Source organism: Centropristis striata, chromosome 4, assembly GCF_030273125.1.
Source record: "Centropristis striata isolate RG_2023a ecotype Rhode Island chromosome 4, C.striata_1.0, whole genome shotgun sequence".
Lineage (NCBI taxonomy): Eukaryota > Metazoa > Chordata > Actinopteri > Perciformes > Serranidae > Centropristis > Centropristis striata.
This window is the reverse complement of record NC_081520.1, coordinates 26,326,168-26,397,559: the sequence shown is the minus strand read 5'-3', so window position 1 is coordinate 26,397,559 and position 71,392 is coordinate 26,326,168. Positions and strand designations below refer to the sequence as shown.

Below are 71,392 nucleotides of genomic sequence, written 5' to 3'. Positions count from 1 at the left end.
ATCCTTTTTTAGTGAGTTTTAACTTAATACTTTATAAACATGGGTTGTGCATTGGCAAAAAAGACAACCCCATCACTTCCACTCACAAGACCGGTACAAATCATGATTGAAAAAAATGGTGAGCGGTCTTGTAAACAGCTTAACCTGTGGGAATATTTAGGATTTCCAACTGAAGGTAGTTTCAGCACCAATCAGCTGGCAATTCTAAAATTCCGACTACAAAAATATGAAAGGAAACATAAAAGGGCTAGAATTGACTGGGAGGCTTTTGAGTTGTGGGAAAATGAAGCAGAGATGAGGGATGAACAGAAAAAGAAAGAGAGAACATCTAATGTTGTCCAAGCTGTTACAGCTGTTCCAGTGACAACGAGCCTGGAGACAGACCTAGACCGTCTCCCGTGCAGTCATACAGCTGTTACCCCTGACCCAGAATGCCCGCCACCATACAACAGCCAGGCTGACCAGAAGGATGCAACCTCACCAAAATCTGTCCTACTGCGTGACCTCAACACACCTCCACCGACTGCACCAGCCCACAGCACCCGCAGCCACACACAAAAGGATTCATTTGCAACTCCCCCCACACCTACTCTTTGCTGTGAACCACTGCTGCCACAGGCACAAAACACACCCCTTGATGGATACACTTCATGCGAGCAGCCTAACGACGACATGGGAATTACAGTACAAGCACCCATGGTACAGGTGCTGAACCATGAAGGCCAACCGGCATATGTGTTCAGACCATGGAGTCCGGGAGAACGGCATGGAATTATTGCAGACCTCCCTGATCCAGCCAGAGAGGGGGGGCAAAAGTTTTCAAAAGCCCTGCTCCAACTGGTTGAACAATACCGGCCCAACACCCAAGAATTAGAAAACATAATTCGAGGGAAACTGCACCTGAAATGGGGAATGATCAGGGGTGACTGGAGAGGTAACAAAGTGGAATACAACTGGACTGTTGGTCACCCCTACAGGATTGCCATCACTGAGCTGACAGATCGCATCTCTACCCATTTCCAAAAGAAAATGGATTGGGGAATAATCCACAGTACACGACAGCAACCAGATGAGAGTGTCAATGATTTTTCCATGAGGATGACTGAAATCTTCAGAGATCATAGTGGCCAAGAGGAACCGGATAACGAGAACGACTCTCCATACTGGCCACAGTTAAAAAATGCAATTGTGCAAGGACTAAGACCTGATATAAAAACCAGAGTGAAAACACTGTGCATTGCTCTGGCCACAAACACCTTGCAGGACATGATGATATATGCCAGACATGCTGAAAAATTGGCATGTGAGGACCAGGAGAATGAACAAAATAAAAAACAAAAACTTCAGGAACGCTTACAGATGGCTCAGCTACAGGCCTATTCAAGGAATAATTTCCATGAGAGAACAGCAAACAACTATAAAAGAAGAGTTTTTCGAGGTCGAGGTCAGACTTCAAGCAGTAGAGGACATACAATGGACACATGTTTTGTCTGTGGACAACAAGGCCACTGGGCAAGAGACTGTCGCGATCCTGTTGGTGGCTGCCACACTTGTGAGACACCTGACCACTGGGCAGTCGACTGCCCAAATCAACAGCACCACGGACAATGTCAGGCCAGCTCGCACACTGCAGGATGGTCAAACAGCCCTCCTACTGGAGTAACTGTCAGAAACCCAAGAGGGAGGGTCCAGGGGTCACAACAGCCTCATGAATTTTGACTCACGGAGGAAACAGGAACTTGTGTTTGGCCAGCTCACCCATTAACTTAGTGCAGTTGTCAAAATTGCCACGACATGGTCAAATTTTAAAATGCCTAAAAATGTTTAAAATAGTCATATTACAGTCTGTCATAGCAGAATATTTCTTAAAATGACAGAAAAACACCATATTATAGGTTGTCCATTATTACGTTTACTGACGTTTTTGGCCTCTTCAGAATAAAATGTGTGATCTTTTGTTGATATGTATTATCTGTGATTATCACTGGAAGACATTTTCAGCCAAGAAGTGTAAAACAGACTTCAGCCAATCAGAAACAAGCATAAAAATTGAATCCAAAGTGGTGACGTCTTGTTTGAAGTGTTAATATCTGATTAATAATGCAGTGAAGTATTAAAGTATGCTAACTGATTTTAGAGGAGACCTATTTTAGAGCCAGTGTGGGTAAAAGTCCAGAGAACAATACAAACTCTCAACAACCTCACAATCTCGGTGGAGATCAAAATTCTAATGTTGCATTTTGGGCCATATTTTGCAAAAACAGAACTACTTCAGGTGTTGTTTAATTTGTTCCCCAAAGTGGCCAATAAATCAATGAATGCAGCTTTAATCAACATGACTTCAACTTCCAGTTATCTGTTGCTCTGTTTGGGTCCGGAGCAAAATGTGATTGACTCTTCTGCTTCCATTCTTGTTTCTACTGCAGTTTCCTTCTTGTCAGCTGCGTGTTTTCTTCTCAGCATAGTGCAACTTTCCCCAGAAACCAAGAGGCTGAAGGGGAAAGAATCAAGTCCAGAAGCTGGCTGTACGAACACACTGAGACACTCACACACTCCACTTAATGCAAGCATCATTTATTCTCATACGTTTTTAAAATGCTGTTGTTACAACCCCCTACCAAAGGCTCCCAATAAAGGAAATCTTACATAATTACCAGAGTCAGGATGGATGCAAAACAATGATTTATTATAAAATATTCAAACAAAACAACCCAGAGGAATCAAAACTCTAACAAATAAACAAAAGGTCTGGTGGGCTGGAAAAATCAATAAAAGGAAGGGGAACCCTTTGACCAACCCTCAATGGGCTGGCGGATCCAAGAAAACCCCTTCTGCCAACAAATATATATATTGAGAGAGAGAGAGAGAGAGAGAGAGACGGAAAAACATTCAGACAGAGAGTTTGATATTAAAGAAAAGAGCATGGAAAAGTCACTGACACATTACAAAACAAAATGAACTTCAAAAATGAAGTTGTCTGACAGTTGAGTCTGTGTCATTTGGTGAGTGAAGCTTTTCGTTGTGAATGAGCAGTTTTAGGAACTGCTCCCGTGGGTCGATGAGAAGGTAGGAACAATATGTGGATGTGTGGTTCACAGGACTTTAATTCAAAGGGACAAGATTAGAAATTTTTGACGAAAAAATAATTTAAAGTCTTAACTGGGGAATATGTTAGGTGAATGTTATCTGAGAGAAGTCCGAACCAGAGAACCACAGTCCAGGTGTCTACAAATTACGTCTGCATAGACATTTTATCCTGGACCATCATCACCTCTGTGCCTTTACTACTTATACTACTGTATAATTACCACTGAGGTCACTGGTCTGCAATAATTTACATGATCTACATCTATATTTTCAAATTCTCACAACTGTTAAACTGTTCATATCTATGTTTACTTATACTGTCAGCTGCTCAATCAGCTGAATGCCAAAACCTCACATGAAGGTAACTCAATTTTTTTATATTCATGTATATTTTTGTCTCAGCACCAAATACTCTGTATGTGGAAATAACAATAAAGAAAACTTGAATAAGATTGTCACGGCAAATTACCGAACTGTCTTATTTAAATGTCCAAAATTTGAGAAAAAAACCCCAGCATACAGCATGTTGATTTTTGGCAAAAATGGTCGTTCTCTAAAATGCCTAAAAATGTTAAAAATAGTCCAAGATTGTCATGGTAAATTACTGAACTGTCGTATATATATAAAAAAAAAAGGATGCATGTCATCGCTTTATATTTCCAAAAATGACAGAAAAACACCATATTATGGGCTGTCCAGAATTTGAGGGAAAACAAAAAGTCATAAGCATGTCACATAATGTAGAATGTCTTTTAGAAAGTACACTCAGCATCCACCACACTACTGGCAAGTATTTAATACAACTTAATACTTACTTAATGTCGAAATTCCCAAACGGTCCCTTTAAGGAAGGGAAGTAACCAGACTTAAACTTAAACTTGGAAAAGAAATTGAAAACACTGCGAACAAGTGTGTCTTCTTTTATTAATAAAACCTTTATTTCAGGATTTGGTTGTTGACACATCACATAGCCTGGTGTTACAGCCGTCAGTTACAAGTCATTTCGTCAGAGAGCAATCTGCATGTGAGCATATTGCATTTTCAGGTTGGGGGTCTGCAGATACAATACTATGAGCTGGACGAGGAAGAAGATTGGCAGCAGAGTGTCTACATGTTCTAGGCTCAGATGTTGACCTGTCACAATAACAGCTTTACTAGACGATTTATTGTCCCAGAAATGATTGTGATGAAAGATGTTATTGTAAGACCGTTTTATGATGGTGACATTTACTGCGAGACGATTAGAAGATCAGGAGGATAAACGAGAAAAAAACTTAAATAAACCGTTTTGGAAATTAGAGAAGATTTTTTTTGTTCACAGCAGTAAATTCAACAAAACATGTCACTTGTATTACAATGAATTAGGAGCAGTGGTTTCTGCATCACAGACATGAACCAGCACAACAACAGCCTGTGTGAGCATGTGGACAGGATGTGGTGGAGATGACATCAGTGATGATGACATTATGTGTCCTGCTCTGTCTCAACAGATCCTGCCACGCTGTCCTCCAGCTGAGCGTCCAACAGTCCAACATTAAGACGGAGGCTCTGATGCAGAGCTGCTGCCGGAGCTCCAACGCAGGGTTAATAATTATATATTCTACTGATACATTACAGTTAACATTTTAAACCAAGTGTCCCAGTGCACTTAAGAAGTAAAAAATCCTGTCAGTTCATCTGTGTTTATGTGTTGACAGCTCAAAAACAGTAAATACAGAAGGAAAAGAAAGATTCAGGCACATAAATAAACAGCCCGTGAGATCAGGCCCTAAAACTGCATGTTTGTGCCTTTGGGGAAACAGGAGAAAGAACTTTTCTGTCCAGCAGCCACAGTAGCTAGTAAAGTCAAATATCAGCTATCTCTTTCATGATTCGACCATCAGAATCTGTAATCTGCTCCTGCTGCCACGTTTAACCTGCTCTTGGCTTGTAGTTACCTGCTCATGTTTGTTATGGAAAGTTTGTTCATGTGCGTTTTTCAGAAGTGTGCAGCGGGATGATGGTGTGTGGACTGTCCACTATTGGCTTTGTCTCTCAGCATAGTCAGCGCCGTGTTGGAGAAATCCCTCAGGATGTCCACCGTTTCCCTCTGCAGCAGCAGAGATTCCTGCACAAACTCCTGCTGGCTCTCCACCAGTAGCTGGACGGACTGAGCCAGCATCTCCAGAGACTGGGACACCGAGGTCAGAAGCATCCTGCTGGCCCGCTGCTGCTGGAGGCTTTGAGAGGCCATCTGGGCTACGTGTTCAGGGGCCCTGCGGGAGGACACTCCACCTGGGAGAGGGTCAGAGAGGTTTGAGTCTGAGGTGGAAGCATGACTGGGTGGGAGGACTGAGGAGGAGGGGGGAGAAGGTTGATGAAAGTTGGAAGAAGAGGTTGCAGTAGAAGCAGCAGAGGAGGAAGATGCAGCAGCAGAGTCAGCAGGAGGAGGTAGGTTAGAGGAAGAGGAATGGGGCGGTTGAGAGTCTGCAACAGGTGCAGAGGACGAGGAAGGAGGGGGAGGGGGAGCGAATGAGGAGGGAGGAGGAGCAGGGAGGGAGGAGAGCGTCATGTTGGAGCTTGTGGGGCCCTGCGATGGGGGAGGCGCAGCAGAGGGCGAGGAGGTGTCTGAATCGGACACTGAAGGGAAAACAGAGGAGGTGGAGGCCACAGAGGGTCCAGGTGGAGGTTTAGAGGCGGTGTGGTTCTGGTTCTGGCCCTGGCTCTGGCTGTTGTTTCGGGAGTAGGTGTGGACAGGCTTCATCCTCAGCAGGGCGTTGTCAGGGAGGGGGTCCAGGGAGGGGGAGGAGGTGGGAGGAAGAGAGGAAGAGTAGGAGGAGAACAAGGAGTCTTCATTTTCTTCAAAGTCCATAGTACGTTCTGATGAATAACAGAGAGAAAAAAACTGTCAGTTTTACACACAAAATAAACTTTTTTTAATACATTTTACTTCTTAACAGGTTCAGCAAGAAGCACCACCTAAATTTTAAAATGCCTAAAAATGGTCCTATTACAGTCTGCTGATGCATGCCATTGCTTTATATTTCCAAAAATGACAGAAAAACACCATATTATAGGCTGTCCAGAATGTGAAGAAAACCAAAAAAGTCATACTATAGCATGTTGTTTTTTGTCAAAAATGGTCAAACTTTAAAATGCCTAAAAATGCTAATGAAAACTTCATGAAATATATAATTAATAATCATTATAGCATAGTCCCTGCAACTTTAGTGATGGCTGCTGAGAAGATCATCTCTCAGAGGAGCTGTGCACGCAGAGCCTCTTCCATCAGGAACGACGAGGCTTCAGAACATGCTCTGCTACAGATTCCTTCCACCCTCAACACTCTGTTGCCACCAACCACAAAAGCACCTCACCTCCACAGTAAATCTGAGGCTGACACACACCACCTGAACTCCACCTCTCTGCTGTTGTCATGGAGACTCCACGACGACCCTGCATCAACATTTTATCCCAGACCATCATCACCTCTGTGCCTTTACAATTAATACCACTGAGGTCACTGGTTTGCTATACTTTACATTATCTACATCTGTATTTTCATATTCTCACAACTGTTAAACTGTTCACATCTATGTTTATATCTATACTGTCAGCTGCTCAAACAGCTGAATGCCAAAACATGAAGATAACTTCACTATTTTTACATTTGTGTATATTTTTGTCTCAGCACCAAATACTCTGTATGTGAAAACAACAATAAAGAAAACTTGAATAAGATTGTCACGGCAAATTACCGAACTGTCTTATTTAAATGTCCAAAATTTGAGAAAAAAACCCAGCATACAGCATGTTGATTTTTGGCAAAAATGGTCGTTCTCTAAAATGCCTAAAAATGTTAAAAATAGTCTTATTACAGTTTGTTGACATGTATCATAGCAGAACATTTCCTAAAACGACAGAAAAACACCATATTACAAGCTTTCCAAAATTTGACGAAAAACAAAAAGTCATACTATAGCATGTCGTTTTTTGTCAAAAATGGCCAAATTTTAAAATGCCTAAAAATGTTTAAAATGGCATATCACAAGAAAGCTTCTGAGTACAGTATGCCATAAAAAAACATCATTGAGAAAAGTCAGAAAATAACATAATTAAATAATTTGCCAGCACTTGTACATTTTTACCTCCATCGTCAGCCAGATCGAAGTCAGAGGACGAGTGGAACGGATCACCTGCAAAACAGCATCAAGCAGGAGTGAGAATGTAGAAAACAGCCATCAAACTTAACAGTAAATCACAAGTCATGAGAACAGAGTAACTCTATTTCCTCTCGTCCCTGCTGATGTAAGTGAAAAATGCATGGCAGCAACAGAAAACCATCTCAATTCATGTTGAATTTTACAAATAAAGTATAAGTAAAGATAACTTATTTAAACTGACCAACAACTGAATGATGTTTTGTTTTATCATTCAGTACTTGAATGAGTTATTAAAGAGACAATTAATCTAATTCACAGATTAGATTTGATTTTAACTTGGAGAAGAAAATCTTGTTTCTTTGTGTTTTTGTTCATAGAGATCTATGGGGGTCAGCTGACCATGGAATGCATTATAAAAATGGAATTGAATAAATGATGGGATCACAATTACAATGTAACATAATATAATTGTATATAATATGTAATTGTCACGTATGAAAGGCTCCTTCTTGATCTGTACTCTACCTTCCTCATGCTTCTCATCTACTAATCACCTGCTTTTTTTATACTGCAACCATGTATTACATATCAGACGGGGCCTTCATATTTTGTCTGCTTTCTTTACTTGTCTTCACAAATAAAGTATTTTTCACTGTCTGACTCCTTATTACTGTGAAGCTCAGACTTGACTCAATAATGCACCACATAAATCACTTCAAATAAACCCATGCAAGGAAGAAAGCTGTATGAAAACTGCACAATGTGGCAATTTGAGCCGTTATAAATGTCCCTGGCTGCACATCAGGTAAAACACCAATACTGATTTCACTTTAGTTTGAGCTCCAGCATCTAAACATAGTGGGTCAATTTTCACGTAAGTGTACACAGAAGTTCACCCTGTCACTGGTGCAGACTTATCAAATTGCTTAGTATCCAGCTCCACTTACCACCAAGATCTTTCTCTGGTGAGGAGAGAGGAGAAAATTCATAGGAGGCTCCTCCAGGTATGGACTGGGAACTGTCCGTCAGGCTGAGGTAGGAGAAGGGGGGAGGGTTGGGGTGTGGGCCTTTACTGTAAAGCTTTGAAAAATCTTCATCTTCTTCTAATTCCAGATCACTTTCACCACCTGGGAACAAATGAACATAAGTTAATTAAAAGTAAATTTAACTGAAAGGAGATTTATTGTCCATCTCTGCTATCCCGTCCATTTCCATAGGTTGTTTTTTTGTCTGACCTTTAAACACCAAAGCTGTTTCATCTAGAAATGTCATGCTATGATCTGTCAGTTAAGAGTAAATCCAAGTATATTTTGATTGATTTTATCAGCTGATATGAGCACTTTTCTTGTTTGCTCAGGGGAAAGCAGCTATCAACACATTTTATAATGCTAAAACCTTCACAGAGCCATGTTGACCCACAGACAGTAAAAGCCAACCATTTAAATGTTTTTTTTATTTTTTTTTATTTCACTATTTCAGGGGCTAAATGTATCTTCTGCTTCCTTTTAAGGTGCACTGAGGCTCTAACAACAAAGGCCCTATCATAAACTCACAGATAAAACCAGTTTCACAGAGAAACCTGGTGGTTTGTTTCTCCTCACCTGCTCTGGGACTCATCATCAGTATCTTATGGACCATCCTTTCCACGGGGCCCAGGTGCTTCTTTCTTGGGTTGCTGCCGTTGGGGTTCCGGAGGGCTACAGCTCGGCGCTTTCCATCACATTTGAGGTCCGCCCATTTCTTCATAATCTGACGCACCTATGAGAAAATTAAACCTCCTTTAGAAAGTTCGGACTTACATTTGTTCCGTGTAGATGGCTGCAACGACTGCAACCACTACTGAAACAATTAACGGAAAATGGAAAATTAAATGGCAGAACTTTAACTATCAACAAGTTTTGAGTATCAAGTATATAAAATACACTAGCTCCAAATCATATCATAGTAAATTTAATATCTGTTTGATTCAATAAAACAAACAATTTGAAGACATTATCTTAAGCTCTGACAAATATAATGGGTGTTGGTTTTTTTTCTTTTTGTTTTTTACAATGTTTTGCTAATCCTTTAGGACAAAGGGAGTGTCATGTGATGGTTAACAGTACAGAAAAACATATCTTTTGCTCCCAAACACTGCTTTTAAACAGCTTCTTTAAATTTTAGCTGTTTTTCTTGTGAATATGAACAATTTTCCAATGAAAGGCTTCTTTAAATACAAATATAATAGATTCAAATAACACAGCCTAACAAGAAAGGATCAGTCTTTGGTTGAACTGGTCACAACCTGTTGAAGAAAGCAAGTTGTGTGAGTGATCAAAGTGGTTAAATCTTTGTCTACTGACATGCCTTTTGACTTATGTGACATGCCATCCTCTTGTTTTTAACCTCACACCTGGCCTTTTATACTCTGATGAAGACGTGTTGGTCATCCATGTTTCAATCAGGGATTTTTATTCACAATCAGAGAGCCTCTGATACTAATTTAACTGCCAACTAACAACGATCTGCCACTAAAAGTTAGATATGGCAGTCATTGCTTTTTTATTCATTTTGGACAAAAAGTAGACAAGTCAAATTATTGTTTAGAATTAAGAAATGCATTAAATGTAGATTTCCATTGATAATTTAAGTAAAATTTGGTCTGAGAGTATGCCTCAAATTTAAATTGTTCAATACATAAATTAATATAACAAACCTCTCTGTGATTCTCTCCCAGACTGTTGATCTGGTCGGTGATTTCAGCCCAGGTCTGTTTCTTGGCTTCAGCCGACACACCTTGGTTAAACTTTTCTACACGGGGAGAGATAAATGATGAGAGACATCAGCCCTGGTGATGTTTAACAAAAAATACAATGGTGGCCTTGGTGGTTTCTGCACTCATGTTCTTCCTTTGCTGCATCTTACCTGCAGTGTTGAGTGTATGCAGAACTTTATCTGACAATATCTATTAATAGTTGCCGCTGATTTGCTGATGTTACAGCTCCACCAGACCTACTAGAAGAAGCTTCAATCCTTACTCGCTAGACACTGATCCTCAATACATGAGCAGGTCACAGCGATCCAAGGCTATCATATATCTCAGTTTGTTTCACTTTGCTATTCCATTCGAGGGTTCCTGCAAGACTTGGTCAAAAAGGGAAATCATAAATCTGCTTTAAGTGGGAATCATTTGTCCCAGCAGGAGCCCAAAATAATGAAGGTGTGTAGGAGTTACTTCTGGCATCCAGAATTTTTAAAGTAAAAGTCAAAATAATTTTTCGGCACAGATGATAGCAAGGTAACTGACAACTGAAGCACTTCCAAACTCTATTAATTTAATAGTCAAAGTGCAAAAAAGATGTACCGGTTATAAAATATACATCTTTGAGAAAACAATAAAGTTACAACAAGTCGAGTATGAGGCGCTTCCCTCTAAAAATCATAACCAGTTTGAACCACTTCACGTTCAATTTCCAGATCAGTTTTCTATTCATGAATTGTATGAAAGACTTCTTATCTCTCTTTCTGTAACTGCAAACCCAGAGTTTTCACTAAAATCACTTTCTGGAATACGTCCCAGGAGTGCCCTGTGTTTCTGTGTTCAGTAACATTAAGGCTTTTATTCAAAGAAACAAGTTAAATACGAAAACAGAATGGGACCCAAACACTTCACAACTCCAATATGGGAACCAAATTTGAGTCCTGGCTGAAGCTGATCCTAGTGACAATAAACAATGATGGTCTCCCTTTTCCTCCAAGTTGGTTTATATGAAGCTTAAAGGGATAGTTCGGGATTTGGGACATTAAGTTGTTTGAAATACTTGCCAGTAGTGTAGTGGATGGAAAGCTATCAGCTTACTTTCCGAGCTCCGGTGTCGGAGTTCTGGATGGTTCCGATCATAGAATAGATAGTTCCGGCTAGACAGCAGGGTCAAGATTTTACGCTCCAAAATATATTACCACGCGCTGCAGCCATCCTGTATTTACTGGCTTTTTCAAGAAACAAAATAGTGCCAAGTGAAGTTGAGTTCTGACACACACACACACACACACACACACACACACACACACACACACACACACATACACACACACACACACACACACACACACACACACACACACACATACATACATACACACACACACACACACACACACCGCCCTTCATACTCACTGAGGATGATGTATCTGTTTTTCTTCACCGCCTCCAGCAGCAGTTTCACCTCAGTGTAGGAGAATCTGGGTTTGCCTTTCAACCCTCCTTTAACTCCTCCCGTCTTAAACTCTTCATCCTCCTCATGCCACATGGCCGACATGGCTCCACCTTCGCCTCGTCCACTCCTCCTCCTCCTCCTCCTCTTCTGATGGCCTGCTGCGATTCAGTTTGTTACCAAGTCCAAACTTCAACGCCCTCCAAGACAGTCTGGTCTGATCCACCTGCCAGTCTGGACTAAAGACACCTGTCTGACTGCACAGGGCCTGAAGGAAAACAGAGACAGAGACAAAGATTAAGGAGAGAGAAACAAACTGTGGAAAGATGGATTAAGTAACTGAGTAAAGTGATACGAGACCTCTGAAACGCAGAATAAAGAAAATTTTGCCCTCACTTTAGACCTTGGCACCATTATTGCTTTACCGTTGTGCCTTTTCACTGAGCAACTATTTTATAAGAAAATACTATTATATATTATACACACACACACACACATATATATATATATATATATGTATATTAGTATATATTATATACAAAAAACTTCCACAATCCACAAGAGCTTAGAGTTAATATTTTCCCCCAAAAAAGTATAATATATGGTGTAAAATAGTTTTTGTATATGACACATTCTGAAAATGAGATAAAATTATAGTTGTTGTATCTTTTAACTCCTGGAGAGGCATTTTCTTGAGATATATTACAGGGTTTGCACAGCTTTGTAAGAGTGGTGATAAATACAATTGCAAAAAATAAAGTTTTCAGAATTACTTAATACCCACAGTTGTTTTGATCATAATTATTTAATTCTCACCGATACATTTCCATTTTTAAACAAATATGACTACATAATGAGCATTAATCAAGGAGTACATTCAAATGTAAGCATATTCCTAACATTGAAACCCTATCCGTTAAAATCAAACATTTCCCAAACTTTCAAAACTTATGAATCCTGATATTAATTTGTAAGTTGCTTTGGATAAAGGTGTCTGCCAAATGAATAAATGTAAAATTAAATAATGGGCTCATTAAATAATGGACTCTTTTTGTGACAACCAGACATAAATAGCTCCATCTTAGCACAGGAAGTTTATATATATATATATATACACAGTTTATATATTTATGAAATGAAAACTGGTGGTTCCTGTCGCCAGACACTTGGTGGCAGTATAAAACACTACCCAAGTACAAAACAGTGAGACGATTTCTCAGTAACAAAAACTATGGTCAAAGTAAGTGGCAGGTGCACTTGTTCAACCTCACTTTGACTGTACCTGTAGCTGATTTAACGGTGACACACGCTGGGTGTACTCAAATACTAATCTCAACAAATGATTCCAGACTGTACTCCAGCTTTTTGTAATGACTCCTTTTCCCACATACTGAACTCCATTCAGAGAGACTCCAAGTAAACCTAGTAACTCCAAGTAAATCTACAGTAAACAACACAAGTATTGATATAAAAATAATACAGCAACAGATGACTACATATTTGGGCAATAAGCTCTTACTAAGTGTTGGACTGGAGTTGTTGTTCGTGGAGTAAACAAATATCATCTTGTTTTCCTTGTTCAGCTTGAGTCCCTACACTGCCTCCTTCTGGGTAGATGTTAAAAAAGAAAAATGGTGAAGAATCACACCCAAGGATGATCAATGTTTTTTGTAAGGTGATAAGGTGTCCTTTTTTATCTAATGACCAAACTCTGTGATTAATACGCTTTCTAGTGTAAAGACTGCATTGAAAAATAAGGAATTCTTGACAAATATCCTAGGATAGTTCATTCTGTAACACATACCCTGTAGAGTGGTTTAACCAGCCCGACAACTGAAAGAGCACAATGAGACAAAGATACCAACAGAGAGGATAGAAGAAGAAATCAGTCGTCAATATGTGAAGATTTGAACAGGAACAGGTTATTGTTTCACTATTACAATTATGCAGATTACAAACTGGGATTAAAAAGAAAAAGTTTTGCTTTAAAAAAAGCTCTTCACAACAGAAATAAAAGGTTAGTTGACAGGTAAACACCAGTAGAACTGGATCAGGGAATATCAGCTCATAGTACTATGGACTATGGACATCTAGCACTATTGGGAAAAATGTTGTCCATTCTGAAAACTTTTTTTTGACAAATATAATGCACAAAACAATGCTTGGTGTGACTAAGAAATGGTGTCATCATCGTGTAGTAAAAAAATAATAAAACGTTCTTTCCTCTCTCTCAGCAAGGTGTGGAACCACTTCTCAAAAGATGGTGATGCAGGCAGTCAATCATGTTATACATTATAATGTTAATTATGGTTTATGAAAGTTATTTTTGAAGAAAGCAGCTTTTTAAGTACTCTTACAGAGTCATGTTGGTGCACAACCCACATAGAAAAGGTGTAGTTTCATCCCAGTTCAAATGCACCATCATCGTTCGCCATATCAGTAATGTGGGAATAGTTCCCTCTACAATCCGTATCTGTCTAAAAAAAACCCTGTCGGGGGCCTAATTTACAGCCTGTAAGGATTGAGGGTAGGGCTGGGCAATATATCGTTAAAAAACATATATCGATATATTTTTAAATGCGATATGGAATTAGACCATATCGCATATGTTGATATACTTATTTTTTTTCTTTCTTTATATTAAATGCTGCCCTTACTAGGGTTTGTCATATTTAGTTATTTTGTAATGTTCGTTATTCTTTTCTCATATCAATATATATATTTCGGAACAAGATTGGCCTATTTTATTTCCTACGCTTTTTTTTATCTATTTAAATGTGCACTTTATGGAGCTTTGATTTGAAAAAAGGTACTCCTGCTCAATAAAACTACTTGCGACATGTCATATTTGGGTTTGACTGAACATTTGCTCTCACTTTGCGCTAAAATGTTGGGATATATATTGTATATCGATATTGAGCCTAAATATATCAGGATATGACTTTTGGTCCATATCGCCCAGCCCTAATTGAGGGTCATGTAAGCGTTTTAAAAATTCAAAATCAAGGTTCCAACAGTATTCGTTGACTAAGTCTTCGTTTAAATGATTCAATACTTCTTCTTTTGGGGCCTATAAACGATTACAAATGTAAATAATATAGTTGGTGTCTGATTTATACTGCTTTTTCCCCCTTTTCTGTTAAAATAGCCATTATTGGAGTAATTTTCATACCAATAAAAAGCTCCAAACACTTGTATTTTTACACATATTTATTATTTTTTTTATTTAATTTCCTTTACTTTTTCTACTAAAGTGTGTTTTTACTACAAAACTTTTAATTCACACAGTGAACATGTATGAGATGTTAACTTTATAATAACGAGAGAAACGTATTAATATAAAAAGATCTCAATAACATTGCGCTGCTCTGACCACGTGACCCGCCGGAACCAATCAGCGGAGGGGTCCGGTTGTCTTTGTTGAGCTCGTGCCTCTCCCCCTGCTGCTCGTGCCTGGCTGCTCGCAGGAGGAGCAGCTCCGCCATCTCTGGGATCACCGAAGCGATAAAACCGTTAAAAACAAACCAGCGTATAGTTACAGATACGTGGATTTATCGTGGATGAATAACGCGTGTTTATAAAGCGGCGTATTTTATTTGTGCGCCGCGTCCGCTGCGCCGAGAAACGGCTAACATTACGCGACAACCGGCGGTGAAGTCAGAGGACGAAACGTCTGTTTCGCTCTTTTGTTTCGCATTTTAGCGACAGTCGTTACCCACTAACGCTAAATCACGTCTGTGGTTTGTTATCGAGAATTTATCGCGATGTGCGGTGTCTTCAAAAAAGCTGAATATGTTGAAAATAATTACCAGGGAAAATGGCGTTGTTCTCCCTCTCCTCCTTCTTCTGTGGTTCTCCCGAAAGTTCGGAGTGTCGAGAACAACGCCACTGCGCAGACTCCGAATTTTTTTTTTCCTCCCTTGAACGCGCAACATTTTCAGCTCTGCGCGCCCCCAGCTGCCCCAGATACAGCATGCACCAATCACTCCCACTACAAACAAGTCAATCACACTAATAATGCGCAATGAGCTCATATTTTTAGTAATTACAGAAAAACTGTTGATTAAAAACCCCTTCATGATGCTGATAACCCCTCCCCTCAGCCTAATTAGTCCACAGACATATTTTACAGTACATTACTTTTATTAATAAACTTCATATTTTGGCATTTAATCATAAATTAAATCAATACACATGCTCTCATTTGTGCCATTTTGACTTAAAAACTGTTGTGTGCATGTAAGGCTGTTTAGGTCACTACTATCCACAAATATGTAAATTACACCATCACTTCACGCCACATTGGAGGTAAAGCTATGAAGCAATGTGAACCATATAAATTATGCAATTGGCTATAAGGAAAAAAATAACACGCAAGAAGCACAGAATAGTTGCATTTTATTTTCAAAAGTTGGATGTGCTTCTTATGAGTTTTGACTTAATGAGATCAGATTCCCCTTCAGATGATGAGAAAAAAAACCCCAATTCATCGTCGTTTCACCACCATTTTATATCAACATGGAGAAAAGAGAAGATGGAGAGGCCAGGGAGAGCAGCTTCCATGTTTGTCCGCTTGGTGTCGCCAGAGATCTTCCTCTGGAGACAAATACGTGTTTCTTTTTTGTGAGCAGTACCCGGCTGCGCCTGCAGAGGGCGCCATCCTACACGTGGTTCCCCTTCTATGGGACATTTCAGGCTGGAGAAAGGGGGAGTGTTACACAATGATGTTTACATTGGGATATAAGCTGGTTGCTGATAGTTGTGTATGTTTTTTTAATTTGTTTTTATTAATTTGGGCACATGTCTTGCACAAATGAGAGCTTTTAAATGATCTGCCCTGTGGAAGTAAAAAAAGCCATTCTTGGCTCAAGATACCGGCCCGGGCCTACGGAGCCGTTCTTCGCTGTGTTGTTTTCCCCATGTTCACCTTTGGTGAAATTATTTCTTGATTTGTCTGTTTCTGCTCTCTGCTGCTGCTGCTGGTGGTGACGGTGCTGCTGCAGTGACCCACTTTCACCCACAGGGATCATTAAAGCTTCTTATGATCCAACTCTCTGCCGAGCGACCGCAGAGGCCACCTTGAGGGGAACTCCAGAGAGAGAAATGTAATGTGACGAGGACCTTGTTGTGAAATAGTTATAATAACCCCATGACACATTTCAAAAGGGTTATGTCATATCAGCACCACAGCAAAACTCCCTATCAGAATATATGAGAATAAATAGGAACACAACATAAGACATAATTAACACCTCACTACTGAGAATCATAGACTTATAGTCCCTATAGGAATATCACAGCAATAAAATGATGAGAAAATGTAAAGCACAGAAACAGCAGCACACTTGGCACAGCATGCAGAAACATAGAAATTGCAAGTAGAAAGAATTAGTAGAAAACAAAGAGTGAAATGGAAGAGCGCTCCTTCTATCGTTTCATGAGGTTGTTGGCTTTCTGGTTGGCAGCGTCGATGCGGGACACGTTGAGAATAGCCTGCAGAGCGACACAAGAAAGAAACAGGAAATGTAAATAAGAACCTGGGGGAGAGCGTGAACAGAGCCCCACGTCTAACTTTCACATTCAAGATTGCTTTATTGCAATAGCTACTCAAATAGTTTTCCCAAAGCAGGCTGTGCAAGCCCAAGTATTGAAACAAAAACTAAAGAAATAGTAAACTGTTGCTTCGATTAAAAACTCATTATTGAATTGTGTGCATTTGTGTTCATCACTTATCACATGGCCCTGCACTAAAGCAGGCGTGTGCTGCTTTCATTTCTCGCTTTCTTTTTTTGAACATAAATGACACAATTACACATTTACTCTCCTTATTAAAGCAAGCCCCTACTAGAGGTCCTGTTTCAATTCTTACTGTGGTGAAAAATAACAGACCCCTGCAGTTCTGCAGGAATAAAGCCTGATCTAGATGACAGAATCTATTGCTTTTATGAGGTGAAAAAGTCAAGATGTCAACATTAATGCGTTTTCTTGGATGTACAGGCACCATGAGCCTCAACCCGCCAGGTGGATTTTGATCATTGGCACCGTGATGCATGGAAATGATAAAAGTGTAACGGATTAGCCTTATGTGAATATTGAAACAGGAACCTTTATGAAAGTATACAAAGGGCCTCAAAGGTTGCAGATAAGGATATGAAAAAGGCCCATGTAGTATGAGATTATATTAGGTGACCTATTCTCTGAGTTTAACAAAATCTATAGTAAATTGGTATATTTATTGCTGATTGTTAGGAGAATTAGAGACTGTAAGATATGTATAGACTGTTGGGTGGAAAAAGCATGATTTGTTTTTCTTTCTTTCTATTTTTAGGGAAGAGGATAAGGGCCAAGTGGGTGGAAAAAAATTAATTTATCACTTGGTAGAAAAACGTTGAAATCTTGAAATGTCGAGAATAAAGTCACTTTTTGAGTTGGTAAATCAAACCACAACCTACAACCTGGTTTTCCTCAATACGCCTAATATACGTCTAAAAAATTCACATACATTTCATAAAAGCAGATTTTCCCAAAACAATAGTTGTGGTAGCTACTACCAAGAATATCTCATTTATGTGTCAGGGGATTTTAGTGCTACTACGCCTTTAAATATTGTGGTTATTGCTCATTTTATGACAGTGATAAAGATCAAAATAGTTACGCAACACCTGTCTGCAAACAAATGTTCTTTTAGTAGGTGAACTAAGATTAAAATGTAAACAATTTTATTAATATTTTGGTGTCATTTGATACTTCTATGATTTTGGTTTATATATTTATTGACATTCTTTGGTGCTCTGACGTCTGGTGATTCATGTTTTAAGGGTTATAATGTGACGGCGGTACCTTTCCCTGTATGCGTTCGATCTGGATGTTCTGTGTGTCTATCTCGTTGCCCATGTCCAGAGCCATGCTCTTCAGGTTTCCGATGATGCTGCCGACGTGGGCCAGGTTCTCCTCCATCTCGTCTTCACGGGCATCGTTAGTCACCCTGAGACAGAGCAGAGTAAAGCATGTGTTTGTGATAATGTCCTGTGTTTGGCCAGCTGCCTGCATGACTGATGACTGCTGGTATTACCTTACATTACCCAGCTGCCTCTCCGAACACAACAGACAACCAACCTACAATAACACACTTCACGAATCTCTCTACCTCCGTATGTATCCTCCGCTCATGATCATTTGCTCCCTCTCATCGACGACTCGAGACGACGGCGGCTGATTGGACACAACGCCATCCGGACCGGAGCCTCCGCCCCACACTGCCTTGTACGCTCCGCTCTCCTCAAAGGCCTTCAATCTGAGAGAGAGAGAATGGTAGAGAGGGGGAGGGGGGGGGGGGGGATGACCTTATGAATTTCTTTTTATTGTTAGTTCAGCCTATTAAAAAGCATGCTGCACCCACAGCGATCCAGTAGCTGCAGTACAGTATCTATTCTTTTAATGAGACAAAGGTTTTATAGCTGTATGTTTGTTAGGTAATGCATGCATGCTTCTTCTCCAGTGTGGGTCCAGCAGGGATCTATACAGCAGGGATGACAAACATGTAAAACAACGTAAAATAATATTTAAGCAGCTGGAAATCCACACAGCAGCAAAGCAAGCAGCAACAAAAGAAAGCTCAAGCAGCTTTCTATCAAAGAAAATTATGGCTGCACCATCTGACTTCTTCAGTCAATCTGTCATTCTAGTATTTCTATTTAATGTAACTTTATATTTCTACTCAATTACATTTAAGAGACATATATTGACTTTTTACTCCACTAAATTGACATTTAGTTACTTTTCAGGTCAAGATTTAACACAAAAAACACAAACCTCATAACAGTGTAGTAAGTATTTAAATTACTACATAAATGCATCAATATAAATAATCTAATAATGTATTTGGAATATAAAAAACAAGTGGGGCCATTCTGCATAACAAGTACTTTTACTTTTGATACTTTAAGTACATTTTGATGCTGATACTTTTGTACTTTCAGTTTTGGAATGCAGTACTTTTACTCGTATTTCGCAGTTTGGTTAAAGTACTTTAATTGAATATATTAGCCCTACTGACACCAACACCTGACGCAGCTATTTGAGTCAGTATCAGTCCGACAACCGATTGAATCGGAAAATCCCGACAGGAAACCCCATGATAGAAAACGTTTTAAATCTGAATCACGATTTCAAGAGAAAGTGGTCTATCTTACCTCAGAATAATGTGCATCAGTTGAACACACACACACACACACACACACGCTTGCATGCACCCACGCGCGCACACACACCTCTACCTACTTATCACAGGAGCAGAGGCCACAGCACTTGCCCAGGTCGGTCAGGTTTTTCTCGGCCTCCTTCATATCAGAGTTGATCTGATCCAAGCCCTCCTCTATACGCTCCAACTGCTCTATGAGAGGAGAAGGAGGACGGGGGAAGAGGAGGATGGAGGAGGGGAAGAACAAGGACGAGGAAAGATGGGAGGAAGGAGGAGGGAGTGAAAGGTGAGAGTACAAGAAAGGGGTTGTAGCAGTAGAGGAGAAGGAAGTAAAGAGGTTAAAAGGAGAAAGAAAGGAGAGAGGGAGGTGAAGGGGAGAAGGAATAGCAGGGAAAGGGGTAAACAAAAGAGGAGAAGGAGAAAGGAAATTCGAGGGAGAGGATATGGGAGGGGAGCCGAGGAGGGAGGCAAAACAAAATCCAAAAAAGAAATAAAAAACTCTTTCATAAAAGCCCCACGGCTGAACTGATAAACCAGCCACCAGCGACATAATACACCCGACACTAAAACCCAAAGAAATCCATTCACAAATCATAAATAACACACAGGGCTTCATTGTGCGTTCATATGCAGGACTTTTGCACCCTGAGCCTGGTGCCCAGCTCCATCATGTGTTCTGGTGGAGTTGGAATGAATGGATATAATGTCTGTGGATGGATGATTGGACCTGAAGTCCCATCAGGACTTTTTTTTTATCTCTACAGTATTTGCAAAAGGGAGTGGAAAATTGTTTGCGGGATGAAAGGGATGGATGGATGGATGGATGGATGGATGGATGGATAGATGGAGGAACTAAATTAACAATAATTAATTTAATGGAACTGGGCACCAGTTTGGGTTTCTTTAAGGCCATCAGTTGGGTGACGGCACAGATCCCGGAAACCAAGACCTACTTCCTGATTGGCCAGATACACAGACCACAGCACTGGGCCATGTCTGTCAGGTTCTTCTCAGCCTCTCTCATGTCCCTGTTGATGGAGTCCATGCCTTCCTCAATACGCTCCAACTGCTCTGTTAGGAACAGGAGTTTTATGGTGCTGGGTTTATGGCGTCGTAACAACAGCAGAGATGGACAGAAAGCAACAGATGGTTTCAACCAGCTGATGTGAATAGCTGAGGGCCTGTTCAGACCGATATGATTATGCATGTGGCTCATGGTATAATGACGTCACAATGAATTTGAAGCATAGGCTACAGACCTCACAAAACAAGTTAATCAGACTTGTTTTGGATGTCCCCATGAGAACCCACCTCGAATCATCCCACTTTGATAAGGTGGGATGGTTGAAGGTGGAGGATCGTGTATCTCAGATGCAGTTATGTATGGTACACAGGTGTGCTTATGGGGATGTACCCAATTATTTTAAAAATTATTTAAATAGAGTAAAAGAAGTTCACCGCTATTCCACTAGGGGAAGCTTAACAGATTTTGTACCACCTAGAGTTAAGACAAACATGGGTAAAAAGTCCTTTCTTTATGTTGGAACAATTCTTTGGAACAGGTTACCTGGCCCACTTAAATCAATCAGAAGCATATGCAGTTTTAAACAAAACTTGAAAAAATGGTTTAAACACCAATCTTAGAATGTTGGCAATCTGTATCTGTCGCGTGTATTTGAAACTGTAATTTATGTTTTTATGTGACTTATGAATGATTGATGCATGTATGTATGTATGTAAGTAAGAATGGTACTTGTTTGATTTATGTAAGATATGCTGCTACTTGCCCCTGTCTCCTGCCTTATAGGGACCACAATGGAAATAAGCCTTGGGGCTTTGTTGTGTCATCCCTGACTATTTTTTATCTGTTTATATTATGTATGACACAGGTTGCTGTTTCATATTTTTTATATCAAAAATGGTCAAATAAAATCAATCAATCAATCAATCAATTCAGAGGGGTAGGGGTGTGACGATACTCTCAGCTCACGAGACGAGACGAGACGAGACGAGATTTTCAGAAAACTACAATGACAGAATATATGACTGGACCAACAGACTTTTATTTAACCGAGTTGCACATGCATTTTGAAATGTTTTATTATAACTCTTTACATGCATGACGTAGGCATGAGCTTTTAATAAACTTCTCCCACAAATTGAAACTAAAACTAAAATTTATAAAAGTTAAAATAAGATAAATAAATAAATAAAATCCCCCAGAGGGATTAATGAGACCCCGGAGGTGAGGTATGGTTTTCTATCGTCTCTTAATCGCTTAGGGACAGTTTCGACCGTGATCCGTGAACACGGGAGATGCAACTTTGGCCGCCGTCACTAACTGCACAACATCAGCAGCTGATCAAAACAAAGCAGCATGGTTAATTATCATAAACATAGCGATCTTGAATTACGAGATCTCGTCACACCCCTAGTTCAGACCGATATGTTCAGAGCGATATGTACAGACCGATTTGTTCAGAGCGATATGTACAGACCGATTTGTTCAGACCATACTGACAGTCCCTATGAATCAACTCAAATCTAAGATGAAGGGGGGAATGTGATAAAATCATATAACTGGATATAGAGCAAGGTGACTACATAACAGGCTTCGATGAACCTGCACGCAGCAGGAATTGAAAAAAAACTGAAACTCAAAATGGATCCATTCCAAATGAAGAAAAGCTCATTTCTCCACAGCGTGACATCTTTTCCCGGTGTGGAGGCGATCATCATTACAAATGACTTCGTCCTCCAGACCTCCTACTACAGGATGAACCAAACTACAGTGTAAAAAAAACAGTCTTAACTGACTGCCTTCTTCTTTTTGCCTGTGTGAGTAAAATGTCTTCAGTACTCCCTTTTTTTTGCTTTTTTAACTCAAATACGTACATGGACTCACAGCTGCAGAAGATAACTTTAACTATTATTTTCTACCTAAATCTCTCCCAGAGGTCTGGTGAAACTCAGTTAAAAGTTTCTTCCCTTTATGTCCTACTATTGTACAGGACGCAAAAGTTGCTGTGTTTTCCCCGATTTGATGAAAATATTGGTGCAAAATTCACCACCTTCTTCCCTGGAAACATACCTTTCTACAACTCTCATTCCACAAAACGTTGGGACACTTAAAACATAATGAAAACAGAATGCACTGGTTTACAAATCATTTTCGACCTACATCCAATTTAATAGATTTATTGTTCATACTGTTTGTGTAAATACATTTTAAATATACTCAATCTGAATTTGTTGCATTCAGTTTTTATTTAGATTTTAAACAGTATCCCCATATTTTGAAACTGGGGTTGCATTTTATATTTGAGAACACATTGAAGACGACTAACAAGAAGAATGAATCCTGTAATCAAACAGAGCTGATTACCTCCTTGTTCATCCAGCATGACCACAGCTCTGATCCCAGCATCTTTACTCTGCAGGGAGAGCACATAAACCCACATAAATACACAATACACATCAATAATAGCCAACTGTTACGGTCCATGGTTTCCATTCTTCCATGCGGTTTCAGTTCAATTGTTCACTTGCTGCAAATAGATAATTAAAAACTTATCCTTGAACACAATACCAACGCGATGTTTCAAAACATTTCATGCTCACCTTCACACAATAAAGAGTAAGTCAACAATAATGACTAATTTAAGTATTGCATGTACATAAATATTGAACCAGTGTGTAGTCTTTTCCTGCTGTGTCTTGTCTGCTCTCCCCCACTTTTATTTTCAATGTCAAAATCCAAATGATAATCACATCCGAGCATCTGTCTTGTTTATCATCATTTGGAAACACAGAATGTAAAAGAAGATGATGCTAACATGATAATGAGGATGAACTTCAGGGTGACGTTCACGCTCCGGCTGTCTGAGTCTTCATACCTGTCTTTTTGAGTTTTAATCACAGCAGGCCTCAACAGTTCTCTGGCTATGTTTACATTTAGGTGTGTGTGTGTGTGTGTGTGTGTGTGTGTGTGTACCTCCTCGACCAGCTGCATCATCCGCCTTGTGCTCTCCAGGGACTAAAAAAAACATAAAATAATAGGTGTTTCAACAGTACATTCAATATACAGTCAGCTAAAACATGCAAAATAAAGTTTACATACTGAGTTCCTAATGAATGGATGCTCAGTTGAGTTTAAATTGACTAATTATTTAAAGTAAGCTGTTTAAACCCAACTCAACAAAATAACCCTGTCTTTCATCTCATCTCATCTTTTCCACATAATTGGTACCAAAATATTTTTTTTTATCTTCTACAGGAAATCCTTCTTATATTTAGTCAAAACACAAAGTTAAAGCCTATAATCCCCAAACTGACTGACAGGTTGTTAACATTTTTGCAGTTACAGTTCTGTGCAGCAATGGGTAAATTATGATAAACTGAGAAATTCACTAAATGTTTATAAGTCAAACATTTGAACATGTGAACAGACATGCCATTTACATATAGGGAGTCATCAAAAATAAACAAACTGGACCTTTAACTTTTGCCCTGATCCTTTACAGAGCCAGCACACAGCAGACATGACCTGTGTTTACACTGACTGCTCTCACACACAAGGAAACTCTCCCTCCAGTCTTTCCGCTCCTTGCTGTGTGTGTGTGTGTGTGTGTGTGTGTGTGTGTTGTGCAAATATCATGCTAATCACTGGGGACTTCCCCACCAAGGGGGTGATGAGGTGAAAAATGGCTTTGACCTGCAGTAGCCTTTAAACCCCCAGTGTGTGTGTGTGTGTGTGTGTGTGTGTGTGTGTGTGTGTGTGTGTGTGTTTGTATGAGCTCATCCGTGTCTGATGATTCCCTGCAGATTGCTGCACTGGGAGACTTGCTGTTTCTATGGCAACCAGGTGAGCCAGGTGTCCTCGGGCATTGTCTGTAGAGGACACGCCACCGACACCTCTCTCTCTCTCTCTCTCTCTCTCTCGTTATGAAATATTTTACACTTTCTGAACTGAGTTTTTTAACTAAACTAAACATTTAACTAAACATTGTATGGGATGTTCTTTACACCACTTAAGCTTGAGTCTTGTGAAAAAAAGGTATAATATGTAACTTTTCCCATTAAAATATCTACAAATGACTGGACCCAAGTTACATTTGGTTGAGTTATGTACTTATATTATCACAAATGTTTGCAACAATGTTAAAAAACAGAAATCAGTCATTTTAGTCAAGTTAATACTCGTCAGCATTGCGGTTGTCTGTGAGAAGCTGCCATACAATTACTTATATCCAGCTTCACATTTTTATGATAGACTTTTTGGATCTTGTTGGTTTTAAATTCTATATGTGCCATCCTTCACATGGTGCAAAATGGCATGCATTGCAGCGCAACAATCATTGCTATTTTTAGACTGATGCAGATCATGTCATAAGATCATGTTGTCTTAGTAGCACTTGCACTGATCTGTGTATTTTCCTGCTATTTAAAGGCACACAGGGTGCGTACGCTCTGCTTGGTACACACTGGTGTAATGGGGATTGAAGTTGTATTTATGGGCACAGAGGATCAGGTCATAAAAAATAACATCTGATTAATAGTGGATAGGTAATGCGTGAGTCAAATAATACATAATTAATGAGGAAAATAATATTTACAATGTGAACACAGCAGCTGTGCATATTTAAGGCATGATGAGGAAAGCACCATAACTTAATGATTATTTCAGGAGCTTAGAGTTAAGTTCTGTCTTAAGCAGGTTATGGGTGCATTTGCTCATATGCAGTCATGTGGATTTGTTGATGGGACAGAGGACAGGGAGACGGTGACTCACTTGCTTCTCAAGTTTGCTGAATCCACCATGTAAATATCAATGCACCAGGTGCAGACACACCTGGCTTTTAAGGGGAATCGAAGATGAGGATGATGATGATGATGATGATGATGATACGCCAAAAACATACCTATGACTAATATAATACAACCCATTTGCCCCTTGCATCTTACTTTACCCAGACTATGTGCCATCTAACTAGCAACAATAACTTGGACAATTGCACTATGCACTTTAGACCAAGTGTCAAAGATTGTTTAAGTTTCACAATGGGTTTAATCCACCAGCTCTTATTTCATGAGGAAAGTCTTAGAAAAAATACATACATTTAGTCTGGTAGCAGGAAGCTAACAAATCAGAAAATAAGGTGAGGATAAATAAGGATAGACAGATTTGAATCTATCACATCTGATTGGTTAGAAGTGTATCCAATCATATGCAGATTACTTTAAGGATTGCATTGCACACTGAACACAGTGAATGAAATGTGTTACATTGTTCCAACACATTTGCAGCTAAATAGTTCATTACAACATCAGTGTTTATCTGACACTACATTAATTATTCTCAAGGGGGAAATTCATCTTGTAAAAGTGGGTTTTAAATATTTAATAAAGCAATTACTTAGAGCTCTGATAATCTACTTGTAGGGAAGCCTTCTAGATGTTCTAGAAGAAATTATAGTCCTTACCTCATCTGTGACCTGATTGGCTCTCCTCTGCAGCTCCTGCTGCTCTGTCAGGATGGGTGGGTCGGACGCCATGTTGGCCGTCTGTGTGTCTGTGTGTGTGTGTGTGTGTGTGTGTGTGTGTGTGTGTGTGTGTGTGTGTGTGTGTATTCAGTCCCAGGCGACCAGATTAGGCTGCAGCATCAGATGGTTTTGGCACCTGGAGAGCAGAGTGACACCATGGTTATGCATAATAACTGACAACAGAATCGACCAGAGAGACGAGCCGACAGACACACAGGGTTCTCAGCTACAGAAAAATGTACATTCAATTTACTTTATTTCACCTGGATAATCCACTCTATAGTGCTCTCCAGGAAGTCCTACTAGTCCTAAAACAAATCCTGATCACTTCTGTTATACTTAAGATGTCGATAGTGGCGTCCTGATAGTTCACGCTGCACTTGAACACATCCTCATTTGTGCAAATAAAAAACCCAGACCACTATTCAATCGTGTTCACATGATACTCATAAGATACCAAGCTTGTTTTGTAACTCTGGGATCAAAAATAATTTGACTCTCTAAAAATGTAAATTAACAAAATGTAGCAGTGCCATGAGTGATCATTGTAGCTGCGAGGTAAGAATGTCAGTAATTGTTGTCTCCTGGTTCTCCTGACAACCAACCAGTTACCACCAGGCATGTTAATCAAATATTACAAAAGACAGTGATGCTTCCCAAGCTCCTGTCTGTTAGGGAAATATTAAAAACAGAAAATTAATTTCACAAAAATACCACAAAACACGATTTAGGAAAATGAATCAAAACAGATTGCTAATGAATTGTTCTATATTTTGTATCTGCACCTTATTGTTGTCTCAGAATTTTTTTGTACTATTCCCTACTTTGTATAGTAACTGCTGCACAGCAGTTTCCCTCAGAATAAATAAAGTTGTATCTTATTTCTGTCTGCTTGAGATAACAACATTTTTAGAATTACTAGACCAAAAACAAATGTTAGCATGTCAGTGAATTGAATAAAAGCTACATTAGTAAGTGGCTGTTGCAGTTGCAGAGCATCATCTCACACCGTTGTTCAGTCTTACACTATAACGAAAACTTCCCGTCTGACTTAAATAGTAATAGTAAAATTAAAATTACGTTTTTCAGTTGTGTCTGAACTGAACAGTCTGATACTGAGTTTATACGAAGAACTTTGTGTAATTTGAGTTATTAACATCTTCCTGGTTGAGGCACAGTTGGCTGCAATGAAAACTACCAAACTCTATATAAAATGAATCTCTCCTCTCAAGTCAGATGATCAGACGCCTCCACCGTGTCAGTGCCCAACCAGGTGTTGGGTCCTCACAATATCATAAACACAGGTCCCCCTCCCTGCTGCAGCTCATCCATACACACTTTTCTTTTCAGACATTGTGTTATCAGGCTGCAGCATCATAATTAGGCCTAACCACTAATCACCACCTGCTGGAATAAAGAAGAGGAAGGAGGAGCAGCAGAGGAGGAAAGAAAAGAAGAAAGACAACTGTTTTTTTTGGTGTAAACTGGAATCACATAAAACAGAGAAAACAGACTCATGTAACTAAATAATAAAATGGTATCTGCCATTAACTAATGAATTCTTTAGTCTGTAAAATTACCCAAAAAGTATTCAATGAGTAGAATTTTCCTGGGAAAAAAAATAATGTTTGACTCATACAAAGACAGTCCCTCTGCATTATCACTTATGCGTGTGTGACGATGCCTGTATCTGCAGAGGCCCGGCCCTTAGCGTGGTTCTCCTGTTTTCATCTTTCTTTCTGATTTCAGGATGTCTCTGGGTGCCAGCCCCTTTGATCACTGGCTGTGTAGCCCCCAAAATAGTATGCACATAGTATGCACAAATGCATTTGTATTTTGAAAAGAAAAACCAACAACATCCAAATTCACCTTTTACCTTCGACAGAAGTTTTCTTTGTGAATAATCTGCTGTCAAAATGCAAGAGGGTATCAACAGACGACCTCTGTGGTCTTATGGTTTGGAGGATTTGTTGATTAAATCACATTCAACCTTGTTTGTCTCGGACCTTTCTGTATCTGACCAAGAAGTTGACAGCTGTCTTTTAAAAAGTTAATCTCCTAAAACTGGACATAGTGCCATCATGTCAGGAAGCATGGCTCAGTGTCAACAGTCAGACAGAGCGACCAGGTTTGTGAACAAGCAGATAGTAAACAATGAAGCTCTCCTGCCACCTGCTGCACACTGTGACGTCACCTGTACAGACCGCCCTGTTCCCCACCTTACAGCAAACACAGCTCCTACTCCTGGTCCTGTGAGGAGAGCTAAACTCTGAGTCCAAGCTCCCCCAGTCTATGGACACTGACCTTCAGTTACAAAGTACTTTCACGCCATATTTTATACCTTTAATCCATAATTACACAGAGAAAATTCATCTGCAAGTATTTTTGTTTATTTCTGAATGTTAACTGTGCAGATAAGGACTTTGAATAATGAGACATCAGATGGCAGTGATCTTTGAAAAGCCTTACCAGTGGATTGTTTTTATCCCGTATTTAGTCTTATTTCAATTTGCACCTTAATTTGGTCTTTTTTTTTGTTTTTACATCTCTGTCTGGGTATCCTGCTTTTGCTTTGCTTTGTCTGCCAAAGCACTTTGTAAGTGCTGTTTTTAAATAAATAAATAATTATAAGTAGCAGTATTACTGTACAATATTGCTATAATCTAATTTATACCTGCAATATTCTATGGTCCATATCCAACTGTTCATAAGTTTTTAATTGATGTTTGTCTTAATGGTTAATACGTTTTATATTTCTACTTGTTTATACTGTAAATTGTTAATACTTTATTTTTTTTGTTTATTTGCCAATACCTCTTATATTTCTAGTTTATACGGCTGTTTAGTTTTTTTTTGCTATCCACTTTGCTGCTTTAATTCTTGAAATTTTCCCATTGGGACTAATGACGGAAATCTTAATATTTTTTATTATCATTAATTTCTGGTGTTAAACACACTCACCATACTATTTGCACTGGGAGATATGGGCTCCAGATTCACATTTGTAGCTTTAGACCATGGCATTTAACAATTAATTCTGCTGATTGGTAATTACTGTGATTTTATATTCAGTTTGGCTCTGCTTAGCATCATAGTTTGAGGGAATTCACTATACGTACTAATTAATGTAAGTTTGGTTCAAATCGTCCTTGATTGAATAATCAAACTATATTTTAACTCTTCCCTGCCTTTTTTTAATTTCCACTTCACAACTTAAACCCTCCCTACGAATAATGTTTCCATCCAATTATCAACTTGCATTTAGTTGGCGTGAACTGAAACGAAAGCACGCCGGTGAAACACGTCACTTTAACCATATCTTCATTTACTTCTGTTTGGGTTTTTTTTTTTAAGACTGCTCAAATGTTTACTTAAAAACACAACTCAACCCTCCTACCTTTCATCAGCTTTTCTTTGAATCCTCTCTGACTTTGTGTCCAGATTTTCCGCGTTAAATCCTCGGCGGTCTGCGGCAGCAACCTGTTGTTGTCCCTCCTCAGCATCGCTCTCCCATAGACTGTATATAAATAAGCTCTCTCCTCGGCCCCGCCCCTCTCCTCCACACCGGCCCCGCCCCGCCCCTCACCAAACACACCGCAGCGGCAGTATGCAAACATTAAAAAAAGAAAAAAAAAAAATCAAATATCGTCACATGTTTAAATAATCGCCTAGGTCATTTTTTGTCAAAATTGTTTTTTTTTTTGCCTAAGTCATCTCTTCATGACGCCGGCCATCTATGGTAAAATCGCCTACATCCTCAGTTGATCAGATCATGTGATTTTACCCCTTTAAGATAATGGCCTATGTCAAGTGTGTGACTTAGGCGGATTTATTGTGCCTAAGTCAAAATAAAATGTGACTTAGGCAATTTTTTGAACATGACTTTGTGATTTAAGCAAGATATGGTAACACTTTATTTTGAAGGTGTCTACATGAGTGACATGAGCGTGTCATAAACATGACATGGGATGTGTCATGAACATTAATGACACTTTGAAGTAACATTAATGCTCATGATACTTGTTATGTCATGTTTCTGACAGGCGTGTGTGACTCTTATGTAGACACCTTCAAAATAAAGTGTTACTAGGGCCTCGGGGCAATCGCACCGAGCACTGGTCCCATACAGCAATAGCTGTAGGGACCAGTGCTCGGGGCTTCTTCAAAATGAATAATGTATGAATAAACACTTGAAAAGGAATGCTTGTTGTAGGTGTGCTCCTTGTATATCATATACTATCATAACATTATTATTAATTGTTTGAAATCTCTGAAGAATCTCATCATAGTGTACACACACCGGCAGTAGCCCCCGTGGCCCTTTCAGAATTTCCCCAGAGGAAATTTTCTAGTTATATCTTGCTTAAGTCACAAAGGCATGTTAAAAAAATTGCGTAAGTAATTTATTTCTCTTAACTTACATAATTTACACACAGTGCCAACAGCCATCCTTTGTTACATCCTTTTTGAGTGAAATTATCAATAAATGTCATATGTTACACTTTTTGTGAAGTTTTTTGTGTTTCCTGCAAAACTTGAAAAAATGAGTTTGGTGATTATTTTAACAAGGTGACGATATTAGAGAAAGATTAGGGTTTTTTTTTAAAGGTCATGCCAGCGTTAAAACACCACGTTCACCATTAAAATGCAAAAATATCTTTCTTACCTGTCAGTGAGCTTAATGTTAAAAGGATATTAACCATAGACTGATATTAACACAGTTTGAATATTAGCGTTAGCAATAAATTAAAGCTACTAGAAACGTCTAATGTTAAGAAACGGTGTAACTACCTACACATCCTGTCTCCGAAGTGGATGTGTTGGGAAAGTTGTGAACGTAAAGCACGTTAAATTTAATTACATTTTTAATCTAAATGTTAACAGCTAACAGAAACATTGGCGTTGAAAAAATTATTTCGCGAATCACTGTTGACGTCAGCTCAAGTTGTTGACCGTTTGGCTAACGCTGTCGCAATTGCCTGATATCGTGAGAGTTTTGGCATTGCTGAGCTCAACAGGACTTGGTTAATTTACTCTTGACTTTTTCAACATAAAATAAAATAAAAATAAAAACCAACGTGGCACAGCATGTGGCTGCTCTTACTCATTAAATATTAATATATTTTTAGTATTATTTTATACATATACATTTTTAAATGTTTATCTTCTTTTTTCTTTTTTATGATCATTTGAGGAGAAACTCAGCAAATCAATTAGTGGGCAAAATCGCAGCCTATTGGAAAATTTCTTAAGTCAATGATAGCCATAAATAATATTGGGTCATGATATAAACCCAATACTAAATACTGTATACACACCATTGGTCCCTTTGTAGGGATTCGATTTAAAATCTGATATAAATATGTTGAAAGAAGAGAAGCCTGTATTGCATAAGTAAGAAGTTAATATAAAAAAAAAACAGAAATTATTCTGCTAAAATGTTATTGACCTTGGTAGTAAGCCATATATTAATATAGTATAACTGGCATAAAACATGAAATAATATTAGGTAATTAATATTAAATACCATACACACTCTTTTCTTCCCTTTGTAGGGATAAATATGTTCAACTCTGATATTAATATGACCATATAATCTAAGCCTTCATTGATCACCATAAGGGAAATGCAGTTTATATAAGACATAAAAAATGCTCTCCCCTTACATGAAAATGATGTTAATTTATAGTAAAATAACTGCTGTTATTTGACATTATATGTACGAAAAGATGTTGACCTGAGACAGAACCAGGGAGTTTTTTTTTCATTTTCACAATTAGAAGCTGCCTGGAAACACTTTGTGTCACACTGAAAGTAAAACTCCAGAAGTTCCCTTTTATACTTGGAATAAACAGAAACCTGGCAGCATGTTTGAGCAGTGATGGCCACAGTTGGTAAAGAAAGAAACTGACAGTTTGGAGAAACACAGAAACTCCAGAGGAACTTACACAACAACAAACACTTTTATGTCAGTTGTGTCACTTTATTCAGTTTCTGATAAAAATCAAAGGTTTTTAAAATGTTAAAATATAGAAGTCTGTATCAAGGGGATGTTGTAGTGCCACCGCCTGGCAGCAGCAGCACGGTGCAACTGCAGTATTTGGTCCAGGTTGGATTTTTCCCTTGACTTTAGCTCTAATGTGACTTTTTGGTCCCGTTACCATGAAGACAATGGGGTTTCAAACACAGTGCACAAATTACAGGGAATGAGGGATGAGATGAATGTATTTCCACCGCCGCTTCATGAATACATTGTCAGCTGAAGCCACTGAGACACAGAGACAAAATATCTGTCAAAATATTGATCTGAACACATCAATCTGAACATCAGCACATCTGAAGATTTGAGGTTTTCACTGGACAGTAAATGAATGCAGTAAAAAAGTACAATATTCATCTTCAAACATGAACTGAAGTTCAGTACTTGAGTAAATGTGCTGAGAAAACTGGCAGCTTATTTCCTGTTAAAATCATTTATTAATGTCCCTCACTTTCCAGGTTGAACTAAAAACTAAACTGTGGTTTACCTCCTTGATGTCGAGGTCGATGGTGCCTTTGTTGTCCCTATCCAGAGTCTTAAAGGCTCCTGCAGAACACAGAAACACACACATGCATCATTGATCAGGACGGTCATACCCATATATAATATTTAATAAGGGAATACTGATTATTAAACATATTGAAGCAGCTTGTCGCTGTGAAAAAGACTGAATTGAAAATGTTGAAACTGAAAGTTGTGCAAGCCAAATATTAAATGGGGTGCACTTATATAGCATTTTATCCAAAGTGCTTTACACTACACACAACGCTCATTCACCCATTCACACACACTGGTGGCCGAGGCTACCAGGGCACACTGGTGCGACCTGCGACCATTGGGAATTCATTCACACACACCGATGAATGCAGCATCTGGAGCAATTTGGGGTTCAGTACCTTGCTCAAGGATACTTTGACATGTAGGCTGCCATGGTCGGGGATCGAACCACCAACCTTCCGATCACTGGACGAACGATCTACCAACTGAGCCACAGCCGCCCCGGCTATTTATATGATATGATATGATGCAACAAAACAAAACAACGTTGATACTGTCTCTATCAGAAAACCGCCGGTACAATTATTTTATTTCTTTGGACGTTTCATTTTAACATTCACATCTTTTGATATACAAACATTAAAAGATAAAATTTAAGATTTATAAAATGGTATTTGTCCTAAACTTATTTGAAATATTTCTGAGGATAGGACCATTCCTCCCAGTTACTTTGCTAAAAGTTTTTGATCAGAAATAGACACTTAGGCATATACAGTACATATTACTAAAAAGGAAAATATAATTTTGATTATGTTTACATCTTTTTATTATAACAACGACAACAACTTTTACAAACCCTAAAGGGTAAACACATTTCTTCTAAATATTTTTCACTAGAATTAAGGTGCTTGCTGCTGATGTACCTACTATTTTATTTATTTTGATCTATTTATTTGCTCATTTATTTGTATTTCCCTTTCCCTCATTTATAATTGCAATTCAAATGGACATGAGAGGATTAAAAGATCGAAAGATCTGGGGCCTCATGTATCAACGCTGCGTACGCACAAAAACATTGCGTACGCTGTTTTTCCCCCACACGCCACATGTATGAAAAGTAAACTTGCTGTGAGAATGTGCGGACCACTCCGCAACCTGTCGAGGTGCTGTGAGAATGTGTGGTGGCACCGCAAACTTTTGTTTGGTGGAAACTACTGTCTTTTATGCTCTAATTAAAACGTGTTTCATGGCTAAACTCATACTACACACAACTGGCTTTGTGTTTACAGTTTATAGCTCTCGGAAAATGAAGGGAAAATGCCATTTTCCACCATCAATAACCCGTTCCGAATATGAGGGGATAGATGATTTTTTTTCATCTATTATCATATTTTAGACTTCACCTGCGTGCTGCTGCTTACTTATGTAATGATATGCCTTCTGCCATGGTGCGGGTCTCTGATCCAGCTGCGTTAACAGCAACAGTGACATCTTGTTGCTGATTCCAGACTTGAGGCAACAAAAAGCTCATTTTTCCTGCCTCCACCCCGGAGATCACCACGTCCACCTCGCGCAGTGGCAGTAAGTTGATTTGCCGTTGTTTTGTTGATAATCAGCGGGCATGCCGACGATTTATAGTCATTTGCGTGTCATCTGCATATTCATTTTGGGGAGGAGCCAGGGCGTGTCTGGTGGTTCGTGCATGTGCGCTCAGTTCCACGCTGGTTGGGATGTATCACAGACAGGTGAGCAGAACCTGGCGTAAGCACAGTTTGATACATGTGGAGGTGAGTTTGCGTACGTACTTTTCTAGTTTTGGGAGTACGCCATCTTTCAGTATGAAAGCTACGCACTCTTTGATACATGAGGGCCCCGGGTGCATGCTCTTTTCTTTTTTCTTTTGTAGTTTATCTAAATGTTTAGAAATGTTTTCATTTTCTCCCCCTTTTCCTTTTGATGCTTAATAAACAAAAAAGAGAGAGAATGTGTTTATTAGTTAAATTATAAAAAAAAGAAAATATTCTGGAGGTTAAAAAGGTGAATGTTTTGTTTTGAAGTTTGTATAAAATGATGCAGGACACAGTCAGAATATTATTTGATGCACGTATAAAAAACAGAGAGCAGAGACAGAGAGAGAGAGACAGAGAGAGAGACAGAGAGAGAGAGAGAGAGAGAGAGAGAGAGAGAGAGAGAGAGAGAGAGAGAGAGAGAGACACTCACTGCACATGGCGTCCAGTCGCACCAGGCAGCCAATGAAATTGTCAAAGTCCATGCTCCCGTGTTCGTCGCTGTAGCGACGGACTATCAGCTTGTAGAGCTGGTCATTGAGAGGGAAACCTGCAAACACAATCAGCTTTAGACCTTACACTCCATACACACACACACACACACACACACACACACACACACTGCAAAAAAGGTGTGTCTAAAAACAAGATAAAAACACTAAATCTGAGGGAAATGATCTTGCTGCATGGACAGATAATTTCACTTGACAAGATTTCTTAAATTAAGATTAATACATCTAGAAATAAGCATGTTGTAAGCTTAAAATAAAAAATAACTTTTAAAACAAGATGAATTAAAGCTGCAAGCAGCGATGAACTGGCCCGAGCAAATTATTTGTTTCTTACCAAGTGTTACATAACTTTTCTTGTTTTAAGAGTTAATTTCTTATTTTAAGCATTCAAAATACTTATTTCTAGATTCAACAATCTTAATTTCAGAAATCTTGTCAAGTGAAATGATCTGTCCATGCAGCAAGATAATTTCCCTCAGATTTAGTGTTTTTATCTTGTTTTGTGCAGTGCACACACAGAGTTCCTCACCTGCAGCTTTAAAGGCTTTTGGCAGCTCGTCAGCACAGATCGTACCTGAACCATCTGCATCATATTTTAAATAGCTGCCCTGGAGACAATAAACAAATAAACAATGCATATAAACAACACAAACTTGTTTTTACAAGATACTGATGACTTCATATATCTGTCAACTGTCACAGGGAACTGAAGCCTGAACGCAGCCAAACCTCAGGAGGAATATTATAAAAGAGCTTAAAAAAGATTTTTTTCCTTTAAACGGTTGAACATTTCCAGCAGCAGTGGACTGACCTGCCATCTCTTGATGTTGTTCCACAGGTATTTGAACTCATGGAAGCCCAGTTTTCCTGTGCTGTCACTCTGAAGAGGTCGGGGTCAAAGGTCAAACACAATACATACAGAACAGACGACAGTAATACTTCTCATTAAGGGGGTTTGTATGATTTCCTGTGAGATAGTTTGCAGCGTGATTTGTAGGATATCCTATGAAATGTGATGTGACGTTCACTGTTTCTAACAGCTGGTGTAAAGTGCATCACATTCATGGTTCTACACCTGTTGTCAGGTGCTTATGGACCGGAGGAACTTCTTCATAGTTGTTGTTCTCACTGCAAAAACTACAGGAACTATTGTAATTCTTTTTTTTTTTTTTTTAGCCTTTTCCTGCTTATTTCTTCTTTTACATTCTTTGAGTTCTTTGAGCATTACCAGTAACTTTCGATGTTTTCGATGCTTACATCACTTTAGAGTTCCTATTGGCAGCACTGATGCAAACAGAAAAAAAACTGGGGATAAAAAAAAATTGTGTTCCCCAGCAGGCAGTTCCTCTCAAAGAGACTCCATGGGCAACTAGGTTTAGGCATCAAAAACACTCTCTTAAGGTGGTTTGATCCTCCATCCCTCCCGCCCGCCTGAAGGTGGACGTACGTAACATTACGTTGCATCATCCATCAAGAGTAGTAATTACTTACTACTACAAAACATACTTCTACTACTTGTCCTGCCGGTACTACAACACCTGCTGTCACTGCTCCTAATACTGCTGCTTGTGATCCTGATATATTCTGATATTATACGACTTCGACAAATCTGAGTCCCAAAACGTTGGCATGCTGTCTAAAATATAAATAAGAAATAATGTGATAATAAGCTAAACCTTTGTGACTTAAATACAATTGAAAACTGTACAAAGACAATATAGTCGGGGTACGGTAAAGTAGGTTTTTTTTCTTCGGTTGTTTTAGCCACATGCTGAACAAGCAAAACTGCAGAAACTACAAGATGTTACCTCTCAAATGAAGCCTCGTTCGTGCATTTTGGCCCTTTTTTTGGTCTAACTCTTCCCCTTCCCCTAACCCTAGATATGGGTTTCAAGAGGTTAATGTTCCATGTATACATATATATATATAATCATGAGCATTTCTGTTGAAAGGATACATCCATGACAGCGACCATGCTCCTGCAGGACTCGATACTGAAGCCGTCAGTCTTCAGGCCGCCGTCTGAAAAACAAACATTAACCAATTCAGTTAATATTTCAGTGATGATTGTGTGCTGTGAGAACGGAAAAAAAAACGTCAAGAAATGATGCTAGGTCGTAGTTTTTTCTCTCTGTACAAAAATGATTTCACATATCAGAGAAACATTGAGCAGACTCACGTTTGGCAACGATTCTGTTGAGGATGTTCATCAGCTCAGGGGGGCTCACCTCCATGTCCTGTAAAACACAAATTGGTATTTTGTGCTAATGAGCAAATGTTAGCATGCTAATATGCTAATCCACAATGTATCTGACACAGCAGTGAATCCTCACGAGCATGACCCTTAAATATCTGTCTTGGTCACACATAAGCATGGCCACACACACACACACACACACACACACACACGTGGTGGAATGTAACTAAGTTAATTTACCCAACTACTGTACTTGTACTTTACTTGAGTACTTTTTACTCCCCTACATTTAGCTGACTGCTTTATTTACTTGTCGGGTCAAGATTTAACATAAAAGACATGATACATAGTGTTTAGACATTTTGTTAAATCAAACCACATAAAAGTATATTAACTTCCTGTATGCTGCTTTGGATAAAAGCGTCTGCTAAATGACTAAATGCAAATGTAAATTATCCTACCTTTACAAAATTAAAACACTGCTTACATAAATGCATCAATACAAATAATCTAACATATAATATATTTAGAATATACTTAACAATCTCAGTGGGTCTTTTATACTTTTACTTCAGTATGTTTTAATGCAGGACTACTGGAGTCATTTCACAGTGTGGTATTAGTACTTTTCCTGCAGTAAGGGATCTGAATACTTCTTCCACCACTGACACACACACACACACACACACACACACACACACACACACACACACACACGGTGTTCACGTTAGGATCTTTTTTCCACAGAGGAAGCCCCACAAACAAAGTGACTCACAGCTGATCTGAATGTGACTCACTGAACTCAAGCTGTTTCCTTTTATTTCTTTGATATTTTTCCAGTTTCTGACTCACAGCTGTAAAAAACAAACTCTTAAAATATTTTCCCTGTTGCAAAACCAATGTTAAGCAAAACACCACAGGCTTCTCTCACAGAAACGTCATCTTATTCTTTAACTCGTTTCTAACTTTAATAGGCATATTCATGTAGATTAATATGAATGCAGCCGAGGTATGAAGGCCAGAGGCTATGAGTGTTTCCACATGATCAGGGCGAGATTTCATGGTGCCAACACAACAAACTGTCTGTTTTATTGAGATTACGCTTTTATATCTTGTCCAAAACGTTGTGATTTTAACATGAAGAACAATCTCAACATTTCTGGTTAGTAGGTGGTGTATCTAGTCAGCCGTGTACTGTGAAGCGAGTCCAACACACCCTGGCTGTGTTTTCATTATCTGACATCACCAAGAACCTAACAAATGCTTTCAGGAGGTCCTACGACACTTGTTATCAACTCAGTCAGTTAGGCAGAGTTAGTGTGTTGCATGTGTTTGCAACAAATGACCAACCGCAAACACAGAGAACTTTCTTTCAACAATGAAGAGCAGAATGAGACAAACACTAGGAAGTTAAACACATAATTCAGACGAAAAGTAACAGAATTACAGCTTCTTAACGCAGGAAGGAATACTGGCAAAAACAAAATCACTTAGTGTGTGAATGCATCTATTAATATCACTACAAAAAGTCAACATAGACGTCACACACATGCAGATGAAGCTGCTGGACAGAAGAAGATATAAAATCTGTTGGGAAAAGGTAAACTACAAATACCAAGACTTCACACTTTCATATTACGTGCAATGCAGATGCCAAAATCCAGTTCTGCTGCATATGATACACAGAGTTTCGAACAGCAACTCCCTAGCGGCTGCAGGACATGGTAAGGTTCACTGCTGGAACAAAAAGCTGCAGTTTGGTTGAATTTGTGCTCCGTCAGCACTTCTCTAAAGTTAGGGCCAAACAGTTCCTGTTTAGGCTCTAAAAGACAGTTTGAAGAGGAAATAAATGATGTAAATGCTGGAAGTGAAGTAGTTAGGAGGACAACTTGACTACTGGAAGTGACATAGTTCAGTAAAAGCGTGATACAGGAAGTTAAAAGATATTTGAATCACATGCTTTTTGGGGTAAGTTCAAATCTTTTTGGTCATGTGTCGGTTTTGGTAATTTTTACATATTTTCTGGTCGTTTTGTGGGGTTATTTGGGTCATTTTACATCCTTATTGTTTTAGGTCTCCTGGGGAAAGTCCTGGGTTTGTTTAGGTTTTTTTTGTGGTAATTTTAGGTTTTTCTTTCATTTTGTGTCATTTTTAGTCATTTTTACATCTTTTTTTTGGTCATTTTACGTCTTTTTTTGGTCATTTTACTTCTTTTTTGGTCATTTTATGTCTTTTTTGGTCATTTTTACATCTCTTGTTTTTACGTCTCCTGGTGTTTGTTTGACATGAAGACGGAGACACGGAGACATGAATGACTGGTAATCAAATGCAGCAGGATGGATTTTGGCTTCTGCATTGGTAATCGGACGGTCTAAAGTCGAGTTATTTGTACGCAGATTGAAGAGAAAGTGCAACTGCTTGAAACATCACTGTGTATTGATTAAATAAAATATTTTGGAGCATCATCTTCGTGCAGACTCAATTCTTTGGTCTTATAATATCACGGAGCAGGTTAGGTGATTCGCATCAGTTACGATGGCAGTTTACTCCAGTAAAACTTCATTGTAGGACAGAAAACCCAGAGCTAACCCTGGAGTCACCTCAATAACCACAAAGTATCTCTGCTCCACAGAGGACACAGCCTTCTTCATCTTTAACTCATTCTTCCTCTCAACCCACTGTTTTCTAACTCAGCGTCAGTAATATCAGGCGCTGCTGTGACAGAATCAGAGGCTGCACCTTTAAAAAGTAACAGGAAGTCACCATAGTCTGACCCACCCATCCGGAGCTCAGCCAGGTGGGTGGAGACACTTCACTACAACCATCTTCATCCTCCTCCTCATCGTCCTCATTACTGCTGTTGGTTTAGAAAATCTACCCAGAGACAAACCGGCTGAGTTCTGGTCCAACTGGTGCACACACTCCTCTATGAGTCAGAGAAACCTCAGACACACACAGTATAAACAAGTGCACGCACACACACACAGACAGAACAACGCCCCGCAGGCTGCTGCCGCCCTGCCAGACAATGGCAGGAATGCAGAGAAAGATCTGTCTCAGTCCAACACGCCTCAGCTCCACTCTGCTGCTTCCATGTTCCTCTCAGACTCTGTTTATCTCTCTGTGTCTGAAGCTGATGTGTAAAAATCTGCTTTAATCCTCCAGCCTCCATTTCCTCGAGTGTCACTGTGAACTGCTGCTGCTCGCTGATTTCAAATATACAATAAGAGATCATTTAAACATGATACTAGTGGGATCAATATTGTACTGAGACACCAAATCTTCAGTTCACGTGTAAAATGTACTTTGTGCTGTAAGTATCCATGGTGACGGGATGTTTCTCTGCTCTCTGATTTAATTTCACCAGCTGATAAATCACATTACTGGTTCAGATGAAATATAATACTTCCTGATCAGTCCATCACTGACTGAAGCTAACACAAAACACAAAGGAAAAACTTTTTGAGTTTTCCAGTTGGAGGTCAGGACGGAAACATGCAAAGCAACAATAAAATTCCTGAGGGTTTGAATTTAATTTCAAATTTTAATGAACATTAAAACTCTTTTTATAATCGATTTATAACTAACTATCTTCTGTATCTTTAAGTTTCTGTTTTCTGTTTATCTGACAGCAGAAAGCTGGATGTTACTTTCAGCGGTTGAAACAGTAAATGCTGACATGATAAGCAGGAACATTTTAGTTTTGACGCTCTAAATGCAACGTTCTGAAAGTTAATATTTCATAATCATCCGTTTATAGAAGATATGAAAGTTCTTCCTACTGTATGGTGTCCAAACTATTTATTATTAGGAAGTATTTTTTAAATACTTATTTCATGAAGACGAGGTTAATTATGTTAAATTCGAGTTTGAAATTATTTCAATGAGAGAAAACCAACTGAAGGCTGAGTAAAGATTTTACACTTTTCATCCTTTGTTTCAGAGGAATCTCAAATATTTGATGTGATTCGGATCAGGTGAAGCGACAGAACCTGCCGGTCCTGACGGAGCAGACGGAGGACGTGTGGGCGGAGGAGCAGTTTGGAATGTGGCTGGCAGCAGACGGACAGGTGTGTGAGGAGAAACACCAACTGATGAATGAAAAACCTGCTGAGCAGCAAAATCAGGGCAATTAAACCTTGATCAGCCTCCACACACACACACACACACACACACACACACACACACATACACACACACACACTTCCTGTTTAACGTCGAAGAAATAGTGTATCAGGGCGTGGCAGCAGACGAGGTGTGTGATGTTCTGACACACTGCAGAATAAAACACTGAAATGTAAAGTATGCACACACACAACAACATGAAACTCTGTTCAGCTCGGACTGACACACAGATCAGATAAATAGTGATTGTATTAAAACACTGTGTGTGTTATGTTTCAGCAAACCTATAAATCTTGTGAAAGTTTAGTTTTGAAAAAAAGATGATTAATAAGAAAAGAAAAGCCTTCTGACACGTAAAATTATATTCAGATTTTGTGAGTCATGGATCATTTCAAGTCTTCTGGATTTCAAAAGTTGCTCAAATGAAACAATAAACAATAACTTCTCTTCTGTTGAGGGTGGAAGCTCAGCTGTGATTATTATGTGATAGAGAATTCAGATCTGAATGTATAACAGGGATCTAAATCTTCCCAACAGGAGCGTTTGGTTTTATATTGATTAAAACAGATTATTTAAAGTCAGTTAAAGTCTAAAGTTCAGACTGCAGATTCACCTTCTATTAGTTATAAATAACTTATAAAATGTAACCTCCGTGCTGCTATAAATTGCTTGTGTCTTGGCTGTAGGGAGACGGATGTAAACAGCTCATTATTCTGTAATTACAGGAAAGTCTCTGTGGTTTGTTGTGAGGCTGCAGTCATGTGACTCTCACACTGTAAACCAGCACCAGACGAACCTGAAGTTAGTCTCCATTAACCCTCTGAACCCCAATGAGATTCTCCTCTCTGTGTCCTCCTGTTTCAGTGAAATATATGAAATCTAAATAAATATATAAGTCCTGCAGGTCTGTGGAATCAGCACAATCAGAACAACTCAAACATGTCTTTGTGCAGAATAACACAGTTAGAATGAAAAAAAAGGAAAGTTTTCTCCATATATTGTAGTATTGTCATGTTTCCAGCCTCTCCTGTCCTCTCCTCTCTGCTCTGTGTAAACGGCCTCTCCTGTCCTCTCCTCTCTACTCTGTGTAAACAGATTTTCAGTGAATATTTGTCACATGACCGTTGGTCTCAGCAGAATCAATGATGTAGAATTTAATGTTTTTAACAGGATCTGGTTGGTGCAAATGCTTTATTTTAAATGACATATGTATAATAAAGAGATTCTAACACAAATAATGGAAACTTTCATAACTGATGATCTGTTCAAAGACCGTCGGAAAGTTCAATTCTGATGATAATGTCTTTTTTTAAACAGGTTCTTTCTACGATAGATGCTGGATTTTGTGTAATTTTCAAGGGGGTTTAAGAGAGTTAAAACACCCAAGATGACAGATAGAAACTGTGTAATTGTGAGTGAAATGTTAAGACAGACAAGGTTCATGTATAATAATTATTTTAGACTCACATCTCCAGCCAGCTGATGGAAAACTTTCCGAAACTGTTTCTCCTCATCGTTCTCGTGAGCTTCAGCGAAGTTAAGAGGTCTGCGAGGAGGAGGCTGCACACACACACACACACACACACACACACACACAAAGAGCTTCTGTTAGGTCTCACATTCCTCAGTCTAACTGCATTTAGACGTTTACTGTTTGTTTGCTTATGAAATCTTCCAATGGGAGAAACCTGAGAGTCAGTAATGAGTTAATTTATTTCACAGTTTCAGGCAACATGAAAGCATTTCCCGTATAATTTGGGATCTCAGAATGATGTCAGACTTCTTCCTGTTTCCATTGTGTTCTCTTCAAAATAAAATAAACGTAATTGGCTTTCAGAAAATATTTCCAATCCACAGAAACTGTTTCAAGAATTGCTAAGTAAAAAGAGTTGATATTATGCATTGCAATATTTGTTATTGCATATTGCAAAACGATTAAAATCGCAATAATATATTAATAATAACGACTTCAGGATGGAGATAATATCTGGTGATCAGCTTCAAATGTTTCGTGTGACAGAGAAAATGCAAGTAAAGTGACGGCAAACAAAATCCATTTGAGTTAATAAAAGCATAAGAATAGTGGCACAGCTTATTAAACTTGAAATTAAATGCAAATAATCAGCTGAAATGGCACTGTTCTGGTTTCTGCTGCAGCATTTCTAAACTAGCTTTCATTCTTGAGTTTTTATTTATTTTTTACATTCATCAGTTTGATAATTTAAGGCTCTGATCTTCTGTCAACTGGAAAACTAGATGTCAAAACTCAACAATTGTTCCTTTACAGCTACCAACACAATAACGATCAAATGTGCAATGAGAGGTTTAAAAGTCAGAACTGGGATGATAAGTGATTCAGTGTGTCCTGTCGGGGACTTACAGGGTCGGAAGACATGAAGTCTTTGGGGTCGATGTCTCTGCAGGACGAGAAGCAACAAAGAGTCAGAGAGCTGTGAGCAGGTTAGCCTAGCTTAGCATTAAGAATGTGGGTGTACTCACGTTACGGCTTTGATGATGCCTGAGATTAAATTCTGAGCTAAAAACATTTTGACGTCTATCTGAGGATGAAAGAGAGAAAAACATCAGCAATAAATAGTGAAATCTAGTTTAAAGCATCATTTACAGCTGCACAACAGTACAGTTTAAAGAATAAAATCTGATCTTTTTTAAACAATATTTGACCGACATGATCGTTGATTATGAATAAAATCTCCAGATTGAAGAGAAAACACACACGAAGTGCTGAAATGAAATACTTAAAACTGTTAAGACTTCCTTTAGAAATAAAAAGATGGAAAATATGAAATGATTTTAAAACTTTGCACATCTGAAATATTTAAAATAAAAATAATATCAAAATAAACTGTAATTAACAGAGAAGAATATTGCACTTCTGAAAATATTTTATAGCTGCAGTTAGAAGATTAATATTTTACATCAAAAACATATGTTTTGTTACAGTGAATTTGATTATTCAATCAATTATTTAGTCTATAAAAAACAGTAATATATAAAAAATACAACAGTAAAAACGGCCTATCACAATATTTAAGTAAAATATTAAGTTTAATAAAATCAAAATAAAGCATTACAATAAAATGACTAAAATATGACAAAAAATTCTCACATTTTAAAAAGAACAATCAATCAGTTGTAAAAATGGTAACAAAATAATTTTCTTATTAATTGCCTTGTTTGCAGCTCTAGTATAAAGTCAACAACAACAATGCATCATTATTACAGATCCATTAATTTAACAGATTATTAAGAAGACATTTCTCATAATTCATACTTTTACTATGAAAACTTAAATACTTAAATCAGTAAAAGTTGATTGCAGAACTTATATTTTTCCTTTCTGACAGTGAAGTTTTCTGACTCAGCTGCACATTTAAACATTACTGTATAATAAAAATAAAAATAACTGCCACTCCTGGTTTGTTTGAACTCAAGTTAAACTGTGAATGCAGCGCTGCATTATTTTTCACTGTGATATTATTTTAACAACACAACATGTAAACTCTCAACTTTACTTCATCCACTTAGTGTCAGGTTTCAGCACAAACACACACACACACACACACACACACACACACACACACACACACACACACAGAAAACACAAAAAGCAAACACACACTTCATAAAAACAACACACACGCAACACACACACACGACTATCAGTTCACTAAACACACCTCAGATCTGCATTTACACTTAAAACACAGTGAAAACAAGGGAGACGAGAGTGTTCTTTCCTACTTACTGAGACTTTGTGTTTCTGCTGAGGAGAGGAGAGGCTGGCAGGGAGTCGGCGAGAGAGGTAAAGGCACACTGAAGGAGACAGCGAGAGAGATAGATAGAGAGAGAGAGAGAGAGAGAGAGAGGCAGCTATTCAGGCAGGAGGACACTCCTACCGCCAGAGTCCAAAAACTGGTTGAGCAAAAAGATCCAAGTTCTTTCTCAATGCATCATCAACCCCGCCCAACACACACACACACACACACACACACACACACTAGGCTAGGGTGGGTCTTAAAGTCCACTAGATTGCTGAGGTACAAACTTATAATAAACAAAGCTTGTGGTGCATTCAGTAGTCAGTGGGAAATCTCAGACGCAGAGTCGTAACATGATGTTAAGGGCGGAAATCACAGAGTAACTCACAATTCAATATGTAATCAGGATACTCAATACATTGCGGGATAAAATTCTACAAATATCTGTGGACCTGAAGAAGAATAAATACCCCTAAAAGGGTTAAAAGAAGAGGCATAATTCTGTTGAAGAATTAAGATTATGTTTATACTAGTTTTTGATCAAAAAAGAGAAATTATAAATAAATATGTTGTGATGTGATAAAAAAACAGCAATTAAATCATTTTCCCATTTTACATTCATCATTTACAATACAAAACATACATTTATTATTTAAGGAAGGCAGCATTTTTAAAAAAAAAATCTCTATACAATAAAACAATGTATAGAAAATAAACAATGAAAAACAAAGAAATATATCAATACAATATACATTATATATATATATATATATATATATATATATATATATATATATATATATATACGCACACACACAATTACATTTTATAATATTAAGTCCTCTGTGTGATTTTCTGTTTACATTATTAGTTTTATTATTGTTACTATGTTTTCTTTTTGTTGTAAGGAGATTTTTATAATAATTTTTTACCCACTATGCAGAAAAATCTATTTTACGTTGTTATAGTTGAAAGTGTTATTTTGAAAGTTCACCGGAAGTTAAAACGTTGTATGTACTGTCTTGTTTCTGACTTCACACTAGTGGCGCTGCCATCTGGTGGCCACTTTGAAGAACTGCATCACAGTAATAAATTAGTTGATTTAGCAGTTAATATTATTAATTGATATTAATATTTTGAGATAGTTTCCATTGCAATCAGTTACATCGATATTTGAAACATTGTATTGTGTTGTTTAATTAATAGTTTTCTTGCCTGGAGATCAAGCTATCATGTGGAAACGTGTGTTTACTGCCCTCCGATGGTCAGAGTGAGGAACTACATCACGTCATGAAGCGTCAAGTCAGACATGACAGCATAGTATTACACTTTCGACCAATACCTTCAAAATAATTTTAAATACAAATTATGTACGCGAAAAAAAAGCACTTTAATTCACACGAAAATGTTTGTTTAGATCAATTCAAGCAGCTGTTATCGCATGTGCAATCTGGCACAAGCTAATTAACGTGACTTTAATGATGGTGATTACATGGATAACATTAGCTTAAAAAAGTCACTTTTGGATGTTTAGTATGTAGCCTAACTATAGAAATAGCATCAACAAATACCAGTAGCGTTTTTAGATCGTTAGAAATGTGGACAACCGCAATTTTGGACTGAAACAAATCAATAATTGAAGCATTTTAACAATATCATGCACAGTTTAACACAGGTGATACTCTGACTGAACATAAAGCCTACCTTTTTCTCCTCAAAGGTCCACCTGTCTGACTGCCTGTTTGTCGGTCTGCCTGTTTGTCGGTCCGTCTGTCTGTCCGTCTCGGAGTTCATACCGAGCTCTGAATGTGGTGAAACGGTGAACTGGGACCCACAAAATGTTGTGTTTGAATTGTAATACATATTTTCTTAAATATAGCACCTGAAAATGCCCCCATTGTTATGTATTTTTGAAAGAAGCTGATACTAATACTGAAACTAATCAAAACTTTTAAGACTATAAGAACTAAACCGAAATTAGTTTATTTCTTCTCATGAGTGCCCTTTTGTGGTCACAGAGATGAACTGCAATAAGTCAAATAACTATAATAAATTCCTTGCTTTACAGTGTTTTTTCTTTTCTTTTTAACATTATTTTTGTTAATATCAGAATGCATAAATATGTTTTGTAATAATTCTCAACACCAAAATTGGTAAAAACGGAAAAAAGTTTAGAAGTATGTTTTCTGATCTGGAGATGTGTTGGTGCTGCCCTCTTGTGGTCACAGTGAGGAACTACAGTCAAGATAGACACAATAGTACAGTCCCACTTCTGGTTAATAGCTTCAAAATAATTCTAGATTATATTAAAACAATTAGAAAATAAATCAAAGATGCAAGCAGCGTTGAACGGGTCTTCGCCCCTCCACGCACGTAGGGGTTTGTCACAATCAGCCTGAATGTGAGAACAGATGCATTTAATTCCAATCACACTATAACAACAGGGGCGTTTCCTGAAGCAGTAGCGGCAGCCATCCTAAGACGGACGAGGCTAAAATGAGAAAGTTTACCTGTGCAAGTTCTATTCCCTCCATAGTCGTACAATATGTGCCACTCCATTCCTGTTGTTGTCTCCGGTCCACACAAAAAACATCTTGCCAAAAGGTGCAGAAATCTAACTAACCTTAAGCCACTAAAACAATTCTCACACAGTGTCACCTCCTTCTCCATGGTCCTGTGGAACTGCCAATCTGCAGTAAACAAAAGCGATTTTATAACGGCTTACACCAACCACATTTCTCTTCAGCTCCTTGCTCTCACTGAGACCTTGGTCAAACCTGAGAACACAGCCACCCCTGCTGCACTCTCCCACACCCCCCGTCCTTCTGGGCCAGGAGGTGGGACTGGCCTGCTAATTTCCAAGAAATGGAATTTCATCCTTCTGCTGCATTCCATCAAATATGACACTTTCCAATACCGTGCCATTGCAGTAAATGCTCCTGCTAAATGCTCGTTGGACCCTATACCAACAAACCGTCTTGAGTCCATTAGCCCAACCATCACGCCAGCTGTCACACATGTGATTAACGCGTCACTGTCCTCCGGCACTTTTCCCACTGCATTCAAAGCAGCTCAGGTAACACCTCTTCTCAAGAAACCCTCTCTCAACCCTGCTGAAGTCGAGAACTATCGTCCTGTCTCACTTCTTCCATTCTTATCCAAAACTATTGAATGGGCGGTCACTAAGCAACTTTCAGAATTCCTCCTACAGAACAATCTTCTTGATCCAAATCAATCAGGTTTCAAGAGCGGTCACTTGACTGAAACTGCTGAAAGAAGCAAGAGCAGCAGCAAAGTCCTCAGTTCTCATTCTGCTTGACTTGTCAGCTGCCTTTGACAGAGTTAACCATCGCATCCTCCTCTCTACTTTCTTTAAAATGGGCATCTCTGGCTTGGCTCTTTGTCAGTTTGAATCCTTCCTGACAGGACGCTCATTCAGTGTATCCTGGCGTGGACTGTTGTCAACTTCGCATTACCTGACCACAGGGGTTCGCCAGGGCTCAGTGCTGGGACCCCTGCTGTCCGCTATCTACACCACCTCTCTGGGTCAGGTTATCCGCTCACATGGCTTTTCCTATCACTGCTATGCAGATGACACTCAGCTCTATCTGTCATTTCCTCCTGATGACCCATCGGTCTCTGCACGGGTCTCTGACTGCCTCTCAGACATCGCCACTTGGATGAGGGCACATCACCTCCAGCTGAACCTTTCAAAAAACTCAACTGCTGGTCCTCCCTGCTAAACCTACAATACACCACAACATCAACATCAAGATTGACTCCCTGTGTCTTGCCCCCACCAGGGTGGTGCAGAACTTAGGTGTGATGATTGATGACCAACTCACCTTTTCCAGTCATGTTGCCTCTGTTGCCCGGTCATGCCGCTTTGCACTTTACAACATCAGAAAAATCAGACCTTACCTGACTCAACATGCCACTCAACTCTTGACACAAGCTGTTGTCATCTCAAAACTTGATTACTGTAACACCCTCCTGCCAACCTGCACAGTGAAACCCCTTCAGATGATCCAGAACGTGGCGGCGTGCCTGGTCTACAACCAGCCAAAAAGGTCATTTGTCCCACCGCTGCTCATCGACCTCCACTGGCTACCTGTTGCAGCCCGCATCAAATTCAAATCTCTAATGCTCGCCCACAGAGTTGTCTCTGGTACTGCACCCACCTACCTCTTCCAATGAACGGCGCCTGGCTCTGCCCCCCGTTGGTCCAAGGCAATCCAGACTCTTTGTGTTTGTTGTTCCCCGTTGGTGGAACGCACTACCAGTTCCTACCAGAGCAGGGGCGTCCCTCTCTACCTTTAAAAAACTCCTGAAGATCCAGCTCTTCAGAGAGCATCTTCTCTCCTAGCACCACACGACAACTCTACTCCTTAAAGAATTGTCACTAGCACTTATTGCTGCACTAATGACTCTTATCACACTATACCTTGATTGATCCCCTTTTTTCCTGTAAGTCGCTTTGGATAAAAGCATCTGCTAAATGACTAAATGTAAATGTATGCTCAAGTTAGAGCAAAGTCCTGTACATGGCGAGTCCTCCAAATTCACCAAGTCGCCACATCCACTTTATTGGAAAAAAAAGAAAGGAACTATTGTTTAATCACAAAGGTCTTAAGATGATACTAATGGAGTTTGAAGTTGATTGAGTTAAATCTCTATCATGAAATCGTTTTTTTTATTCTATGTAGTGGTCATAGATAGAGACTATTAATTCATATACCGTTATTCTACTCCTTTTAAAATAAAGTATTCATTCTTATTCTGATGTCATTGTATGTGTAGAGGAATAAATCAGAATCAGAGTCAGAAATACTTTAATTATCCCAGGGAGGAAATTGCTGTACTCACTGACTTGATTACATATAAAAAATATTATGTGTGAGGTTTTTAAAAAAAATCTAATTTTTAATCATGTACTGTCTATTATTTAGTTGTTATAATACATATGAATTATTATATATTATTATTTATTGAATTCACAGTTGTCATGATAAAGAAAACTGCAACACCCAATAAATATATATATTAAACTGATTTGAAAGGTGTTTCTGGTGTGGATCACGCTGGTGCTGCCCTCTTGTGGCCACCGTATGGAACTACAAAACTTTCTGTCATGCTAGACATTGTAGCACCGTATCACTTTCGGTTAATACTTTCAAAATAAGTCTAAGTGCGTAGACTAAGGATTACTATTAAATAAACACAACCTTAATGATAATATTAATTGTTATCTTGTAGTCACAGTCAGAGACTACATCTCTACATTTATTTGTAGGGATGACACGGACATTTGTTGCATGTCTAACATAGAAAAACAACATATAAAGTTAACTTTACCACGACACCTGAACGCACCATTCGCTCCCCGCTAACGTCAACCGGAACCAGGAAATGTCCAGCTTGTTGTGAGTTGTCGCGGTGGCTTCGTTGGTGCTGCTGGTTTTTAATTCTTCCTGGCTCAAATGTCGAGCTCCTCGGGTCCGGGTCGGGCCGGACCGGGACTCTGGTCCTGGGTGCTGCTGCTGCTGGTGTCCAGCGGGCTGATCGGGCCGCTCGGTGCCGTGTCCGAACCCGGGAAATGGATCCTGGACATCGACAGCGTGAGTCCCTGTTCGATACTGATGCTGTTTTATCGGTTTATCTCAAAGTTTCTGAAAGTTTCTGGTAGTTTTATGATAGTTTCACCTGTTAAAGCGGTTCGGATAGGAACTTAAAGGTGCTGGCAAAGTGGTTCCGCTGGTCCAAAACAAGCGCCGAGTCAGAAACATGAAAGTGATACAGACATTAAGTCAACTACTTTAATTTGAGTTACTTCTTCATTATTTGAGTATTCCCATTTCCTCCAGTTTTATATTTCTACTACAGCACACAGAGAGGTACTGTACATTTTACTGCGCTACATCTACATCTATCTTTAACTTTAGTTAGATCCTCAGCGATACATATGTATAAACAAAGTGAAATCAGCCCATTAAAATAATAATAATCACTATCCAGTTATTACAAGTAGGCCTAAGTGTGCAAGAAGTACTCTCAGTTCCTGTGCTCGAAGTTTATTTTAATGCTCATACTTTTATATTTTTATTGTAAATGCAGGACTTTTAGTTGTAGTAGAGTATTTCTGCATCGTTATTACACTTAACTTAAATAAAATGTCTGAGTTTTTCTTGTGTGCCATGATATCTTCTGATTTCCGATCATTTATCTGTTGAAGTTGTTGCATGTTAATGGAATTTTTTACTGCCAACTAAAATTTAGAAGAACATTTTTTTAGAGAAAAATGTAAATATAGAATATTTATATTTCTTTCTACATGTGGATTTTAATAACAAATGTGCAGATAAAATTTACTTTGCAACTTTGTGGCCCCTAGAGGGCAGCTAATAATGATGATATTATTATAACTAATGATAATAATAATATAATAATAATAATGATCTACAGCTGTTTCTGTAATTAGTTATTAGTTATTCAGCATTTCTAAATATAAATGCCCAACACTCTTTCCCAGTTTCTTATTTATATCAGTGAGGATCGTTGAGTTTTGGACTCAATGTTGAATACAATTAAGAATTTTAAGGTTTAACATTTTCTCTGGGAATATTATAATGGCGGCTACACGGTGGTGTAGTGGTTAGCGCCTCACAGCAAGAGGGTCGCCGGTTCGCCTCCAGCCTGCTGCTCTTCTGTGTGGAGTTTGCATGTTCTTCCGGGTTCCCAACGGGTACTCAGGCTTCCCCCCACAGTCCAAAAACATGCACTTAGGTTTTATTGGTGACTCTGAATTGCCCGTAGGAGTTAATGAGAGCGTGATTGTCTGTCTATATATGTCAGCCCTGCGATAGTCTGGCGACCTGTCCAGGGTGTACCCCGCCTCTCGCCCAATGTCAGCTGGGATAGGCTCCAGTGACCGGCGACCCGAATGCGGATAAGCGGTTAATGGTAATGAATTGATATTATAATGGTCATTTTCCTTTTTTTTTTTTTTTTTTTTTACAATTAGGGATAAAACATTTCATCAGTTAATGTAGGAAATATTTGCCCTAAATGTTTATCCACCTTAACACAGTTTTCTTAAAATGAGCATAACAATGAAGAGAAACATAATTTTTATTAAGTAAATTATTTATGTTCTTATAAGTATGGAAGAAATATGAAAAAAATGGCCTAAAAGTCTCATCGGATTATTCAGATTATTTACAGGCTGGAGTCAAAATAAATTAGATACGTCCATAATGAAACAGATCAAAGTTTGAACTCAGTGAGCTCCTGAAAATATAAAACACACCCGAGCCAGAGAGTCGGACTCGTTCTCCTCGTGGGATTCGAACCCTCGACCTTCGAGTCTCTGAGACGGTGACGTATCGTCAGAGAGACAAGGTGCCACACACACACACACACACACACACACACACACACACACACACACACACACACACACACACACACACACACACACACACACACACACACACACACACACACACACACACCGTCTCACAGTTTGAGGAAATGACATCAAGTGTAAAGAACTTCTGATTCTGAAACACTGAAAACAATCAAAACATGTTGAAGCTAAAAATTCACAAATTAAAATTATTCTGTTGGTTTCAGGTGCTGCGAACACAAAAAAATTTTAAGTAGAAAAATGAATCTGAAACAGAAAATAATAATAATAATAATTATAAGTAATATAAATGGTAATATTTAGAATGCAAAACACCCACTTGTGTCAATTTTGGTGTGTTTGAGTGAAACTCGTTCAGATGTTAGAATTTATTTTGCATATTTATATAATATATAATTATTATTCATTTAAAGAAATAAAACGTGACGTTCAGTGAGTTCAGCGGATGTTGAGAAACCTGCAGGTGATTTATTTTCATTTTAAAGTTTGAAATAAAAAACGTACAAAATTAATTTCTTACAATTCCATAAAGGCGATCAGGAGACGTGACCTTGGTGTGTGGCGCCCCCTGCAGGTCAAACTGATGCAGTTTAATAAGTTCAGGTTAATATCTCAACAAATTCAGGAGTTACTGCAAATATTTGAACGTATTTACTTTAACAAACGAAGATAAATATGATCCGGACGAAGTTTAGAATGATTCTCTGAACAGTTTGTGAAGAGAGGTGGAACACGGGATTTTCACTTTTACAGCAGAATAATTCTTAGATTAAATTGCTTGAATATACTTGTCTCCAAGTCGAACCGTTTATGAGATAACTGCAAAAAGTAAACTTGGTTGTTGTGTCACCTCGCAGTCCTGGAGTCTAATTTTTTTTTTTTAATTTAATTTTGGAGTAGTGGATGGAATCTGCAACACAGCTGTCAGTTCTGTTCTCACAGCTTCTGCTTCATGAAAAACAGCTTCAGCCAAGGAAGGAAAGACAGAAGGAGGGATCAGTGGGAGGAAAAACCAACTGCAGAAAATCTTTTTACTCAAACTGAAACTGAAACTGATCCGATCTTTTCTTTGTCTTTATCTTCATTCAGGGCGAATAAAGAGGTGTCGTGTTGTTTATTGTGGTTGAGAAGTGGCTCATTCTGTTCCTGCTGTCTCTGTGACTCAGGACTCTTCTATAACTAACCGTAAACTCTGGAAAGCTTCAGTTTCATGTTTAACTTCCTGTTCCAGTAACAGGAAGAGTATCAGTTATTGTTCAGCTTTGTTCCTGATAAATAAGTCGTTGTCTGTCTCCAGTGTTCAGTTTCAGTCCAGAGAGACATGTCACAGCTTTCTCTTCTTAAACTGTTTTATTTTGAAAATTCTTAAAGGCTCCAGGATGTCAGACCGGTTCCACTGATCTGTCAGATAAATATCAGTTTTACAGTGTTTAAACATTTACTGAAGAGAAGTTTTAGTTATGGATCATAATAATCTGACAGACACAAAGATTATCTTCACCTGAGAAATCTGATTATTCTGTTTGTTTGTTTGTTTGTTTCAGGATGTTGTGAAGAAGCAGAACTTGTTTGTGTTCGCTAAGACTCTGTTCAACAACTCGCTGATCCACCTGAAAGGTAAAACCACACCTGCTTCTTCTACTTCTGGTTAATTTATTTAAAGTAAGGAAACATGTTTTTATCAGAGCAGAAGATAAATGTGAGTTGCAGGGCGTTTTTATTTTACTTTCTGAGGTTAATATATATATGTGTGTGTGTGTGTGTGTGTGTGTGTGTGTGTGTGTGTGTCAGTGGTGGCAGAGACCTGTAACTCGTCGTCTCCGGTGCAGCTCAACGTCTCCTGGTACCTGCGGAACTCTCACTGCTATGATGAAGTCTTCAACCTGGAAGTGAGACGCTGTTTCTACTTTATTCTACTGTTTTCTACTTCATTCTACTTTATTCTACTCAACTGCTATATTCTACTGTAGTTCAGATCCTCAACCAATCAAAACTCTCAGGTCCAGATTTGTAAAAATGCTAATATACAGTTAGAAAAATGTTTTTTTTTCTGTGTGCACGGTGCAGCAACATGACTCTGCAAAGTTAAGGCCCCCACACACCGCTCCGACGGGACCCAATGGGACCCGACTCAGACGAGCTCTTGTGGTGAAAAAAAGCAGTGAAACACACCGCCACGACGACTGCCGACTACACAGCAGCCTGTATGTTTTGCGCTTGCGTGAGATGCAATAAGTCTCCCTAACAACGGGTGGCGCTAGTCTCGTGACTGTCATCCAAAACATGAAAGCAGGAAATGATGTAATGGAGAAACCATAGAAGTAACCATGGAGCTTAAAAACAAAGCGCACACAGCATTAAGCTTGTTATTAGTTTGGAGAAAACATTTTGGACGTTTTGGAAAACAAAGCTTCGCTGCAAAATGGTCGCTTCGGGTGAGCTGATGGCTTCCAGCTTATTTTTAAAAAACGATGCAAAAAACGAAGCAAGATATAGTTGTCTCTCCCGTGCCATGTGTATGTTTACTCTCGTCACTTCCGCCCTTCCCACACACTGTGTTGATTCGCCAATCAGAGGACCCGACGAGTCTACTCTCCCAACGGCCAACGCTCCCCGATTGAACATGTCGAATCGGGCCCGATGAGGCCCGACAGCTTCCGCGCTTCCCCGACGCAGATGAACACGCCAAACAGACGCGTACCCGACTGGCCGGGATGTTCCTGGCTTTACACTGATTAGATTTTAAAAAATCACTAAAATATATTCAGTATCAGTTAATCAGTATCAGATTTTATCAGACATTTATACAAATATTAAAGAATAATTAAAAATAAATAGTAATATATATATATATAATAGTTAGTTAGATTAATAGATAATTAATTGATTAATCAAGAAAACAGTCTGCAAATTTATTGTTAATGTATAGTTCTGCAGTGATCCCAGAGATGGTTCTTTGTTTCTGTTTATTTTTTTATTAATCTGACATCTGGTGATCCTCCTGTTTCACCTCTGTGCTGCTCGTCTCTCAACAGCTTTTGTTTGTTTGTGTGTTTGTTTGTTTGTCTGCAGACGAAGAGCCGAGAAAATTACTTCAAGTCTACAAATGTCAATAAAGAAGGAGGAAGTGGATTTTATGTTTTCCATCAATATTCTGAAATCAGCTGCAAACCACACATGAGCCCCAACACGGTACACACACACACACACACACACACACACAAAATCTCCAACACGGTACACACACACACACACACACACACACACACACACACACACACACACACACAAAATCTCCAACACGGTACACACACACACACACACACACACACACACACAATCTCCAACATGGTACACACACACACACACACACACACACACACACACACACACATACACACACACACACACACACACATACACACACACATACACACACACACACACACACACACACACACACACACACACACACACGATCTCCAACATGGTACACACACACACACACACACACACACACACACACACGATCTCCAACACGGTGTACACACACACACACACACACACACACACACACACACACACACACACACACACACACACTCTGCGTGTATGTAAAAATGTGTGTGTTTTGGTTTACAGTTCGGCCTCGAAACATTCGAGATGAAAACCCGACTGACAGAAACGCAGCAGCAACAGGTGAGAATAAATCATAATAATAATAATAAAATAAATCACTAAATACATTCATACATAATAACAAAAAAATTAAATAAAAAAATAAATAAAAAGGGAATAAAAGAGAATAAATTCAAATAAATAAGGAAGAAAATTTCAAAGTTTTAGTTTTCAATTATATTTATTATTATTTATGATAGTTATTTTTTTAATCACTTTTTTTAATGCCCACCTTTATTTACCTTTTCATGTTATTTATTTATGCCAAATTGGTTTATCCATAAAGGTTTTTTATTCTAATTTATTATTTTGGTAGTAGATTTGGTAGTAGGTTTTAGATTGTGCTAACTCTGCAAACCTGTCTGTCGTAATAACAATCATTCATAACTCTTCATAACTTTTGTTTCTGTCAGATATGATACAGATACCTCTTCTGTTTGTTTTTCAGCCAACCACAGAGCACGATCTCGGCAGGAGGAGGAGAGAGGCAGAGCCTCAGCAGCAGGTGATGACCATGCTGCTCGTCCAGCAGGAAGCAGCATACATTTTTTTCAGTCAAACCAGAAATGTTTAGATCACATGTCAGAAATAATGTGACACGTTCACACTGGAATCTAATGTTACCGAATAATTTGAATCCTCTTTTTCTGCATCTGTGCAGAAATAACAGGTTTAAACAGAATGGATAGAAAAAAACACCACTGAACAATTCAGTACTATTATAAAATGAATGCAATAATTACATTTGATAATTCTGCTGTGTTATTAAGTTCTTATTTTTCCTGTCCCACAGTAGAACACAAGTCCATGCTTTCTGAAGCTCTTTGTTTATTTTAGATGTTGAATTATTAAATGCTGTTTGACTCACTGCTTTCACTGCTCTTTGTCTCTCAGCCCGACAAGACGGAAGGAGCTGCAGAAAAGAAGGAAGGAACTGCAGAAAAGAAGGAAGGAGCTGCAGAAAAGAAAGATGGAGCTGCAGAAAAGAAGGAAGGAACTGCAGAAAAGAAGGAAGGAGCTGCAGAAAAGAAAGATGGAGCTGCAGAAAAGAAGGAAGGAGCTGCAGAAAAGAAGGAAGGAGCTGCAGAAAAGAAAGATGAAGGAAAGAAAGATGCAGAAAAGGAAGATGAAGGAAAGAAAGATGCAGTCAAGAAAGGAGAAGCTGCAGAAAAGAAGGGAGGAGCTACAGCTGCGACAGGAAAAGCTGCGGTTGCTGTTAAACAGGTCAGTGTGTCAGTGTGGTTGGCCTCCGTCTATCTGACTTCTTTTAACATGCATTTCCTCTCCCTTCAGGAAACAGTTGAAATACTTTCTAACCACTTTGTTAGCAATGTTCTCAAACCAAAATAAAATCCGATAATGCTGCGGGCGTGTTTATTTTCACCTGTTTGTTTCTCCTCAGTCTCACTTTGACGCCGTGGCTCAGACCTGGGAGGACGGACCCTACATGTTCATCCTCAACATCAAGGAGATCAGAGACAAGAGCTCAGCCCCCGAGCCTGCACCCTGGAGCATGCAGCGTCAGTCACACACACACACACACACACACACACACACACACACACACACACACACACACACACACACACACACACACACACACACACACACACACACACGTTGCCTCCCTGCTGTCCAACCTGTTTAGCCATTAACCAGCAGTGATTTCCTCTTTCTGCTGGAAGCTGATAACAAACTGATAAAAGTGTTTGTTTCCAACAGACCAGATGCTCCATTTATTTTATTTCCCTGTAGCTTTGTTTGTTCAAACAAGAGAAACAGATAACTGTATTCTGATGTTTAAAATTATACTTTATGCAACCTTTACTGCCAAATTGAGCAGCACAGTGCAGACTTGATCTACTATAAGTTTCCATTCAAATATGCAGATTTAATATAGGTGAATGCATGAAGGTGAAAGTTTATTCTGCAGACTATTTGTGTGCACTTTGTGTTTTTAACTGAGAACAATAAGGTAGGGTTGATCCTGATCCTGCAGATCAGCTCCGGTCGTTGAGAAGCTGCTATGTTCCTCTCAGCTGCTCTATGTTGAGTCTGATTCGTGGATCTGATGGAGTGTGTTTGTGTTTGCAGTGCAGATCAGCATGATGGGTCCTCACGACTACATATCAGCTGCTGAGTGGCCCATGATGGTGGTAAGAACACACTGCAATAACGCAACTTATTCCACATTCAGGGATTTAAAGAACAACTCATCTGTAGATTTCAATTAATGTCAACAATAAGTTCTTCTGTAAATAACAGAGCCTGCTACAGTTTGTATGTAAAGGTGTGCACGCAGTTTGTCAAGCTCTGTGAAAGCATCAGCCACCAAAGATGTCAAATTCTACCTTGAATCTGAACCGTGTTCTGTTAGTGAGTGGGCAGAATACATCGACAGGTGGCCCAATATTTAGTTTAGACAGATAATTTCACTTATGTGCAGGAGAAACATTATCTGTGGCCCTATACAGAACGGCAAATAACAGCACAGAGTTTTTCTAGATAATCGAGTTCTATAATAGGCGTTAGAAACATTTCAGATGGATGTCTGCACAATGACTTGCAGGCTTGTTTGTTCTCCTTGTCACATTTTCAAGTTCAGATACTTTTCTCCTGCAAGTTTTACCAAAGTCTATATCGATTACGTTTACATGCACAGAAGTGTTTGTGCGCATGTGTTTTTTGCCCTTATTCCAAAAAACACAACTTTCCCACTATGCTGTTTACAGCCAATAATGATATTCCACTAATATTTTTTGTTGAACTGTGCAAACACAGCTTCCCTCTTTAACTTCTGCAGCTGATGCATACTGTAAATGTCAAAAGAGTGCTTCCTAAACCTGAATATTATCGACATATCGCGCATGTCTTAATGGGGAAATTCTACACTCACAACAGAATATTAACGGAAATGCTACCTGACCTGTAATAAATTGGAAATACCTTTATTTCTTCTGCATGTAAACATAATCGTTCTCTCTGATCATGTCTCCAGTTCTACATGGTGATGTGTATCGTGTACGTGCTGATGGCGGCGCTGTGGTTGGTCCTGCTGGCGTGCTACTGGAGGGATCTGCTCAGGATCCAGTTCTGGATCGGGGGAGTCATCTTCCTGGGCATGTTAGAGAAAGCCGTGTACTACGCAGAGTTCCAGAGCATCAGATACGACGGGCTGTCAGGTAGGTGAACACACACACACACACACACACACTGTGTTTTACCTACAGCGGAGTCAGGAGATAACACGCTGTCATGTGTCCTCCTGCAGTCCATGGGGCCGTGGTGTTTGCTGAGGTGCTCTCTGCAGTGAAGAGGACTCTGGCCAGAGTGCTGGTGATCATCGCCAGTCTGGGATACGGTATCGTCAAGTAAGCTGAAAGATCAACTCCCAATCTTTAAGTTTAAATCAGACTAAGACAAAGTCTAACCAGACCAGATGTGGAAAATTATGAGAGATAAACTTTAAGTGTCTCCGTCTGGTCTGTCCCCAGGCCCAGACTGGGAGCGCTGCTCCACAGAGTGGTTGGGGTCGGTCTGCTCTACCTGATCTTCTCCATCATCGAGGGGATCCTCCGAGTCAACACTGTGAGTCTCACACACACTGAGCCACTATAAAGCCCATTCTATACCGTATATGTGTGTGTATGTGTGTAACCTGTTTCTCTCTCCAGGATCGAGGCGACAACAACAGCAGTAGACTTTTGTGTGACATAGTGCTGGCCTTCACTGACTCCTGTGTTGTTTGGTGGATATCCTTTAACATGTACACACTGCAGACTGATGCATGACTTATATAACCTGTAAAGTTTAAAGTTTCATTGTGAAGATCAGTGTTGTGGCGCTGGCTCAGTGTCTGATTCAAAATTACTCCTGGCTGATCCAACAAAAGCCGAAGAGGAGCTGAGGTGTTCTGAATGCAGCAGCGAGCCACTCAAAGCGGACACAACCTTTATTATACAAAACTTTAAGCCTTAATAAATATTAAATGGGTAATTTATATAAAATCTCCTATACAGTTGTTATGAATGAGGATATTAGTTACAGACCCAAACTCTCTTTTTAGGCTTAAAACAGTTTGAGTGTCTATAGCCATGTTTCCACTCAGTACTTTCTGAGTACTTTTTGGAAAGCGGGTGAGTGTTTTGGCTCCGCCCACTAGTTAGTTCTCCTCCGCCTCTGTTCCCATACAGGTAGTTTTGTAGCAGCTAACCAACGGAGTTTCAATGTGACAACAGACCGACACGGCAAGCAGTGTTGCCAACTTAGCGACTGTCACTATATTTAGCGACTAATCAGACCCCTCTAGACTCTTTGTCTCTATATTTAGACTATTCAGACCACTCTACCGACTCTTTCTCAAAAAAGCGACTAGCGACAAATCTAGCGACTTTTTCTGGTGTTATTGGAGACTTTTGGAGACTCGTTTCTACACTTCTTAACGAGTAGCAGGCACCGCCCCAAAGCACTCACAAGCGGCCCAGTCCTCCCGTAGCAGTCTCTCCCAGCTGCAGTCAGAGAAGGAGATGTTAACCCCTCAGTTTCCAGTCTGCACCAGTCTGCAAATGAATCATGCATGCGCAAAGTCGCCGCCTCAACCGTATCCAATCAGCGTCGACTAGTCAGTAGCGGCTCAGAAAGTCCCTACCCGAGGAAGGAACTTTCTGAGCCGCTAACCTCACACATACCAGCTCACTAGAGGGAAAAGTACCTAATGGAAACGTGCCTAATGAGGGTTGACTCACTTTTGGAGCCTTCCTCAAGTGGCCTGTCACAGAACTGCAGCCTCTGGCACTTCAGTGTTTGCTCCATTTTATATGAGACACAAATGTATACAGAAATATTACCCTATCAATAATGTCAGGTTGATCTCAAACACAAAGCTCAGCCCTCATATGCTTTGGTTTTACTGTGGAAAGAGTATTAAATTGTCTGTGTGGAAGCCTTAAAAAGGTCTTAGAGTGAGTCCAAGTGTGCATTAGTCTGGTTCAACTTAAAGACAGCCACAGTAGATACACTGAGCAGCTGAACCTGCAGCCGCTGGAGGCTGATCAGAGACTAATACTGCTGCGCCTCTTACAGACTTGAATGATGGTTAAGCTTCCGCCTCCTGGTGCATCTGTTCTAGCTCTTAAAACTGTAGCTGCTTACAGTGTGTCTGCATTCTCCCAGTGTTTTCCTTTCCACCTCTTTATTTTCCTCCTCGTTCTCTCTGTACTCTCCTTTCTTCTTCTCCTCTGTTTTTACCATTTCTTCTCCTGTCCTTCTCTTCTCCCCTGTAGGCTGAAGGTGATGTAGTCCTCCTGGATGCTATCCCTCTGGCTGTGCTCGACTCTACCCTCTGCTGGTGGATATCCGCAACTGCACCTTCCCCTTTTTACTACAGCTCAGTTTGTTTTCCCTCTCTCTTTTTCTTCCTGCTTTGTTTGTTTATGTGTATAGTTATTGTCCAGTAAAATCCCTGAGCACTCAATGGAACATGACATGTTAATGCAGGTTTGACTGTATGGTCAAATGTTTATATTCATTACTGACAAGTAGATGGAGAGAGATACAATGTGCAGCTTGTACAATTGAATAGATCCAGCAGGTCTTTGCGTATGTAACGTGTCTCTGATGTTCCTTGACTGTGTCGTCACATCTTTGTGAGTCTGGCTCAGACGATGAAGCTGCTGAGGCTGAGGAGGAACGTGGTGAAACTCTCTCTCTACAGACACTTCACCAACACGCTCATCTTTGCTGTCATTGGTATGAAAAATACTTTTTAATATTCACTGGAACCACATTTCATGTCTATAAAACTTGTGTTTGTTTTGTATTTTTCAGCGTCGATCATCTTCATCATCTGGACCGCCAGGACCTTCAGGATGTCCAAATGTTTGTCTGTGAGTACTTCGGATGAAATCAGGTTTAGTTTAAACTGTAACAAACTCAGGTCACCTTGTGTTGTTGAAGCAGCACTCCAACTCTTCTTTCATGTGTTTAAATGCCTCTGACCTGCAGGCTGTTAATGGCATTTATCACTCCTGTCATATTTTACATACTGTCCTGCACTTTGGCTAGAGAGAACACAAAAAATGTGTGCAGTACAACCGTTACCGTTAAGTCCTGCCAAAAATCATAAAAAAGTAGTGTCTTATTTTTTAACACAAATTTGAATAAACTGAATCTACATTTACTGAATCTACATTTACAGTATTTTCCTAGAACATGCAATTGTCACAAATGTTGGAAACAAAAAAATTTTGCTTCACATATTCGACATATTGAACTATTTCTATTTTTCCAAACTCTCTTGTGCTCTCCTCTCTGCTCTGTGTAAACGGCCTGCATTATTGACAGATATTTACTGAATATTTGTCATGTGACCATTTATGGCTTTACAGTGTTTCTGAGGAGCAGAAATTAATGTTTATAACAGGATCTGGTTAGTGCAAACGCTTTATTTTAAATGACACATGTAGAATAAAGAGATTCTGACACAAATATCAACATTTTAAACTCAGATTTAGTTATTTTTTCTTACGAAAGCGTTTGTCACAAACGATTAGTGCAAGGTTGGTCAGAAAATCATTTTTCCCTATTTTTTTCTCTCAAAGCCATCTTTTGTTGGGTTTCAGAGATGTTCTATGTACTCGGAGATGATGAAATCCACATTTTATACACATTTTATACATAGTTAAACTCTTAAAATTTTTCTTAACATTTTTATTTCCAGTCTAGTAAATTCTCTGTTCTTGTGCTGCACTTGAGTTGTTCTTTAAATTTCCTAAATATGAAAAAAAAGAAAACATTAATTATGCTTCAGTTTCTGCATGCAGATATTGAAGGAAAAAAAATTAAATAAGTTGTCATTGAATGTTTTGCAACTTTAAAAATGTTGATTAAATAAATGTAAGGGCTACATTACATCTCAAAACATTTTATTTTGTGAAAAATAGTAGCATATAAACTTAATATTTTGGGTGATAAATTATTATTCTAGTGGTTACCAGTCATGGCTTCTATATATTATTTTTTTTAAATGAAAGTCAAGTTTTAGTTTTATGAACATCCCATAATAATATTGTTCCAAAGGGTCTTTTGACCTCCTCTGTTGGGATATTTTGACATTAATGCGCAGTTAAGTTCTTCAGATTCCTTTTTTAAATTCTTCTCTGGCAGATATTCAGGCCAGCGAAGAAAGAAACAGTTTTCATCTTTCTTCTTTCAGTAAATGAAGATTTTCTGAGTGCTTCTGAAGTGTTTCCATTAAGTGTGTGTGTGTGCGTGTGCGTGTGTGTGTGTGTGTGTGTGTGTGTGTGTGTGTAGGACTGGAGGGAGCTGTGGATCGATGACGCGTTCTGGCGCTTCTTGTTCTCCATCATCCTATTGGTCATCATGTTCCTATGGCGACCATCAGCCAATAATCAGAGGTAAGGCTGATGTCGGGGCTGTTTCTCACACTTTTTATTTTTTTTTAACTGTAAAGTAAAGCCGGTTTCTCCCTCCTTGTGCGTCAGGTACGCCTTCAGTCCTCTGCTGGACGAAGAGAGTGAGGAAGAGGAGAAGGAGCCTATGATTAACGAGGCTTTCGGTCAGAAACGCACACGCACGCACACACACACACACACACACACCCTCTCCTCTCCTCTCCTCTCCTCTCCTCGTTTCATCTCCTCTCCCTTTCTGTCTCTAAAGTTCAGCAGTTGCCTCTCAGCCCCTTGTTAAATTACTGATTTAAGTTAAAAGACTTCATGCAGTCATATTATCTTCCCTATATGATCAGCTGTTTTTAGTGAAACATGATGGAAAGTTCTCCTGTAAAGTTTATTACGTCTTCACCTCCATATTTCTTCTCTCTGTTTTCTGCTGCTTTGCGTCTCCAGAGGGGATGAAAATGAGAGGAATGAAGAATGAGACCAACGGTTCGGCCAAAGCCAACAAATTGGTGAGTGACGATTGACAGCAGTTGCTGTTTTAACTCATTCAAACTCGTCTTCATGCTCACCAACCAGACAAAATAGAATGTGACACAATAATCATTTAACATGATTACTACTTTACTGGTTTGTATTAAAGGGACAAAACCAGACCAATTACTAATATTATAACATATTCACATCACAGACACAAACACAAACATTAACTGTACGTTGTTAATCATATTTGACCTTGTCTGGTTTTTGTCTTTAAACATGTGAAACATTAGTTTGATCAAACCCAGTCAGTGAAAAGTCACGCAATAAATGAAATCCTCTTCAGCTCAACACGACTTTGTTGTTTGTCAGGATGAGGATCTGAGGTGGGTGGAGGAGAACATCCCGTCATCTATGGCCGACGTGTAAGTCAGCGTGTTGACACTGATTAATTATTACACATCAGGAAGGAACATAAATTAATTTTCATTTAAACTTGATGCTTTTCCTTCCTCGTCACAGTGCTCTGCCTCCGCTGCTGGACTCTGACGAGGTAAGCCTTCTAGTTTTCTCACTTGGTTACTGAACTGTAATGTAACTGCACACGGACAATAAGATGAGATGAAACATGTAGAGCAGTGGTTCCCAAATGGTGTGAGACAAACTCAGGTGTGCCAACCACACATTAGGTATGTGGTAATAATTGCAGTCGACATCACTTGCACTTTGGTCAAAATGACCTATATCACTCAATATTCTAAAAAAAATGCACACGTCATTATACAGACACGTACGGTTCACTGCTGTAAAAAAGCTGCAGTTTCTGTGTACTGAGCTAGGTTTAGGGCAGAAACCTTCCTGGTTAGGCTCTAAAAGACAGTTTAAAGAGGAAATAAATAATGCAAATGCTGGAAGTGAAGTAGGAAGGAGGACTATGTGACTACTGGAAGTGACATAGTTCAGTAAAAACGTTTCCCCACTGTCTGGCTGCTCCATGTCCGAATGGAAAGCACTGATTATTGGAGGGCGACACATCAAAGTAAAGAGAAATATACACTCACAGAGGGATAACACGTGTTATAGAGAGATGAATACAGGTGTGCTTTGGGCACAAAAGTTAGAAACCACTGGTATAGACAATATTTCAGGTTCAAGCAGAAAAACAGAAAATAAGGGTAAAGTTGTTTTGTTTTAGAGGATCAACAGTGTTCATTTATGGAGCAGTGAGCAGGAAACTTAAAACTGTTGACATTGATTCAGAGAGTCTAGATTGAAATAACTTGTGTACAGAAAATATCTTTATAAGTATTAGTATTTATTCCTAAATCCCTTTAACCTGACGAGGCTGTGGGGTTCTGACAGATGGAGGGAGACTGTAAATATATTCAGAAATATGTAGGAAAAGAAAATTACAGTATTTGTAAAATAACAATATATGACTTTATGTCATAAATATTTGGCCCTTCAAATGAGGTAAAAACACAGCTGAGGCATTTAAAAAAATATTTTACTGAGGCAAACATTAGAAAATCTGTCAATATTTATGTATGCCTGCAGAAGACACACACACACACACACACACACACACACACACACACCTGTTCATGTCTGTCCCTGTTGTGGGCAGCAGGGGGTGCTAAATAATCAAAGCAGGGAGCATCTGTTGCCACGGTTACGTCACACTGTTGTTTATCCTCTTCTCTGTTGTCATGGCAAGCAGAACAATGTGACTTGTGTGTGTGTGTGTGTGTGTGTCTTAAAATATAAGACACATTGCTTATTTATATGAAGCTCTTTTCTATATTTAATATGTTTATTTAGCTTTTTTTCTGCTCTGTCGATCATTTTTTGGACCATTTTCCAAATGATTGACTCTTTGATCTGCAGGCTGAACCTTTCTGAGTGAATCCAGCAATCAACAAAGTGCCTCTTATTCAGAATCACTTTCTTATGTAAGCCACCGTACGAACACTGAGAGATATTAAAATCCATAGAAAGTATTAAGTGCTCACACAGTGGAGCGTCCTTCATGGTGTTTCTGTTAACGAAGGAACGAAGGAGAGAGGGTTTCTGATCGGCTCAGATTAAAAAGTCGGTCCCTTCAGATCTATTAACTGCACAAGTGGTAATAACTGAAGGTTGGAGCTCACTTATCACTGATTCTGTGTTTTAAACTGCATGTGAGTGAACACTAACAATGTCATGGATCTCTCTTATTATTAGATGAGGTAGTTAAGGGAATATAATTGCCTGAACTCCTGAGTACCCATGTCCTTATGGCAGATTATGTAATGTTCTCTTGTTATTTAAAAGGTAAATTAGGGAGAGATCTGACCCTAACCTGTACATGATCCCTGTAATGATAAATTATGTAATTCATCACGATTAAGGAGAGAATTTAAAAAGATATTGCTTCACCCTGCAGCCGTCTCAGTGCTCTGACGTGCTCTGTGTTATTAACCTGGATTTGATAGCTTTACAAACATCAGAGCACTCTGTGGTCATTTTTCCTTCAAGAATCAGATTAATTCTCATTCACAAACACTTCCTGTCTTCCCCATCCTGCCATTAAATTACCACAGATATTTTGGTAAATGTTTAACCCTCCTCAAATTGACCCATTTCAAAGTTTAAAAATATTTTAAAAGTATTTTAGTCTATTTTAGCATTTTTTCATGAAAATAAAAAATATATAAAATACATTTAAAAAAAACCCAATGTGATGTAAAACCATTGTATTTTATATGTAGGTATTTCCAATGTACATTAAAAAAAGTTTTAACATGCATTTTTTATGAAAAAAGAGTGAATTATCCTCATTGAACCATGATCTGTGAGAGGTAGAACACCATTGCACTGGATATTGATTGAAATGCTTAGTAATTGAGTTATTAATGAAATATAAACAATGTTTATTGGGATTTTTTTCTTTCTGACACTTTTGGATAATTAAACATGCCCTGGGTTATTGCTGTTCCTGAAAAAACGAACATATCAGGAGGGTTAAGGAAGACAAAGGGGAAACATGAAAGAGCTCCGTGACATAATAAAATAAATAAAAGTTTGTCTTTGTTTTGCAGCCAGCCATCAGCTGACACATTTCTCTGTCAATCTGTTTAAAATGATGAGTCAGAGCTGGTCTGTGGAGAAGCTCCACTCGCTCTCCTGCAGACCAGACTTCTTGTTAAAACCGGACAAATTGTTTTCTTCATGTCGAATGTGATTTCCTCCGTTAGTCGTCTGTCTGAAGACTTTCATCCATCATGTCTCAAACAAAAGGAATCACCCTAACAACGTGAAGGGAGAGAGTGATTCAGAAAGTCTGAGACCCTGAGGCGTCACATCCATGAACTAGTCTGCCACTGATTAACGATGGAGGGAGAGCAGAGACAGGCGGTAGGGAGCAGTGGACCGTACAGCAGCTACACTGTCACCTGGTTTTAACAAACATGAATATATTCATCCCGAGGTCACACAGAGGGGACTGGAGCTTTACGCTGCAGCAAACACACTCAGACAGGCCTTCTTTTACAGCTGAAAATGAATGGAACATGGTTTTTTGAGGAATTTCAATTAACCATGTCTGTACAAACAACTTTCTTGAGAGATGTTTGCCAGTGCCAGTTAGTGATGTCACAAGAACCTAAATTTTGCTGTCAAGTTGATGCAGAAGTTCAGAAAACCACAGACTTTTAGCGGATGCCCTGGTGGCTGTCAGATGAAGCTAGTTCTCGTGCTGCAGCATGGAGGAGGCCCGGCTAAATGTCCCTGTTATCATGGCAGGATGCCACGGTTGAATTTCAGCTTGCATGGATTTTTTTTTTTAGCCAAACATTGTTGAAACAGAGCAGCTAATATTGGTAGTGAGAGCAACAAGTCATCACTGCACTTTTCTTTACTTTCACCTTTCTCTGCTCTGTGTGTGCGTGTGCAAAGCCCCGTCCCAGGTGAAACACAGATCAAAGGAGAGGAGAGTAACAGAGTAAAACAAGAGATGTAACTAAGTTCTGTAAATTCCTTCTGAGCACAGTATAAAACACCTGGAGGACAATGATCTGGTGCTCTGCAACCATGAAATATAGAGAGGGTTACAGATGTAACTATGGTTCTTTGAATTCTGTATGAGATTATTGAAACGTAGATTTATGATTCCATTTTTATTGTGGTATTGAGAATATCAGTGACCTGTTTGTCCATAACAGTGATATTTTTCAGTAAACTTAAACCACAGATTAAAACTCCGACCCATGGTGTTGACCCAGTTATCTGCACTGTGACCAGCTCGTCACCATAAATTCCTTCTGGTAAAAGATGACATAGACACAGGACTCCTGATTAAAAAGACAAGTTGTGGAATGTTAACAGAGCGATGGTTGTGTGAACTAAGACTGAGGGGAAGGTCAGCACCATACCTTCTCTTTAAGCTTTTATTTTTCTCTCTTAGTGAAACAACTTTTCAGAATGTGTTCTGGAGAAATGACATTGTTGCTCTTCAGAACAACATGTTGACCTCAGACTACACACATAGCCTGTGTACCATTTGTGGTTTGTTCTTTTGGTTTATTCTATTTTTTGTGCCTTTGTTTTTTATAGTTTAGTTTTACATGTTTTCACAGTTTAAAGTCCGGCTGCCCGTTGTGTGGTCAGCTCCTTATTTTCATTTCTTGTTGTTTTGGTTCAGGTTTAGTGCTTTTAGTCAGTGAAATAAAATCCTGTTTTCTGCATTTGAAGCTGTTTCCTTGTTATATTATTGGCCTCTGGGGTGGTGTTTAAAGTGGTGGCCATAACATAGGAATTAACAATGTTTCTACTATAAATAGGCGTGTTCCCACTGAGTACTTTTTGGAAATAGTGTTTTTGGCTCCACCCACTAGTTAGTTTCCCTCGGTCTCTGTTTCCATACAGGTACTTTCGTTGCGGCTAACCAACAGAGTTCCAATGTGACAACAGACCGACGCGGCAAGCAGTGCTGCCAACTTATCGATTTTGTCTCTATATTTAGACTATTCAGACCCTCTAGAGACTTTTTCAAAGCGTCCAGTCTGCAAATGAATCACGCATGCACAAAATCGCCACCTCAACCGTATCAATCAGCGTTGACTAGTCATTAGCGGCTAACCGGTGAAGTTGGGTGGATCCTCTCTCCCAAGCCGCACCCATAGCAGCTCACTAGAGGGAAAAGAACCAGATGGAAACAATTTTATTATTATTACAATGAAAATTCCAGTGATTCAGTGCGATGATGTGCTTTGTGTTGCAGGAAACCATGACGACGAAGTTTGAGATGTCCAAGATGGAGTGAAGCAGCAGAGCAGGGACGATCAGACGAATGATGCAGATTAGTGTCAGTGTACAAGGTGGATTAAAGAGAAGGACAGCTGATTAAATGCACATGAGGAGGAGATGGTGATGGATGAGAGGGAACATGTCTGATGTGATTTAACCCCTGACTTTATCAGCTTTGTAAGCCTTGATGTACATACACTGGGAGGAATCGATCACAGCGGCAAACTTTTATTTTCATTTTTATTGCCTGTTTGTATTTATATTTCTATATACACAGTATATTTTGACAGATACGATGCTAATGAGCTTCTTTGTGGCTTGTTGACCTTTTCACCGTTTACATGCAGAAATGTTTTCTGTTGTTTCCACTCCGTCACTGCTGTGGGTTCTGTGGAGTCGATGCCTGTGATTGTGAATCTGAAAGAGAAAACAAACATGGATGTGAATTCATATAAAGATGCTTTATTGAAGTTTGCCATCGAAGGTCGTTTTGTTTTGGGGTTTCTGATGTTTTTTCAGCTTTGGTTCCAGTGAACCATTAAACCTGCTCACAGACTGTATAAAAATGTATTTTATTTTATTATTTTACGTTTGCATCTGTATGAATAAAATTTAGCAGCAAATGGAAGAATTTGCTGCATCAGTTAAAATTGAGCACTTTGTAAAACTTCCCTGGATGTAGTGTTTAAATAACTTTACATCCTGATGATGATGATGATGATGATGATGATGATGATGATGATGATGATGTGTGCTTAGATGACTTCTTACAGCCAGAGTAAACTGTTCACAGAGCTGTGACATGCAGAGCGTCTCCACTGCAAGACATTTAAAGACCCTGACTGATGTTAAACTGGTGCCTGAGGCAGATTGTAAGAGAACCTCTGATTGGCTGATATCCCCCAAAAAACATGGATTTTACCAATTTTTTTATTTTTCTCCTCTTCCTTTAGACCATGGGTCGGCAACCTGTGGCTCTTTAGTTAATTTTTAATTTTCATGTATCAATGGTGTCGGCCCAAAGCAATTTGTTTACTTCAATTGTGACAATGTGTAACTTATATTTTTTTAAATCCTTTTTGTCAACTAAAATGTGCATCATAGCTTACAAAAGTCTACGGCCCAGTGCCTTAATCTCTACATTTTGCCAACTTCAACTCTAGTTCTGAGTTTCACAGCGAGGTAAGATATTTCACTGGTATCAAGCTTTTTTTTTTGCACTTTGGGTCCTCGCTGCATTCTGACGAAAAACAAAACAATTAATGAATGCTCATTATGAGCTGTTAGTGATCTTAGTTGGCTCATTTTATCTTCATTGTGAGAATTGGAATAAAGCTTGCGGCTCCATTCTGACATTTTTTCTCTTTTTTTGGCAAACAAAGGCTCATTAGTTAGTCAAGGTTGCCGACCTCTGCTTTACACTGTTGGTTTTTCAGCCATGCTTGTGTTGAGTTTTTTTCATAAAAATGTTGCAGCTCTTCAGGACATGAACCGTCTGATGACTCTGACTTTTACTGTGAAGCCTCCACACAGTTTATAATTGTGGCTTTGAGTAAAATGTCTATATCTATCTATAACTATTGGATGAACTACAGTGAAATTAGGTATATGATTAATATTCATGTCATCCTCAGTTGACTCTGTATCTATTTTTCTGGGGAAACAATATGACGGTATTTATATTTTTGCAAACTGTCTGCTGAGGCGTGCTGCAGTGGCTCTCTCTTGTTCTTTAGAGTTAAATGTACAAAATTAAACTCCCAAAAACAGCTTGCTCCGTGTCGGTTGGCTCATTGTTTTTATCGAGACTAAACTGGAAATACTCTTTTTAGTCGTATTGTAGTCACTACCTCTGTAAGTTCAGCTGCCTGCTCCACCAGTAGAGACTGCCCTCTGCTGGTGAGTGCTGTGTACTATAATATAGAGAGCAGTTTCTATATTTAAATGGTATTCAACCAACATACTGAAACTCTGCCCAAACTGACCCTCAGGATTAACTTTT

At 39.0% G+C, this 71,392-nt stretch overlaps 4 protein-coding genes across 7 annotated transcripts; 1 reads left to right on the top strand and 3 right to left on the bottom strand.

The window, feature by feature from the left end:
- Window positions 1–4,003: 4,003 nt before the first annotated feature.
- zgc:113149 (uncharacterized protein LOC541363 homolog) lies at window positions 4,004–15,302 on the bottom strand. Its single transcript, XM_059331752.1, has 7 exons — window positions 15,232–15,302; window positions 11,386–11,690; window positions 9,925–10,019; window positions 8,831–8,987; window positions 8,177–8,356; window positions 7,215–7,262; window positions 4,004–5,946 (listed from the first exon to the last, which is right to left on the bottom strand). The coding sequence occupies exons 2-7, from the start codon at window positions 11,525–11,527 to the stop codon at window positions 5,066–5,068; spliced, it is 1,503 nt and encodes a 500-aa protein (XP_059187735.1). The 5' UTR covers window positions 11,528–11,690; window positions 15,232–15,302; the 3' UTR covers window positions 4,004–5,065.
- Window positions 15,303–16,545: 1,243 nt separating this feature from the next.
- zgc:101731 (SNARE_SNAP25N and SNARE_SNAP23C domain-containing protein) lies at window positions 16,546–26,619 on the bottom strand. Of its 2 annotated transcripts, none has more exons than XM_059331285.1 (7): window positions 26,105–26,619; window positions 23,617–23,658; window positions 23,008–23,056; window positions 20,576–20,693; window positions 18,570–18,716; window positions 18,263–18,407; window positions 16,546–16,915 (listed from the first exon to the last, which is right to left on the bottom strand). In XM_059331285.1, exons 1-7 carry the CDS (start codon window positions 26,174–26,176, stop codon window positions 16,850–16,852), a joined length of 639 nt encoding a protein of 212 aa, XP_059187268.1. In that variant the 5' UTR covers window positions 26,177–26,619; the 3' UTR covers window positions 16,546–16,849. The 2 variants fall into 2 exon arrangements, with proteins under 2 accessions (XP_059187268.1, XP_059187269.1); XM_059331286.1 differs by lacking the exon at window positions 20,576–20,693 and adding an exon at window positions 19,703–19,814.
- Window positions 26,620–32,124: 5,505 nt separating this feature from the next.
- Window positions 32,125–45,217, bottom strand: capns1b (calpain, small subunit 1 b). The gene is made up of 11 exons (XM_059330413.1): window positions 45,090–45,217; window positions 43,823–43,881; window positions 43,704–43,740; window positions 42,791–42,883; window positions 37,181–37,238; window positions 36,959–37,023; window positions 35,813–35,881; window positions 35,531–35,609; window positions 34,923–35,039; window positions 32,692–32,750; window positions 32,125–32,432 (listed from the first exon to the last, which is right to left on the bottom strand). Exons 2-11 carry the CDS (start codon window positions 43,867–43,869, stop codon window positions 32,406–32,408), a joined length of 651 nt encoding a protein of 216 aa, XP_059186396.1. The 5' UTR covers window positions 43,870–43,881; window positions 45,090–45,217; the 3' UTR covers window positions 32,125–32,405.
- Window positions 45,218–50,527: 5,310 nt separating this feature from the next.
- Window positions 50,528–71,160, top strand: zgc:162698 (Transmembrane protein 87A-like). Of its 3 annotated transcripts, XM_059331278.1 has the most exons (22): window positions 50,528–50,720; window positions 54,073–54,145; window positions 54,320–54,417; window positions 55,601–55,720; window positions 56,171–56,227; window positions 56,655–56,711; window positions 57,101–57,160; window positions 57,203–57,430; window positions 57,609–57,726; window positions 58,301–58,362; window positions 59,205–59,388; window positions 59,478–59,577; window positions 59,701–59,794; window positions 59,881–59,960; window positions 61,848–61,954; window positions 62,033–62,091; window positions 63,518–63,621; window positions 63,709–63,782; window positions 64,075–64,136; window positions 64,477–64,529; window positions 64,627–64,657; window positions 69,365–71,160. In XM_059331278.1, the coding sequence occupies exons 1-22, from the start codon at window positions 50,583–50,585 to the stop codon at window positions 69,404–69,406; spliced, it is 2,001 nt and encodes a 666-aa protein (XP_059187261.1). In that variant the 5' UTR covers window positions 50,528–50,582; the 3' UTR covers window positions 69,407–71,160. The 3 variants fall into 3 exon arrangements, with proteins under 3 accessions (XP_059187261.1, XP_059187260.1, XP_059187259.1); XM_059331277.1 differs by lacking the exon at window positions 59,881–59,960 and adding an exon at window positions 61,489–61,559 and having other exon boundaries at window positions 57,101–57,430; XM_059331276.1 differs by having other exon boundaries at window positions 57,101–57,430.
- Window positions 71,161–71,392: the final 232 nt, after the last annotated feature.

What these genes read in the sequence shown, in the direction of transcription:
- zgc:113149 (XM_059331752.1), bottom strand. Translation starts at nt 11,527, where the DNA reads ATGTCGGCCATGTGGCATGAGGAGGATGAAGAGTTTAAGACGGGAGGA. An exon ending in TGGGAGAGAATCACAGAGAG is followed by an intron (nt 8,988 to 9,924) that starts GTTTGTTATATT and finishes ATTTTCTCATAG; the next exon opens with GTGCGTCAGATTATGAAGAA. An exon ending in ACCAGAGAAAGATCTTGGTG is followed by an intron (nt 7,263 to 8,176) that starts GTAAGTGGAGCT and finishes GCTGTTTTGCAG; the next exon opens with GTGATCCGTTCCACTCGTCC.
- zgc:101731 (XM_059331285.1), bottom strand. Translation starts at nt 26,176, where the DNA reads ATGGCGTCCGACCCACCCATCCTGACAGAGCAGCAGGAGCTGCAGAGG. An exon ending in TGATGCAGCTGGTCGAGGAG is followed by an intron (nt 23,057 to 23,616) that starts GTACACACACAC and finishes CTCTCCCTGCAG; the next exon opens with AGTAAAGATGCTGGGATCAG. An exon ending in TGTATCTGGCCAATCAGGAA is followed by an intron (nt 18,717 to 20,575) that starts GTAGGTCTTGGT and finishes TCTCTCTCTCAG; the next exon opens with ATTGAAGGCCTTTGAGGAGA.
- capns1b (XM_059330413.1), bottom strand. Translation starts at nt 43,869, where the DNA reads ATGTTTTTAGCTCAGAATTTAATCTCAGGCATCATCAAAGCCGTAAC. An exon ending in GGCATCATCAAAGCCGTAAC is followed by an intron (nt 43,741 to 43,822) that starts GTGAGTACACCC and finishes CTCGTCCTGCAG; the next exon opens with AGACATCGACCCCAAAGACT. An exon ending in CAACAGAATCGTTGCCAAAC is followed by an intron (nt 37,024 to 37,180) that starts GTGAGTCTGCTC and finishes TTTGTTTTTCAG; the next exon opens with ACGGCGGCCTGAAGACTGAC.
- zgc:162698 (XM_059331276.1), top strand. Translation starts at nt 50,583, where the DNA reads ATGTCGAGCTCCTCGGGTCCGGGTCGGGCCGGACCGGGACTCTGGTCC. An exon ending in CTCGCTGATCCACCTGAAAG is followed by an intron (nt 54,146 to 54,319) that starts GTAAAACCACAC and finishes TGTGTGTGTCAG; the next exon opens with TGGTGGCAGAGACCTGTAAC. An exon ending in CTGCGGTTGCTGTTAAACAG is followed by an intron (nt 57,431 to 57,608) that starts GTCAGTGTGTCA and finishes GTTTCTCCTCAG; the next exon opens with TCTCACTTTGACGCCGTGGC.